Source organism: Silene latifolia, chromosome 8, assembly GCF_048544455.1.
Source record: "Silene latifolia isolate original U9 population chromosome 8, ASM4854445v1, whole genome shotgun sequence".
NCBI classification, from domain to species: Eukaryota; Viridiplantae; Streptophyta; class Magnoliopsida; order Caryophyllales; family Caryophyllaceae; genus Silene; species Silene latifolia.
In genome coordinates, this window is record NC_133533.1 from 106,535,786 (window position 1) to 106,607,874 (window position 72,089).

At 37.2% G+C, this 72,089-nt stretch overlaps 3 protein-coding genes across 3 annotated transcripts; 2 read left to right on the plus strand and 1 right to left on the minus strand.

Moving 5' to 3' along the window:
- Positions 1-12,238: 12,238 nt before the first annotated feature.
- Positions 12,239-16,274, plus strand: LOC141597209 (putative alpha,alpha-trehalose-phosphate synthase [UDP-forming] 11). The gene is made up of 3 exons (XM_074417580.1): positions 12,239-14,808; positions 14,997-15,270; positions 15,757-16,274. The coding sequence occupies exons 1-3, from the start codon at positions 12,872-12,874 to the stop codon at positions 16,066-16,068; spliced, it is 2,523 nt and encodes an 840-aa protein (XP_074273681.1). The 5' UTR covers positions 12,239-12,871; the 3' UTR covers positions 16,069-16,274.
- A 9,653-nt stretch (positions 16,275-25,927) lies between these two features.
- On the minus strand, positions 25,928-30,362 carry LOC141597210 (protein SUPPRESSOR OF MAX2 1-like). The gene is made up of 3 exons (XM_074417581.1): positions 28,807-30,362; positions 28,241-28,550; positions 25,928-27,781 (listed from the first exon to the last, which is right to left on the minus strand). Exons 1-3 carry the CDS (start codon positions 30,045-30,047, stop codon positions 26,207-26,209), a joined length of 3,126 nt encoding a protein of 1,041 aa, XP_074273682.1. The 5' UTR covers positions 30,048-30,362; the 3' UTR covers positions 25,928-26,206.
- A 13,554-nt stretch (positions 30,363-43,916) lies between these two features.
- LOC141595661 (uncharacterized) lies at positions 43,917-45,066 on the plus strand. The gene is made up of 2 exons (XM_074415626.1): positions 43,917-44,479; positions 44,535-45,066. Exons 1-2 carry the CDS (start codon positions 43,917-43,919, stop codon positions 45,064-45,066), a joined length of 1,095 nt encoding a protein of 364 aa, XP_074271727.1.
- The last annotated feature ends 27,023 nt before the right edge of the window (positions 45,067-72,089 follow it).

A 72,089-nucleotide genomic window follows, 5' to 3' on the forward strand; every position in this document is an offset into this window, starting at 1 on the left:
TAGAGGTAATGGACAATAAATGGAGAAAAAAAATGGAGAAAATCATTGCTCTTCAGTCAGTTACAAATCGATTTAGTACATGGAACAAATGTGGATATATACTTTAAGAGTAAGGCTTGTTCTTTATAACTTAATTTTAGGTCATTTCACTTCATGTCAACTATATTCAGCTCAGTTCAGCTTCATTCATTTAGTTCAGCTCTTCTTTTCACAAATTAACTTTTACTTCAGCTCATTTCAGTTAAGCTCAACTCCATTAAGTTTAGTTTAGTTCATCTCAGCTCTATGGAGTTCACTTTAGTTCAGCTCATAGCCGAAAAGAACTGGGCTTAAGCTAGTTAGGAACATTGTATTAAAAAATGTGTTACTGCTCTTATGTACCCGGACATATTTCGTTCCGTGTTAACCAATTTTCTTAAAGTTGATTAGACTAATGGGCATGAAATTGTAGCATGGTCCACTACAAAAAGAATTAAAACAGGCGACTGATTTTGGCGACTGAAATCAGTCGCCAAAATCAATTTGGCGATCAAATCACCGCTAAACGCCGATCGCGAACCTTAGTCGCTTTTTCTAACTTTGGCGACTAAAGTCGTCGCCAAATTTGGCGATCAAAATCGATCGCCAAATGACTAAAATGGCGATCGATATGGTAGTCGCCAATTTGGCGATCGATTTGAGGTAGTCGCAAATTGGCGATCAATTTCGATCGCTAAATTTGGTATTAGTCGCCAAATTTGGGTGACGTAGCGCTTTAGGTGAGAAATTTAGCGATCGAATTGATTTGGCGATCAAATTCATCGCCATTTTGGCGACTACCATGAATCGGTCGCCAATTTGGCGATCAATTTCGCGCAAATCCCTTTTCACGCTAAATCTATCAGTATGTTTTGGTGGTTTTTTTCGTTTTCATTGCTAGCCAAATATTTACAACCTGCATACAAACTGATGTTCCACAACACCATACATCCCAAATTTCAACACACACAACACCATACATTTCAACCCAACACCTCCTATTTTCTCAAACTTCATTTCATATATTGAAAATGAAAGTTTTACAAGTTAAGCTATTCTAATGTTCAAGTCTAAAGTTCAAGTTTTACAAGCTTACATGCTAAAATCATCTTACTTAGAAGCCAACACCGGCTCCACTCCCCCCATGTGGACCATGCGGATCATTTGGATCGGAGTTGGGTCTAGGTCCGGGGTTACAACATTGCCACCAATTCTCAAACATTTCCATTCTTTCCTTCATTTGGCGGAATTCTTCATCACGTTTGGCAAGTTCTTCATCACGTTTGGCAAGTTCTTCATCACGTTTGGCATCACGTTCATCACGCTCTCTTATTTGACTTTGAAGTTGACTAATAATTCCCGGTTGATACGTGTTGCTGGGAATTGTTGAAGTCGATCTTCTACGCGTTTTCTCATAGAAAGCCGGTGTTGAACTTCCGGTACCATACACGTGACCTTTCTTGAAGCCATCCACCAACTCATATCATATGTCATTATCCGGTTTTTCTGGATTGGCGGCTTTTTCTTGTTCAAATGCTTCCTACAATATTAAACAAATGGTTGTAAGTTAATATGGTAACCACCTTATATACGACATTTTAAAAGAGAATAAATTAACAAAAATTAAGTGTTAGGGAAAACTTACATATAATTGCTTGTCTTTTGGCTTAGTCCAACTTCTAACCCCTTTGTGGTCAACCCTGGAATGTGTGTCCGTAAACAGCTTACTGTACCGTCGCAATCGGCTTTGACTTCTTCTTTCCTTTCTGAATGAAAAAAAAAACATACATGTTAGAAAATCAACAAAAAATCTAACATAAAATAAACATGTTGCATTGAAAACAAAAAAAAATGTGAAATAATAGACAAACTTACACCCAATACTTTATCCCAGAACGACCGTGAACCCGCGTAATGAGTAGGCTCGTTCACGGCGTCTTCCTTTCCTCCTCTTTTGTTGAGGGATGCTTGCTTAGACTTCTTCTGAAAAGCTTCACTTTTGGTATGCTTTATTAAGCCTTCATACTTGTCACCTGCAATTACATATATGAAATCATAACTAATAAGTTACTGATATTATTTATAATATAAGAGAGTATATGCTAATTAATACAAATAACAAAACAAGTTAATTAAATACCTTTCATGTGCTCTGGTTCCTTTGGGCGCCTAATTACCTTCCAGATCACGTCCCGATATCGTCGAGTACCGACGTCATTGTACCTGTTACGGACATTTGGTTATTGAGACGGTGACCAAGCAAATGATAGCTACAAAGAAAAAAGCGACAAAATTTCATATTAGTATAAAATAAAAGTATAACCTGGGTTCTTAAAAAATTTATCAAAATTAATTATTTGGTTTCTAAAACAAAGAATTACGGAAAATATATACCCGGAAGTTATTGAACCACGCCTCTCTTTGTGCATTAGAAGCTTGTGTCCACGATGTAGGAATTGGACCCACGAAATTAGTCTTCGTGCTTTTCGTGACACCTCGTATCACGCAATCGTCCATAAACCTGCATTTATTTCGAACATGTAAAATTACAAACAATTATTATTATACAAAAAAAAAAAAAAAAAAAAAATAGTAGACTAATAAAGAATAAAACTTACCATAATCCCGCCGCTCAAGAATCATCCGATGATCCGGCGTGTACCGACGGCACCCGTGTCTTTGGCTCGTCGGTAGCGTCGCCTCTCACCGTCACCGTCTGTCTGCAGACGGATCCTCCCGCACAAACTCCTCCTCCTCCTCCGGACGCGTACTCTGGCCCGAACTCCGAGCCGCCTCCACGCTTCCTACCTCGACCGCTCCAATCCATCTGCATAATACAAATAAAAATTAACACAAATAATGATAAATGAAAATTATACAGACTTCTAAATTTTAATAATTTACTCTTGAGGAATACAAAATTATACCAATTTAATCATCTTCATCTCCAAACCCCTCGTCCTCATCCTCATCCTCTTCCTCATTCTCATCATCGTCATCATCATCATCATCATAATCATCTTCATCTTCAAACCCCTCGTCCTTCCTCCTTTTCTCCTCCTCCCTTCTCCTCCTCACCTCATCTTCCCCCCTCCTCTCCTCCTCTTCTTCCCTTCTCTCCTCCTCCTCCTCCTCCGCCTCATCCTCCCCCGGCAGTCTCTCTTCCACATCATAATATTCTTCCTCTTCCATGTCTTCACCATCTTTATTCTCATGCTCATAGTTGATTTCATCGGGTGGAGACAAAAGCGTTTCATTTGAAACGTTTTCTTCTTGGAAAAAAGTTGTATCAACTTGTGACCGTGTCTTTGTCTTAAAGATTGCACACCACGCATTTTGATTTCTATCCTTTGTTGTGCTTGGATAAGTAGCAAAATACACTTGATGAGCCTGATGTGCAAGTATAAATGGATCATACTTAGAGTATGTTCTAGTACGATTCACTTCTATAAGCTTGTATTGTTCATGTACTCTCATTCCAAATACGAAATTATCCTTCCAAATAACCTTGAATAAGACAGTTTTATAAGCTCGGTCACGTCCACTATAACTAATTTCAAAGATATCTTCAACTATACCATAATATTCGTTGTCATCAAGAGAAGAAATAGTAACCCCCAATTGCACCTAGCCTTACCTTTACCGTGGTTGAATGTTTGAAAATTAAACCCATTAACCGAGTATCGATTCCACGTTCTTACCATTTTTGAAGGACCAAAAGCCAAACTTCTTATCAAATCATATTGAATATTCAACTCAATTACATGTTTCTGAAATCATCAAATCATTCTGCTTCCTTCATACAAGGGTTTTTCTGAGACTTTTAACATGTCAAGAAAGGCTTTTGCTTGTGGATGTGGCGGTTGTTCTTCAGAAATAGTTGTATGGTCATCACTATTAAAAATAGTGGAACCCATAGCATCAACAACCATCTCTCTATATGGGTTCTCATCATTTTGTATTTGTTGGGTGTGAGCTTGTTCATGAATTGGAGAATATGCTTCTCCATGTGAAATCCAATTGTAATAATTTGGCTTAAACCCGTTTATAATGAGATGTTCTTCTACTACAATGTCAAGTCGGTATTTCGTGTTTTTGCATTTGGCACAAGGGCACCTAAGTTTTTTGTCTACCAAGTCATATTCATCTTGTTGTTTAGCAAATTCAATAAACTCGCTAACACCCTTTATAAATCTAGCGGTAGGACGTCTTTTCTTATTGGAATGGTCTAATCTTCCTTCATACATCCATGAACGTTCCAATCTCTTCGTTTTAATTTAAAGAAGACCCCACAATAATTTAAACATTTTTAAAAAATAACAATAATATTACATACAAAATTTAAACATTATACTCCACATTATACAATAAACATATGAAAACAATATATAAATATTGTCAATAAGTAATCCATCTTCGAATGGGGTCTTATCACTCCAACCTAAACTCAATCAATGTACGTTTCAAGTCACTAGCTAGCAAACACACTTGTAATTTATTAATGAGGAAAAATTCGGCAAAGAATTCCCTTCAGTTCTTCAAATACACATCTATGTAGAATAACTAATTACTCCACATATACATGTATTCGGAGAACATTAAAGGGATCGCCACCAAACTCATTCCTCATTAATAAATCACAAGTACGTGTTTACTACCTAAATGACTTGAAACGTACAAAGACAGTCCCAAAATGGGGACTATTCAAGAATTACTCCTAATGAGTAATTCTTGAACGGGTACTAAGTCAACATCAAATCAAACAACAACACAATCAAGTACTAAATTAATTAAGTCAATCAATAGCACAATTCAATCACATAATAAAGGTTTCTATCTTAAAGTCCGTAGCATAATTTGAACTAAAATTAGTAAATTTAAAAGGTAACTGGTAAGAGGAGGTTACCTAATCAAGTAAAAGCAAAAATGAAAAGAAAACAAGAAGTAACAGCTACCACATCACAGACGGGGTGCCTAGCAACATGCGTGACAACCATGAAAAGAGAAAAGAAAAACAAAAAAAACAAGGTTATTCAACCTCAATTCATCAATAACATGAATTATCAAACTAAATTTATCAAAATCAAGTCCTAAAGAAGGTTCCACTTAGCTAATAGCTAATTTCTCTTAATCCAAAAGACGGTTCCACTTAGCTAATTCCATTAATGCAAAAGACGGTTTCACTTAGCTTAATATTAATAATAATACGACGATTTCACTTAACTTAGTAATAATAATACTCCCTCCAATTTCATTTATTGTTCCTCTTTCCCTTTCCATCCATTTTTCTTATTGGTCTCTCTTTCCTTTTTTAGACAACTTTGTGTGGTTCAAAATCAATTTGATGTGGGGTCATGTGTATTGCGTGGTCCAAATTGATTCCCTTATTTCTTATGCCAAAAAGAAAGGGGAACAATAAATGAAATTGGAGGGAGTAATAATATTAATTAAGACGGTTCCACTTAGCTTAATACTAATGATAATGAGACGGTTTCACTTAGCTACCAACACCAAACACCACCCCACGACCCGAACCGCCACCCACCCCACCACGGCCCACCCACGGCCGACCGCCACCCACCGGACCACCCCCACCCATAACCCTAAACCAAGACAAAAACCCCTTTAATCATTCCCTTTTAATTCAAACACAAATTAAACTAAATCTAACTACAAATTAATCTAACATACTAACTACAAATAAATCTAACCAACTAACCTCAAATTAATCAAACTAACTACAAATTAATATAACAAATTAAACTAATTAAACTGAAATTAAACAAAAAAAACTAACCTAATTAAAGAGGGTGGAAGTGGCGGTGGAAGTGGCGGTGGAAGTGTAGTTGTGTCGCTCGTCGCTCCTCGTGGGTGTCGTCGCTGTTTCGCCTTTTTTTTTTTGATTTCGAAAGAGTAAAGTAGGAGAGAGGGGGGTCTGATTTGTATAAAAAATTTGGCGATCGAATCGATTTGGCGATCGAAATTCATCGCCAAATTGGCGACAACCCCTAAATCGGGCCGCCAAATTTAAAATGTCATCGCCAAATTTGATTCCCTTTTTAAAAAAGTCGATCAGATTAGCGATCGATTTCGATCTAATCAAAATCGATCGCTAAATTGGCGACTAATTCTATCAGTCGCCAAATTTCAGTCGTCTGTTTTAGTTTTTCTTGTAGTGGTCTAGCCCTATCACAATCTTAAAAAATAAAAAAAAACAATAAAATAAAAAACGCGAAGTCATAGCCATGTCAAATAACTTGAATGCCGTCACTTTTGAAAAAATTAAGCCATTCTACACGAGTATACTTCTGAGTATCACCTAAAACCAACATTTCGTGATACTAAGACTTGTTCAAAAACTCCCAAATGTCACAAGCGAACTCTATATTATAGAAACAAGCATATATAAACAACTAGACCTGACCAAAATAACCTGATCCGTACCCCACCAGATACCAGAACAGAGAATCCTTAACAATATGACTAGCTAGACCGAAATGCTTATATTTGCAAACTATCATTATCCTTAAGTAACTCGATAATATGATAACTCAAAACAATAAGTCTTTCTTGCGACGGGTCGAATCTTGCGACGGGTAATATGTGAGTAGAAATGGGTAGAGGGGACAAGGTGGGCACCCACCCCATGTGCTTTGTCTCTCACCCTTATGGGTTGTGTGTGAGAGAATATGGTACCCGTCTCTTATTTGTGACGGATACCTCCGTCACAAATAAGAATTTGCGAACTCAAAATGTTCCGACCAAAACCAATCTGACTTAAATTCTTACAAACTCAAACTGATCCAATTAATCTGTTTGTCAGGTTAAATAACAACCAAATCGAATAGATAAAGTCCAATCTTATATATACAAGTACACAAATTCTTATTATAGACGGACACTATCCGTCTATAGCTATAAACGGATAGTGTCCCTCTCACAAATTAAAGTGGGTAGTGCAAGTGGGTGGAAAATTGATACCCCCACTTGCACTACCCACTTTAATTTGTGAGAAGGACACTATCCGTCTATAGTTATAGACGGATAGTGTCCGTCTATAATAAGACGGACTGATACAAGTATCTCCTGATAATCTATGTGGGACATATAAATCTATAGCTAAATAGATATAATGCATATAACAAGTCTTTAAAAAATGTAAAGGCTCATCCACAAAACTAGTCGTTTTGGCATCACAAGACAAATCGAAATGTTCAATTCCGTGTACCAATGTTTAAGTTAGTGGTCCTTTTTAACGGGGGTGTGTTTTTAATGATGAGTCATTTTCCACCAACAATTTAGTTTTAATTATGGAGTAATTAGATGACTTTTAGGTCCATCCATGCATGATTTTTGTAAGCCTTATCTTATTTCTTTTACACAAATTCTCATTATAGACGGACACTATCCGTCTATACGTATAGACGGATACCACTTTCCCTCACAAAATACCCATTTGCCATAAAGTGGGAAGCACATGGGGGGTGCCCCACCTTGTCCCCCCTACCCATTTTATTAGAGGTCTTTACCCGTCTGTTCGCCCCACCCGTCTATACCAAGACCTATTGTTTCTTTTAACGTAGGACCAATTTGCTTTGGTTTATAGTAAGCCTATAGTAGTCGCCCTATACGCCCTAAATTGTTGGTGCGTGGTTTAAGAGCATTTGTAACAGTAGTTCTTATTCTTGAGATCTGTAACAAGAACTTTATTTAAAGAGTTGATCTACTAAATTATAAAGTTGGTTTTTAATTTTAAGAATTGAGTTCTAAAATAAGAACTAGGTTGATAAGCATATGAAAATATGATGACCAATGACAATGCATAGAAAATGTGAAGTGTCTTAAAACTTTGTCTATTTCCAAGGGAAAAAAAAGTTCCTCTATTGTGGATTAAAGTTCTTAAATATTGGAAGTAGACAAATATGATATGGCATAAGAAGAACTTTATATAGAGTTCTTCTATTGCTATCAGACGGGCTGTATTTTCCCGTCTGAAATAAGACCGACAAAATGTTGCCTTTTTTTAAGAGAATGTAACCATTTAAGCCACAAAATATTATTACTAGAGGTGTCACTTTTTACTCTGAAAATGATTGTGAAAAATAATGACAACATGTTATCAGAAAATAACAACATTTTATTATAAAATGACAACATGTTACCCGTCTTATTTCAGACGAAAAACAGCCGTCTGAAGCAAGACGCACTGCATATATTATGCTTGCTTGGAAGTCGGATCTCACAAATGCTTCAACTGTTCTTACAGTAATACTGAGTTCCCCCGATTATTCATATTGATAACCTGACTCGGTATTATATTGACCAAATAGAATCGAACACGACTTGTCATCCGATGATGACTGGGCCAACAACGACCTGACATGAACTATACCTGAGCCAATCGGTTCTTGACCTAACACAGTCCGAATCTGATACGACCCGACCCTCTGAGATTTGCTGTTAAAAATATTGTTCCTATATTCACTCTTAGAATAATATCTTGTGATCATGTAAATATTATTCATATCTTTTAGTTATGACGTTTTAATCTTCTAAGTTTAGTTTTGGATTAATTCCGCTCCTTTTTACTAAAAAACATTGTAATCTTTTAGGTGATTTACGCCTTTACGGCTATAGGTACTCCTAGGTTAGAATACCAAGTCTTTGTATATATTCACTTTATGTAGCTCTTTGATAATCATTGTACATAGACCTGGCCAAAGTAACGAGCCAGCCAAGCCTAACTCGCCTCACGGATCACAACTAGCCCGTCCCTTAATCCGCCAGGCTTGCCCTATATACGGGTCGGGTCCGGGTCTATTTTTTGAACCCGACCCGCCCTTTGGCCCGCCATTTCAGGCAAAATAAAAATAAAAATTTAAATAATATAATATACAGGCCCGTCAGTCGTTAGCTCAGCTTGCCTAAGACCCACCACGGGGCGGGTCTGGGTAATATCTCCCTCGGCCCGCGCCGGACCGAACCCGGGCCATAGCCGGCTCTAATTGTACGTATGCAATTCTTAATAAAACAATTTTTCTTATAATTCTCCTAATTCTATCATCTGCCACTCAGAACAATGCAAAGTAGTTTTTTTAGTAAGGATCTTCTCAATTTTCTTTTCTCCATTTCTCTCACATTCCAATATTATATTATTATTTCTCATTTATCTCATCAATCATTTGCACCGTTAGATTGTTTTAAAATATAATCCGGACCGTTAAAAGAAAATGGAGAGAAGAAGAAATGGTTCTAAATTGCATTTTTTTTGTCAATTACCAAGTTTAAGAACTTTATGCCACAATGAAAAAACTTTTACTTGGCAGCTAGTCTTGCTAGAGACGGATATATCCGTTTATAGCTAAAGACGGGTCAAATAGCTTGAAAGTGGTGATATTTTTTGCCCCCACCACCCCACTTATTGCTTGTCCTATTAGGAATGTGGTATTGTATTTGGCCCGTTTTTAGTTATAGACGGATATGTGCCGTCTATAATGAAATTTTTTGTTTACTTGTTAGTAATTATGACCCACTACTAATTTAGTTATCTCCAAATTATTTTAGTTTCCTACAATTATAAAAAAAAACTTGATTCTTAAAAATTCTCTCCGTTTTTTTATATATGACGTTTTGCTCTTTCGAGGTAGACATTTAACTTTAATGTTTACCAAATATATTTGTTCAAAAATTATAAAATACCATTTTGCTTATTTTAAGAGATACTCCCTCCTTACGAAAAAATTTCATATGAGACTACATATTATAATATTTAGCTTTATATTTTAAGAGATACTCCCTCCGTCCAATCATTTATTTACCTATTCCATTTTTGGTGTCTTAGTGGATTGTTTGTCTTTCTATGAATAATGCCTTGAGTGACCAATATGATCATTTACACACAATTTGGTCCACTTGTCATCTAATAATTGACTCCCTTCTCTTTCCTTGATCCTTGTGTCAAAGCCAAAGGCAAAAAAATGACCGGGACATAGGGAGTACAAATGACCGGAACGAAGGGAGTATTAAAGAGAGAAAAAAATGTCTCAAAATGTGAGAAATTCATATATAAAAAACAGAGAGAGTAAGAACTAAATTCTTACTTTGACAAATTCAATGATAACCATAATGAGAAGAACTTTATTTTCAAACTCGCGACTATGAACCTCCATTCGACTTGCTCTTAACCGACTTGAATGACTTGATTGTCACCTCTATCTATCTATTACCATGGTAAAGCCGAAAGGCATAACAGATAACATGATATTCGTAAATTTGATTGTCACGTACACTTGAAAATTTATTTACTTACCTCAAATAGTAAATAGTGGAGTTTGCTTAAGATAGTCTTAGCTCAAGATCTCTCAAAAGCTCTTTTATTTTCACCTTTACATTAATCGTGTGTGTTTAAATCGAAACAGTTAGTCTTCCTGAAGACGGGTCGGAGCAAGTGACGGGTAATGCTATTCACAAAACGAATAGGGGGGACAAGGTGGGGGCACCCCCATGTGCTTCCCTCTCTCCTCTATTTGGGTCATTTGTGAGAGGAAATGGTATCCGTCACTCTGAATTGACGGATACGTGCCGTCTTCGATGAGATTTTGTGAAATCGAAATTGTATGTTCCCACACCGTTTAAAATGAAAAGTTGACGATGAAGTGGAATTGGGAACATGCAATCTCACTTTATAGAACTCTTGCCGGGTTAAATTTTTCAAAAAATGTCAACGTAGAGGATAGAGATCGACGTGGTTCTCTTGTTAGATGTGGACGAATCATATTCACGCCTTTAATTTGGCCAACAATTAGGAAGCATGCGAGGATACGTTGTTTAATTTGGCCGGCACTTTCCATTATGATTTTATGATTTTATCTCTTATACTGTTACACATTTTATCTTGTGTATGGACTTTAAACTTTTTAAACCCAAGGAAAAGTGGTAGTGTCCCCTTTTAAGAGGAGTACGTATGGCATTGTAATCTACGGAGTAAATTTTAGCTATCGCTAATTACTTTACCAATGTATTTTTTTTATAAGGCGACAATAACATCACTGCACTTTTGTTGTAATGCCACTCAAATACGAGTTAATTACTTCGTATATGAGTACCTTATTATTCATTCTTTTTTAATTTGAGTGACATTAGTAAAAATGATTTTGGATTTATAATTACCCTGTTTATACTGTATCATATAAACTGACTTTTTTATCTCCTATAATTTACTCCCTTTACTTGACCCAGCAGATGGATAATTGGGTTAGATTAACGGTTTGAATTTGACAATTTTGGATAATATACACCGATATTTGTCTAAAGTGTAGTAGTCGTGATCATTTTTAAATTGCAGAAATTTAGAAGAAAAAAAGAAGCAAAAGAACAACCCAATTTGAAGTTACTTAAGCACTTAAGCTTGCAACAATCACTCAAACATCTTTGACATCAGCGATTCATGTACGAGTCAGATTAATATGTTAATGTGTGCAATCAATCTAAATCAATAGAATTATGTTAATATACTCAAAACTTTAGGGCCTATTTGACATCCGAGAATTATCCTCGACAAAACCAGATTGCTTAAGTAGATTATAATGTTAGATTTCATTAACGGAGATTGACTAGTATATTTAAATCAACAAATTTGATTAAGTTGTTTTGTAACCATACATTTTATTTAGTAAATTGTTCCATCTCTCCGCAAAATATATTGTTTGCCAAACACCAAAAATAATAGATTGATTAATCAATTATATTTAAAATTTTAAAAATGTCAAAAATTTCTCAATACACCGTTTACTAAACATGCCTTAAGCTTTAAGATTATCGTGTATGAGTTAGGTCTTATTCTTTTCGTTAATTTCAGGTCTTGTTCAGCTCACTTCGGCTTACTTCAATTCAGCTCGGTTTAGTTTAACTTTATTTAGTTCGGTTTAGTTCAGTTCAACTGACTTTAGTTTAGTTTAGCTCTATTTAACTACATTCAATCTAGTTAAACCCTGTTTCTACTAGCTTAATTTCAGCTTATTTCAGCTCAATTGATCTTTAATCAGTTCAATTTAGCCCATCACTTCACAAATTAACTTTTATTTCAGTTTTATTCAGTTTAGTTTAGTACAATTCATCTTTTTTCAACCGAAAAGAACAGAGCCTTAAGTTCGGTACAACTTTTCTTATTTTCCACGTGAGGAATAGAGAGTATAAACTAGAAAGTGCAAAGAAACCTCGAAGCAAAATAAGAGTAGGCAAGACTTATCACCAAGGTCCAACTTATTTGTTCCTTTCATTTTTTATAGAAGTATATCCAAAAATACATAGATACCACCATCTTCATCCTACAATACAAAATCTCCAATCTTCCCATTTTCTCACTTATTTTCATTTTTCACATGTATCCAACCCAACAACAACATCATCATCATAATCAATTCAATCCACAATATATATCCTTTCCATCTTCCTTATCCAAAACCTTTCCTTAATTAACTCTATTAATTAACTCTCCCATTTTCTCACACTCATTTAATTAAATTAAATAAACTTAAATTATAAACTATTCACATGAAGCTCATTCCTCTCATCATCATCTTAAATACCCACCGATAAAATCTATCTAAAAATCCAATTTTTATTCTAAAGTTACAATCTTCCACACTTTTAATTACTGGGGTTTCACTTAAATTGCAAAAAAAATCATAAAAAATCCATCTAAAAACCCAATTTTTATTGTAAAATTACAATCTTTTCTAGTTTTAATTACTGGGTTTTCACTTAAATTGCGAATTTTACTGTAAAGTTACAATCTTTGATACTTTTAATTACTGGGTTTTCAATTTTAATTCAAAATTTTAAATAAAGAATCATGCTTTCAAGACCTTGTTTTAATCTTGCAGAATTACCTGAATTAGACCAAAGAATTGGTAAAAAAATTCCATCAGTGATGACAATTCCTGGGATTATTCCTGAATTTGATGAATTTGATTCTCCAAGATCAAAACAAATTGTACAAAGAAGAATCATAGTTGCAAATCAACTTCCAATTAAAGCTTTCAAACATGATCAACAATGGAGGTTTGAGTATGATGAAGATTCTCTTTATTTTCAACTTAAAGATGGTTTAGACCCAAATATTGATTTTCTTTATATTGGGTGTTTAAGAGTTGAAATTGAATTAGAAGAACAAGAAAAAATTTCCCAAATTTTGTTTGATGAATTTAAATGTTTACCTGTTTTTTTACCTAATGATGTTAATGATAAATATTATCATGGTTTTTGTAAGCATTATTTGTGGCCTTTATTTCATTATAAAATGCCAATTCCATGTAATCTTGGTTGTTATGGTTATGATCCTACACATTGGAGTGCATATATTAGTGCTAATATTGTTTTTGCACATAAAGTTATTGAAATTCTTAGGTTTAGAGGTGAGGATGATTATATTTGGGTGAATGATTATCATCTAATGTTGTTGCCTACTCTTTTAAGAAGACGGGTTTTTCGTGTTAAAATCGGGTTTTTCATGCATAATACTTTCCCATCTTCAGAAATTTTTAGGGCTATACCAGTTAGAGAAGAGATTTTGAGAGGTTTATTGAATGCTGATCTTATAGGGTTTCATACTTTTGATTATGCAAGGCATTTCTTGTCATGTTGTAGTAGGATGTTAGGGTTGGATTATAAGTCGAAACGAGGTTATCTTGGGGTAGAGTATTATGGTAGAACTGTGAGTATCAAGATTTTGCCAGTTGGGATTCATATGGGTCAGCTTAAGTCTTTGATGTCGTCGGATGAGACGATGAAGAGGGTTATGGAGTTAAAGGCGAAATACGAGGGAAAGACTGTGATAGTTGGTGTTGATGATATGGATGTGCTTAAAGGGATTACTTTCAAGTTCTTAGCATTGAAACATCTCTTGAAAACACAGCCATTGTTAAGAGGTGAATTGGTTCTTGTTCAAATTGCAAACCCGGCTAGAAGTCAAGGCGAGGATGTCCTCGCGCTTCAAAGGGAGATTGATCATATTGTTAAGGAGACTAATGAGAAGTATGGTCAACCGGGTTATGAACCAATTGTTTTTATCAATGAGAATGTTTCGACTTTAGAAAAGGCTGCACATTATGCAATATCGGAGTGTTGCGTGCTCAACTGTTTGAGGGATGGAATGAATTTGGTTCCGTATAAGTATACTGTGTGCCGCCAAGCGAGTCCAATTCTTGGGGAGGGTAAAAGGAGTGTTATAATTGTCTCGGAGTTTGTTGGTTGTTCACCGTCACTTAGTGGGGCAATAAGGGTAAATCCGTGGAACGTGGAACAACTTGCTGAATCAATGCATAACGCGATTATAATGAGTGACATGGAGAAACATCTGAGACATGAGAAGCATTACAAGTATATAAGTTCCCATGATATTGGATATTGGGCACGGAGTTTTGATCAGGATCTATTAAGGGCTTGTGGCGATCATTTCTCCAAGAGGTGTTGGGGTGTCGGGTTTGGTTTGAAGTTTAGGGTTGTGGCTTTGCCTCCCGACTTTAGAAAACTATCTGTTGATTGCATTAAAGCGGCGTATGACAACACTAGTAGTAGGTTGATTCTACTGGACTACGATGGTACGATGACATCATCTGCATTGGTAGATGAAGCTCCGAGCTCTAATGTTATCTCAATCTTGAGTAGTTTATGCAATGATCCAAGAAATACCGTTTTCATTGTGAGTGGAAGAGATAGAGAGGGGCTCGGCAAATGGTTCTCCCCCTGTGAGAAGCTTGGGTTATCAGCAGAGCATGGTTATTTTACTAGGTACTTTTAAACACAAATTCCCGTATGAGACTGTCTTATTGTAGGATTGTCCCAATTACGCAAATGAGGGGCATTAAATATTGATCGAGTATTTGGACTGGTCGTACAGTGAGACGGTCTTGTACAAGACTTGCTGACCTAGAATTGGTTTCTTTTATGGTTGCCTGATTTCTTTTCTTTCTCTGTAGGTGGAATAATAGCTCTCCATGGGAATCAAGCATGCAAGGAGCTGATTTCGATTGGAAAAAGATTGTTATTCCGATTATGGAGAGTTATGCAGAAGCTACAGATGGATCTTTCATTGAACAAAAGGAAACTGCATTGGTATGGCATTATCAAGATTCTTCCTATGAGTTCGGGGTAACCCAGTCGAAAGAGCTGCTTGATCATTTAGAGAATGTGCTTGCTAATGAACCTGTTGATGTTAAACGTGGCAAGCATATCGTTGAAGTGAAACCACAGGTAAACTATTTGTTAGTATGAATGCAATCCAGGAAGTCTGAAAAGTACACTGTTGTTTGGATAACGCCGTGTGGGTAGACCCTGCAGCATCTAACATTAGGTGCGCACTGGGTAACGCAGGCGCCTGCACACACTCGCGCAGACTAGGTTAGCGTGCCTTTTGCCAGATGACAGGATCTGCCTTGCTGTTAATTGCTCATACTGCTGGTTAAACCTGAGACCATGATTTCAAATATCGGTTAGGACAACCATTTCATGACCTTAAATAAGCTTCACCCAGCTGAACCTTGAGTCGATATCAACCACACTTATAGCGCTGCCACTGAGATAAGACCATGTGGACTGACTCCGTTTTAAGTCTCAAACCAAGATTTTATACCATACCTGAATTCCTTGATCAATCATATATTAGCTATCGATGTTGCTTCCAATCCTACCTTTGTATCTCTAAATCTGATAAATTTTATATCTGGCTTTTTATTCCAGGGTGTGAGCAAAGGTATTGCTGTGGAAAAACTTATAGCAACAATGCGAAATGAGGGTAAAGCCCCGGATTTTGTGTTGTGCATTGGAGATGACCGGTCTGACGAAGACATGTTTGAGGGTATTGGGCGCGCCACTTCCGACCCGTCATCGCCAACAAACCCGCAAATATTTGCCTGCACCGTGGGTCAGAAACCGAGCATGGCAAAGTATTATCTGGAGGACGCCGATGAAGTAATTGCCCTTGTTAAGGGCCTGGCTGGAGTGCCATCTACGCTGCAGGAACCGAAGCCTGAGCATACGTTCGACACTTAGGGCACTTTCTTACGTTATACAAAATGCACAGTATTTTAGGAAGAGTTCAGGTGACATTTCTGATATTGTAGGGTGTTTGATAGTTGAACTCCCTTTTCTTCCACTAGAATTCGTCAATTTAGTTAGTTAATCGGTTGTTATACTTCAATTTCCTATTAGAAATTGATTCTGGAATGAAACTTTGTTTACTGTGTTGGGACATAAAAGTGTTCTCTAGGTCTACCAAAATGGTGCAAAGTAGCATCATGGTGACGTGTGACAGCGATGATGACTGACAAGAGCTCTTCCTACTCGCCATTGAGCTCTGCCCGCAATCCTGCATTGGTAGAGTTAGCTTGGTTGGTAGTCTACATTGCAGGTTAGTGGACTACTTTTAATATCAACAGTTAGGTGTGAGTCTCGATTTCAATAACGGGTTAGATTGCATAAGCACGATTGGGCGACGTGCTCGAGATAATGCGTAGTAGTATGGTTCAAATGGCTGTTTCTGTTCCAAGTAGCTTCATGTTGTGGACAGTGGTGAAATACCGCTGCTAAGGAAGAGTTGCAATGACACACACCACACGTAAAAGGGGATAATCGTTGAGGTCTTTTCAGCGTGTGTGAACTTCCTTGGTCGGGTTATCTTAGTCGACCATTCCTCCCGTTACCAATTGGGTTCATTACGAAACTTCCTTCCCAGCAATCTTTCGCTCTAGCGGGACTGCAGGGACTAAACAGAGGAAGTTGATATGCGTTTTTTTTTTTTTTTTTTTTAAGATTAAGCGTAGACTTAGCAACCGGGTCGGGTTTGCAAGAGTTTGGGTTGGGTTGGGCCGGGTCATTTCGGGTTCCAGTCATGTTATTAACGGATAATAATCCGTGTTAAAACAATAAACATTCGGATCGGTTTATAATGGGCTGGGTCAATTTGGGTTTGGGTTTGGGTTTGGGTTATTCGGGCCGGGTCAGTTTTGCTAGGTCAAATTAAACGGGTATCAAGCATGATAATTCGTGGGCCAGAGTTTAAGCTGTGGGATACTGTTATGGGCTTTCATGTACAGTTTTTTTAGGGTACCTCTGGGCTCTGGAATCATCAGGTCATAGAATTGCTAGTTGGATTGGTTGCCTTAATTTACCAAGGCTACTCAACAAAAAAATTTATGTTTTTTTTTTTTTTTTTTTTTTTTTTCAGGGGAAAAATAATCAATCAAAGCCAATTTTTTTGGCGCAAGTTCGAACGATTGTGCGGTATTGTCGTAACGTAAGTATTTGAGTTTTTTTTTTTGGCTCAAACATGACCACGTCAATCCGAATTTTGAAAAACACGGCACAATGGTCTCCCTAACCAGATATAGAGACTTGGGTACTTAATACAGGACACGACATGTCGACGTGATACACGACCTAACACAAGAGACGGTTCGACACAGTCCATATCCACCCTTAGTACCTTATAAAAATAAGATGAATTATATAGTTCAATTAGAGATAGATCCGAGGGAACATATAATCATGGAGACATGGATTAAGCATTAATAAACAGCATTATCTGGTTCAATGGATGGGCAGTGTAAAGTATGCCGGGTTTTATCATGCCATATTTAATTAATTAATCAAATAAAATTGAGAAAATCATTAACACACTTTCAATTGGTGCGTTGGTTCTACTTAATTGTTAATTTCATCAGCTATTTTGGCTAGAATTTGTTCTTGGCTCAAATAAAATTGAGAAAATCATTAACACACTTTCAATTGTTTATTTATGCTCTTGCAAATTATGATTATTGTCGATCGCCCATTGTTCTTGGCTCAAAGTTACTTTATGCTTATATGGGTTATGTACCTGATTTACGGGAGTAATAACATGAAAATAATTATTCATTCATTCAATTGATGGGCTACTATATAAAACTATAAATTCTCTCTGTATATCAGGTAAGCTACCCGAGTGACAGGTTGGAAGTGAAGAAGGGGCATGGGCTTAGGGCTGGGCACCGATCCAAAACCAGACCGGAACCGGTATGGATGGAAGCAGAATCGACAAAAATTCCGGATGGAATTACAAAAATTCCGCTCCAAGACCGGATGGTTTGGACCGCAATTGACATAATACGCCCATTTTTTCAAATTCCGGTCTATTGGACCGGATCGAACCGGATTATAATATTTTTTAAAGAAAAAATAATAATAAAACAATAATGCCGGTCTTTCCGGTCCAGATTGGAAAAAAAACCAGTCCTAGACCGGACCGGAAACCAAACCGGTCCATTTTCCCGGTCCGACCGGATTTTGCCCACTCCTACACTACTCAGACCATAAATACTCCACAAGACAAGATTGTTCTGCTCTTGGGGTGATTTGAACCTGAGTCTCTTGAAAATTTAAACCCAAGTTTAAACAATTAGACTCCACCCTTGTGGGCGATTCATTATACTTTCCACTTATATACCACATAAAGCAATGGCGATCAGAGTCGCGGGCTCTTTTCCGGAGTCCCGAGACACTGCAAGCGAATTGTTTTTTTTTTTTTTTTCTATATTTTAGTTCAATTTATTGGTAAAAATAAAGAATTTATATTTTTTTTAATGTAGCTGCATACAAGTTGATTATGACAACAAAGTTCATAGTTAGTGCTTTCATGTTATTCTAATTAATTTGGTAATCAAACTAACAAGGAATAAAACTTGAAATTCGAGATCTCAAAAGCATATACATAATCCATTAATCCAACCAATATTAAAACAATAATTTCTACTTTAGGACCATAGAAAAGCACTAAGAAAGTAACATACTAACCTAATCTAGATTAAAAGAAAATACAAGTGGAAAAATAATGGAAGGAGAGTGGTTGAGAAGATTTTGTAGTTATTTTAAAAAGGCTAATCTTACATGGGCAGGGAACAAAAGGGACATACATGCATGTTGTGGTTTTAAAAAGCAGTGAAGAAGATTATATCTAAAAAGGCTAATTTGTGACGGACATATTCGTCACAAGCTTGCGACAGGTTAAATATAGTGTATTTGTTTAGTGACATGGGTGTTGGAGAAGAAAATGCCACAACTTTGGCTTTTCAATAATTTTGTGACTCTACTTTTGGTGCATAAAGACAAAGTCTTTTGAGATATCATCTTATCTCTCTAATCTCACTTAATTCTTAATCAAACCACTCAAAAATTAATCAAACTACTCAAGTTATGTCATGCTTTTTTTTAAGATTAAGTTATGTCATACTTTACTACTTCGTATATATTAATATCCGTAGTTGTGGTCTTGTGGATGACCATATTATTATACAATATAATTATTATTGTTAGTCGTAAATTAATCTTATTGTTTAGTATATCAGCCTTATTCTACCTTATTTGATCTATATTTCCTCAAGTCATGGCATGTCAAACTGGAGCATATTTATGATGAAGGAAATAGAGTTAGTGACTGGTTAGCTAACAAAGGCGTTTTTGAAGAGATTTGCACGATTCATCCTGATACTCCGCCTTACGATCTTCGTACCATTCTCCGAGAGGATGTTATTGGAGTCGCGCTAGCTAGAGTTGTTCATCGTTAGTTTTTAATAGGTTTTATCCCTCTTATGTACCCAAAAAAAAATGTGTATGACGATCTAATACATGCAAGTAGAGTATATATTGTTCAACATCGGTAGAATCGAGGGGATAAAATTAGTTTATAAATTAACTAATGGTATGTTTGTATTGAGAACCTTGAATTGAAATTGAATTCCGTAATTTGGACATTTTAAGTGTTTGGGAACCCCTAAAATTTGGAGTTGGAATCGATGATTGACTCAATTCCTTATCAATTCCAAGTTAGTTAAAATTTGGGATTTCAAATACCTATCATATAGTAGTCATTTCAATTTCATCACTTTTTGCGTTTTATACTTTTATTTTGTGATGCAAATTTCATCGCAATATTTTTATTTATGATATTTTCTCAAATCGCAAATATTTTCCGGGGCAATATTTAATTCTTTCAAATATAAGACATCCATTAACCTCGACCCATATCCGTCTCGGTCAAATTCAATTCCAATTCCAATTTCATGGGTTTCCCAAACACAATTTTGGAATTGGATTTGGAATTGAATTTAAACATTTGAATTTTACAATTGAAATCATGAAAATGAAATCAATTCTGCATTTCTAAATATTACCTAAGATTGTATGCGGGGATCTCATAATAAGTTTATCGTGAGACTCTTAAACAAAAAGATGTTACCTTATTATCCTTTTTTGCTAGATTTGAATTAGGGTTTCATGGTTATATGTCACATTAACTTACTGTAAAAATTGAATTAGGGTTTAATGGTTATATGTCACATTAACTTACTGTAAAAATAGTCTTGCGTAAAACTTTCAATTAACTGAGTGTTTACACTTTTGTCGGTTTAGGATTAAATAAATAAGCTATGGACTTAATGTGGAGATCTAATAATTTTATTTACTCTTATCATATTCTTTTTGGACCATTGTTACCTGACATTTTACACAATTATTCCATATTATTTGTTTAATTCCTCTTATAAAGTTTAGTAACTACTTGTACTTTGTTTCATTGCTTTTAACCCAACTTGTTACATATACAACATACACCGTAGATTCTTTTAACTTTAGCTCACTGAATTACCTACTCCAGTTACTATATGCTGAGCGTACAACTTAGATTTGTTTAACGATAAATATCTTTCTAAGAATAATAAATTAGTGCATATGTGCTCAATAAGAATATGTTTTGAGTTATTACAAATTTTCATTTCTGACAGCACTATCCGTCACAAGTGGGAGGACAAGTGGGAACGGGGCTGTCAGTTGTGACCGCCACAAGCAAGACCACAAACAAGACGGTCTGGTGAGTTATAATGGTTTCTCTAGCAATACTAGTAAATTAATTAAAAAGCAAATACATTTGACACGATAAGATTATTTCATAATCACAACCGTCACATATAAATTTGAAAGTCATTTAATTTAAAAAGAATATATTTGAATAAATTCTAACTCAATTACTTGCTTACCCTAAAAAAAAAAAACATCCCCCATACGTAAAATGAGTTTGTTGTTCACCACTTTAAATTGCACGGTTATGTCACACGGAGATTTATAACTAATAGAATAAATAAATTTTAAAATTGGCTTCCTACAATTTAAAAGTACAAATCAATTGTTTTCGGATTTATGACTTTATAAAAAGTTAGCAATAAATCCGGCTTTTCATGAAATAAATTATGCAAAACCTATGTCCCGCAAATGGTAATGAATTAAGTGACTAATTCAATGAACTAGTACGTATAATAATGGCTGTTATACGTATATCGTCATGTTTCTACGCTTTCCGAGTAGTTGTAACGACGAGCCGACGTAAATATGTCGGCTACATGATGTGCATATCCATGGCGCTTTCCTCATATAATGGAGAGGGTCCATCCAACACTATTTTTTCTTTTTCAAAACAAGCTTTTTGCATAATATGAATGTCATTAAATTACAAAGGATACAGATTTGGAGTTATTGTAATCGATCGACGATTGTAGATAAGCCATCATGGTCATCTATTGAGCATTTGATTAATTCTATTTTCTAACCAGTTGGTTTTGCTTTAAACGGACTATTTTGGTCTGTAGTAATAAGACAAGATTTTGTAACTAATTTATAGTCAAATGTAATAAATATTGAAAAACAAGTTACCATAAGTTGTAACACTGGATGTACAATTGTGGTTATATTTAACCATGAAATGATTATATATGCGGATATGTCCGTCTGAATATTCAGACGAAAAGTGCCGTCTGAAATAAAAATTTGTGTTTTCAAACTTGCTAACTTGCTTGTTTGTCTATGGTCATTGTTAAATCGGGTACAAAAATTATGGTCTCTCTCATTCACTGAAATCATACTATTTAATCAACATATGTGAGAAGTATTTTATTCAGATTGTATGATTATAACGAATGGGTCGGGAGGGAGTATCGTCGAACATTTACAAACGGCTCAACAGTTTAGCCAGAGTTGTTACATATTGGGTCTGTTCAATGAAGTCTCTGGATGGTTTATTCTACTTTGTTGAATAAAACTGAAAGAATATCAATAATTCTCGAAAATGGATTTTGTATCCGAAAGATCAGCTACCTCGTCGGTCCACTATCAATCTACACACGGGTGAAATAATCCAGAGGCGGTAGATGAGCCATTTAGTGAGTCACTCAATTACCCTTCCCTACCCACTTAATAACGAGTTAACGGTCTCTCTATCGTTTTAACTATATACACATCTCGAATTCACACCGAAGATTCACATTGAACCCAACACGCCGACCTCATTAGAATGTCCTTGTATGACAAATTAGTCCGGTCATATATGACATCAAATCTAGATAGTAAAAATGGGTACATATGTGAAATTAGTTCAACATGAGAATGAAAATGATGAAAAATGGACAAAAGAAGGTTGTCAGAAATTATGTGGGATGTACTAAAAATAACGTCAACCAGTCATCCCAACTCTTAAGGGTCACCATACAATACAACTTGTAATTGTAACGTGTAGTACATGCAAAGACGTCAATGTGTAACGACTTAATTGCCCACTGAATTTGGTCGTTTTTAAAGCGCGGCCAATATGGGTGTGGCAAAAAGTTGTTTTTTGACCTTCTCAATAACTTGTTTCAAAATAGATTTTTTGACCAATAACCTTGACCAGCTAGCTATCTAGCTGCATGGATGATCAACCAACCACATACTCCTATGTTTAATCTATATCACAAAATTTTATTGAAGACAGCGATATCCGGCACAAGTTTGTGACGGATACCGTTTTCTCTCACAAAATACCCATTGAAAGGTGAGTGAGAAGCACATGGAGTGTCTCATCTTATCCCCTCTCCCTTTTTATGAGAGGTCTTCAGCTTGTGACGGGATTAGCCCGTCACAAGCAAGACGCTTTAAATCTATATATACGACTTACTCGAATTTTTATTAAAGACGAGTTTATCTATTTAAGTTTAAACGTATATACTCGTTTCAAGGGAGACTAATTAATTTACATTTTTTTCTTTTTGGTTTACATAATCGGTTAAATTCATACCTTCAACAAAAACACACTTATTGCATATTGAATTATTGTATAAAATTAACTTAGCGAGTATCACAATTCAAATAAAATCAAAAGACAACGCAAAATGATTTTATAATAGTCAATATATTTCCTTTATCTTATCTTTCAGTGATAAAAATAAGAAATTATAAGTGTAAACCTAATTACGATTTCATATGAAATCAGTTGGTTAGTTGTACTAATATTGTTCTTACAGCTCGTGAAACTTATGTTTTTTTTTTTGATGACGAGGGGGTTGAATCCCTCCGGGCACATGCATTCTCGCACTACCACATGGACCATATAAGCCACCCCTTCGGGAGCTGCAGTGACCAAGTGATCATCGCCTCAACTGGTAGTCGAACTCGGGACCTTTCAACTCCTGCATTTCTGCAAGCTTCAAGGTTTAACTCGACTACCACTGGACTAACACCACTTGGTTATAAAACTTATGTTGATGACTCACTTCGATAACGAGAATTTATTTACTTAAGAGAATTTAAATAGATTAATTTTAAAAGAAATTAATTTTTGTTATTTTTGGCACGTAATTACTATTCAACTTAGACCAATTTAATTCCTTTTTATTTGGTTCAATTTCGTTTTCAATTTAACTCATGTCTTGACAAAATCCGTATATTTTTCCTTTTCAAATTAATTTTTTGGGACAGATTATAATTAATGCGTCCCCATGCACCATTGGCCAGCAGTTTGTAGGTTCTTTAATTGCTTCAGGTTCAATGTTCAATGTTCAATGTTTTCGGGTTATTTGTTTTCTTATCTGCTGTGGGCTGCCCTTTTCCTTATTTCTTTGGCCAAAGGAACAATAATAAGGTTAAGGTATCAATTTGATTTCACACTATCTATGTTCATATCTGTCTTCGTCTTATTCGTTTATTTTTCGAATTTAAATTTTGAATCCGTTAAAAAGAAGAGGAAAATAAACGGGAGAGTTGAATTGTTATAAATGGTACTCCGCATTAATTTAATAATGCAATAATCAAACAAGCTCGCAAGTATAATTAATGTTACGATATATAATAAATTTTTATCGAGCTATCATATAAAACGGAAAAAAAATAGACTCGTCTACAATGTTCCCAGAATTATTCGAGATAACCCGTAAATGTCCACAAAGTTTTATTTCCGAAATACCGTATTCGATCCCTAGGCATAGATCCTGCGTTTCTAGAGGATGAAGCACCCAAAAAAGGAGAGGAAGGTATGATTCCACATTGAAGATAATTCTTTGGTGATATTATATGTATGAGCTATAAATTCGGAAAGGAAGCCGCGTTGAGACTTTTTTGCGGGAAACATTAGACTTTAGGCATCAATAATCATCATCACTTGTTCAACTCTGTCTCTAGCAAAAATAGAAAAAAAAATCTTTCAAGTTTCTATCTTATTACACCTTAAGAGTCAAACACAAATAGATGTAAAAATTGAGTGCTAGCTAGCTATTGAGAATTTGAGATTGGAAACAAGAATTTCATGTACTATAACGTACAGGCTACGTTGTTCATTGGTTTTTGTGTTGACGATTAGGATCTGTACGTACAGACTAGTAACGGTTTATCTCAAGGCACTAAACTAAAGGCAAACTAATGAATAGATTTATGAATAGATATCGAGGGGTAAAGTTCTGCTATTTATGTTGTAACGTCAATAGTTGGACTCTTGACACTTGTTAGAAAAATATAATATAAATCTAAATAAAACGATTAAACTTTCAAATAATTCGATTAGTAGTTTTATAGTTTGGTTATATATATATATACAACACAAATTCTTACTTAAGACTATCTTAAGTTAAAATGTCACTCACAACGGATATAAATAATGTTAAAAATAAAAGAAAGCTAGGTGAGAACGAAGTCTTGACGTAAAATCGTCTTAAGCAAGACCTATTATATATACAATCATCCGACATATGGTATTAGGGCCACGCATGAGTAAATTATTTGTTATATACTCAAATAATTCCAATTTGATCACATTGAGAATCTTTACATAAAGACATTTTTTGACAAATTTGATCGCTACCGACACTTGAAGTTATGAAGATAGCCAAGTGGAGAATTGGCAAAGTGAAAGACAATGTCAAGCACATAATGACACAAAGTGACTAGTCCTAGCATTTATAAGCCGGCTGAAAATTGTACTTAAACATCATGAATTAAATAAATTGCAACCAAAAAGGGTTTATTTATTAGATAAGGAAGCTCAAAATTAGGTCTTAAAGAAATTTTTTTTTCATTAAATAAACCTACCTTTCTTTGTATCATCATGCACCATACCTCACCACATGATGTGCCCACTTGCTCATTATAATCGGCCTCAAAGTCGTAACATTGTGAAATAGACGCGTCTCCTTATACTTATCAACTGAATTACTCGTACTATTTAATCAATCGGGTTTACAGTTTAGACCATGCAAACGTGTTAAGTGAGAGTTTGTGTTATTCTTTGGTCAGACCGACCAAATGGTTAATTAATTGTCAGACCGTTCAACCAAATAACCGAATAAAAGGGAAAAAAAATACTCTTTCTGAATAGCATTAGGCCATATTTTTTTCGCCTATGAGCTAAGCTGAATTAAAAGTCAATCTATAAAGGAATGAGTTATACTAAACTGAGATAACCGAAATTAAGTCGGAAAGAACATGGCGTTAGTGTGGCAAAGATGGTAGTAAAAGTGAGGAATGCCCTCATCTTATTAATTTAATAATGTATTCTCATAAATAAATATATATACTCTATGATCAATTATTAATAATCACATGCATTATGTGTGAAGGTTTTAAACCCATTAAAAGAAATTAAATAATAATGAGACCATGTAGAGTACTAGGCTAAACACTACAAAGACTTTCTTTTAGAAATCTCTAAGGTATAGCCAATAACTAACTGTATTGGTCTCCCACCAAACGAACTGTATTATCCTACATTTCCCAACAATGGCTATATTTCCCGCCAAAACATAACTTTTCAACTGTATTTACACCTCTTCTACTTGTACCATAAAACCCCCCCAAATGAATTGCCTCACTGTGCATCGGCTACCGCGATTTTACTCGGTAGCCAATCGCCCCAATCCCGGTCACCTGACTCGTGATCTAGCTCAAGCCGGGCGGTTATTTTTCGGCCGGATGATTGATCGAGAAGCGAAGGCAGCGTCGTCTTTAGTTGTTGGATACTCGGTATCAGTACCTTCTCGGACCATGATTCTAATGTCGTCTTTCCTAACCAAATCCCGCTTGAGATTTTCTCGAGGGCTTCATTCTCGATCTTTACTGATAATTGATCACCTAAACTGGATGTGAATTTTGATAATATAGCCCTCTCGATGTTGTGTCGGATTGGGGTAAAATCGACTGGTTTGAAGAGGATAACTTCATCCACATAGGTTAGCATTTCACTTGGAGCTTCGGATGAGGTCGTTGGGGACCCATGCTCAACTGTGAGATCGCTTGAATTGTGGGACCCATCTAGCCGATCCTCGTCATTGTCAGCTAACTGATTTAGATCGAACGAAAGGCCTTGAGCCGGGCCCGACTCCTTCCTTTGCTTTGTGGACCTTTCTTGATCACCACTCAACCAACTTGGAGATCTTTTTCCTGTGTTGTTTTCACCAATTGATATCCTCAACTGCCAACCGCCCCTGGCAAGAGAAGTCAGTTTCTCTTCATTCAAGGTAAGACCGCCACTAGACAGGCCTTTCAGCTGACGTGGTATCCATGTAGACGTAACAACGAATATTATATTCCCAAGACTAATCTCCCGACCATGGGAATCAGTTATCCGTCCCCTTTCCATAGCGCGTTTGATACTTCCCCTTACGAGTAAATCGGCCTCATCAATGTCTTGGAGCAAGATCACGGAGTTAGGATTTCTTCTAACCGCCTCTACGATTCTATCAATCGCAGTTTTACCTCGAAAGCTCAGATCAGTCTCATCGCCATCCCGTCTAGACCCAAGAGAGATCATGGTAGGACTAGTCCCACATACAAGCTCGGATAAAGCACTGACCATCTTCTTCTTCCCAACCCTGTCCGGGCCAGAGAACATCAACCATATGTCACCCTTGGACCCACCTACCCGCGATTTTCCATGGCCCAATTTGCATTGGGTTATGGCAGAAGCTATAGCAGAAGCTGCATCTGTCTGCCATCCTACCTTTTCTACGAGACCCTTCAATAGCCTCTTGAATGAGTCCACATCTCCTGTAATAACATGCCGATCAGTTCTCTGCATTTCACGAGGCTTATCTTGAGCTGCTTCTCCAAGTTTCATAGGGCCTAAAGCAAGATCGGTCCTGACTGGGCTTCCCGGTCTACACTTTGGACGATCGCAATCAACGAGAACAGGTGCTGGTCGGGGAGAACCAATGTTGAGCTGCAAACCATCCCCAAGAAGTCTAGGTTGCTGTAACTTGGGTTGAAATGGTTGGCGCCCGAGTAAATTTGGGTTGATTAAGCCCGTCATTGAGAGTGGTGATGGAACACTTCTCTCAGAGCTTATGTTGTGATGGAAACTAGGATGGAGTTGTAAGCACGTTTGGCTCCATTTCTTCTGCAATTCTTGTGTTTTTTGCCTCAAAATTAAATCTTGGTTCTTACTCTGCAATTATTGACAGAAACAAAATCAGTACTACTTTTCTTTGAAGTTAATGAATTCAGTACTTTCAAGTATACCTAACAAAACCGTCCCAGCACGAGACACCAATAAGACCGAAAAACAAGTACCCGCCAAATGACCTAATACCAAAACTTGGCACAAATGACCGGTTGAAGTTACATCAAAATTTATGTATGCAAGTTAAGAACAAAAACTTGGTAAACATGGTAAACAATGACCCGACTCACAATTGAAGGCCCCATAACCATCCGATCCTAAAATGACCCAACCTGTGCTCACCTATACCCGTAGTACAGCTTATACATACCCGAACTCAGAATCAACTGACTCACCCAAACCAAATAACACGCTCCCAATGTGAATAACATGTTTGCAAAGTCTACTTGGAATAGAGGAGTTTTATCATCAATGTCAGAAACAAAAATTTAGTTACGAGCAAACCTGAGCGGAATCAGTCGCTCCTTTAACAGCGTCATCAGCGTGCATCTTGGCATTTTGTAGCCACGGTGGCAATGTTGGTCTATTGGCATCCGACTTAACCTCAGAAGATGCCTTGTCTACCTCCTCTGCTTCTAGATTTGCAAGTTCCTGACCATACTTTTCTGTACACTGCGGGCAACAGAGAAATCGTCTCAAAGGATCCAAGTTTTCTGAAACCCGCCTTGTTAGAGGCGTTGCTGGCATTGTAAAGCCCTTCATTGGGCTCAAGCACTCTACTGATGTGCTTAAAATTCCTCCATTAGACCCCATTCTGCACAATTATACATGTATAACAACTTAGTGATTATCAACTAAATTCCGCATCAGACTGATACTACTACTACTACAACAACAACAATAAGAACTTGAATTTGGGGTCGGCTAACATAAATCATCATCTGAAACCGTCTATCGCAAGAGACAACAATAAATAATTGTCAAACAAGGCAAACAACACAGAACAGAAACAAATAATAACAATGAGGATTCAATTATAAGCATTACAACAGAGTTGAGCGTATATATACCTAGGCAAAATTCCGGGCATAGGCGGTCTGGCAACAATCGAAACAACTTGAAGATCCCATTCACTCTCCATTGTAGGGTGATAAACCTGACATCTCAAATAAGTCTCACAAGTAGCAGTCCCAATAAACCAAATCTTACTGCCTTCACCAAACTTCCTCAAAACCTTGCCCATCTCAGAAACCGCCCCTCGAGCGGCCTCCGAAATGCCTTGATTAGCCGGCTGATCAACTAACCATTTTAAGTCACCAAGATCAATTATCACCCCACTTCCACCTTTACTATTTACTGTCATTTTCCTCTCAATTAATGTCCCCAATTCAATTAATTTGGTTGAGAATTGTCCTCGATCAGAACCCATTTCTTTCTCCGCCGATATCACCTCAATTCCTTTCAGTACCCCGTCGTGTATTTCGTCTTTATCAATTTTCGATAGTACCTCTTTCACCACCTCCCTAGGTTCGGATTCACCAACTAAAACCGGGTTTCTCTTTTTCATCCTATTTAGAATATCGACCACTTTTTTCACATCCTCAATTCTCCCCATCAACCCATTTCCCATTTGATTATGCTGTTGATGTTGATTTTGTTGTTGTTGTTGTAGTCTCGGATTCAAATACAAATTCCTTCCGCCGCCGACTGGCCCCAACCCGAGAGTTGGTTGGGTTACCGGGCGAAACCCCATCCCAATCCCAATTTTGGGTCCGCTCCCATGAGGAGCGGACACAGAATTGGGTTGGGCGTTAAGTACTTGCTCAATAGCAGCCTTAACAGCGGGACTCGAAAACGATGCTTCCCGCATGACCCTACTAACACTAGGGTCATCTAATATAGAAATAACTAACTGTTCTAATTCAACTTTAACAGCCAACAAGGGTTGCTGCTGTTGTTCAGGGCAACCCTTCCGTTGGTGGGCTTGTGCCCGCTTTAGCGCCGCCATTAGAGCGTTAGAAATAGGTGGGTCCCCGCTGCCCGGGATCTGATGGGCAGCGGGCAAACGCTCTAATGCGACGCTAAAGCATAACTCCAGTGCTCTGCACTGTAACGGGTGCGACGAATTCGGGTGTGACCGAATACACGCCTGTCGTAAAAACCCCGTTGGCGAAGCCAACAACGTCGCTGCAACATGAAGCGGCGTTGTTTGGCCGTGGTTACGGCGACCCGCTTCGGCTATTGAGTGGCTTAGAACACTCGCGGCTTCGGGCGTTAACGTTTGTTGGATCGCGCTCAATCCACCCCTCATCACACAAAATTCTGATTATTATTTTTTTTTCAGTCAAATGAATTATAATTATAAAATAGTTGAATTTAGAGTGAAGTTATGAAGCATGTGATGAATTAAGGAGGAGATGTTTGTGGGATAAAAAAGGAGGAAAAATGGGAGAGGTTATCTAAAAGAAGAAAGGGAAAAAGAAAGAAAGAGTGTGAAGAGCTAAAGAAGTTGAAGGAGGTCACATTTTAGAGAAGAGAGAGGAGAGAAAAGGAGTGTGTAAAACAATCAATTTTCTCAACGACACAAACCGACCCATTAAAAATCCGAGAGTTAATGAGTGAGATTGAAAAGTAGTATTGAAATCAACATCCAACATTTATTGAAAGTAAATCTCACTTACATTTTTTTTTACATGGAGTAAAACATTTGGCTGTATTTAAAGTGTCAAAAAATGAATAAAAATTTTAAATCAAATATTAATGATATTAATTTACGCATAATTGCGTCTTAAATTTTTAATTTAATTTCATTTAGGGAAGTAATTTAGTTCTTAAATTCCATTTTGGCTGTATCATTACCGTAAAACATTATTAACTTTATCGGTTTTTTTGGTTGAATGGAGCTAGGATGAATGAGTTGGGCTGGATAAAGCTGAATTGAATCGAAATTTGCTAAAATAGATAGAGCTGAAATATGAAGAGTTGAACTAAGATGAGCTGAATTGAACTGAAGTGGACTAAAACGAGGTGGATAAAACCTGAAATTAAGCTGAAAGGAACACAGTTTTATTTGGTAATTTTTTACTCTATGCTACTTTGTATTTGATTTTGCACAAATTATAACACGGATACTTATTTTGGGTTTCCTTTATTTCCAGGGTAAAATTACCCGTTTTCCTTATTTGGGTGTTAATATATGACATCTATGCCTTTAATTTGATATGTTTAATTGTTATTTTTTGCACTTTTCTATGCCTAAAAATTAATGTGATTTAAAGGTGAGTTAGTGAAAGTAAAACCCATTTAGCAATATTAAGCTAGTATAAATGTGTCCAAATTACTAAAGATATCATCTCGCACACTAGTTTATAAAGCCTACTCTTCAAAATTGGAACATATTCAATTTTTATTTGTTAATTTATTTAATTCGACGTCGTGTAATTATCTCTTAAATTACATCAGAGAACCCAATTTTAAGTTTCGGAAATTTTAGAGTGATTGATTTAATTCGACGTCGTGTAATTATCTAGTACGAGTATTGCATTATATTGTACTAACTACAGAAAAGATCAAGAATTTTAATTAAAAGATTCAAAAATTTTGTTGTTTAAAAAGAACGTATCCTTTTAGTCTCCCTAACTTCACCACTAAGTACTAATCTATTTAATTAGGAGTAATCAATTAACAGAAAAAAGAATAAAAAGGAAGGGAGAGAAAGAGGAAAGAGACAGAAAAAATGAGAAGCTAAAATTCCATCAACCTTCACAAATGCCAACAAAGGGACATACACATCTCTAAAGTAGGAGCTCAGCTTTTTTAAGCTTACATCTTTTCTCATTTGTCTTTATTTTTTTATTTAGTTGTTTTTTAAGGTGAGTCACGTAAAAAGGAGGAAAAGGAGATTTAAAGATGTTATTGTTGGGTTTAGAAATTTCAACGTGAAAAGGATACACCACTTCTCCTCTTTCACATATTCACTCTATCTTGCTTTAATTATTGGAATTTAGGGGGTTTTGTTCAAATTTTGAATCATAATTATTCCTATTATTATTATTATTATTATTATAAATGAAGTTTCGATTTGATTATGTTTATGTGTACGATTTAAGGTGAGAAATTAAAATCTATATAATAATATAAAAAAGCCTAACTTGAGCATTCTATTGCGACATATGGTATTACTACAATCATTTAAATACTCCATTTACTATGATGTGCTTGATTAAGAACGGAATTTACTACTGAATTTATGTGCTACCATAAATGGAAGATAAATGTCCAATTAATCTCATTAAGTTCTATGTTTTTTAATAGAGGAGAGGAAGACTTACTTCATGTGGCATTACTACAATCACTTCAAATACTCCATATATTATGATTTGCTTGATTAAGAAAACAATTTATTACTGAATTTATGTGCTAGCATAAATGAGAGATAAATGTCCAATTACTCTCATTGAGAACATACCTAAATTTGAATACTACTAATCGACCAATAAATGAAAGTTAAAATTCTAAGTTTTGATGGTTGAAACTAGATTTGTTATCCATGAAATTCACGGATTTTATTTGAAATTTGTTATACGTTTGTCCCGAGGGATTAAGGTGCATAGAAATGGCGGTTAATGAGTCGGTTAGAGCAATTCAATAAACATAAATATTTTAGGTGCGCCTCTTCCTAACACCAAGCATGTCTCGTCTCACTATAAGGTAGAAGTCACTTAGTTACAACTATTTCAGTAGCAAATCACTTGTTTTTTGGTAGTTAATTATAAATAGGGACGAAATTTGTGACGGACTATGGTCAGTAGTTAAACCCATAATGTTAAGATGGTTCCATGGAGCTCACATTTTGATTCTTTAATGTGAACAAAGATGAGTATGAGAAATCGAGGGAGTACCTTGTTATTTATACATGATAGTTTTCTCTATTGTAGGTAGTCATTTAGAAAAATCAAGCAATTATATGCAAAAATTGAATTTCTCATCATACAAAACTCTACATAATGTAAACAACAAACATACGAGAAGAATTTAGAATCTCTCACCTATTTAGGTTCCATTTTAAATTTTGTTGCATTATGAAATGAACATGCAACTTGAAAATGTGAATCCCATTTTATTTAACTTCCAATGCCCTTGCTATTTATTGACTAAACAAAATCATAATTGCATTTTCTCCGTAGTCTTTTGGATGTCAATAACCGTTTATCGCCCTGGGAGTAGCGGAATAGGCATCTTTTTTTTTTTTTTTTTTTTTGACAGCATGGAATAGGCATCTTTAGTGCTTAAGAAGTGAAGTTATCATTTATCAAGAGATGACTTTGTTAGTGCTTTAATATCAATAATAATTAATAATTAATACTCCCTCTATTTTTTTTTTATGACTTTCTCACATTTCGAGACACTCTCTTCTCTCTTCAATATCTCTTAAAATATAAGACTAAATATTATGATATGTATACTCATATGAAAGAGTTTTTCGTGAGGAATTTAATGGTACCATTTTTATATTTTTTGAACAAATATATTTTTGTAAATATTAAAGTCAAAGGCTTACCTCGTAAATGCAAAACATCATATATAAAAAAATGGAGGGAGTATTTACTAATAATAAATTTAACGTTAATAATAATAATAATAATAATAATGCATAATTAAGGGATTGTGGAAATGCCATGTGGATTAAAATTTAATGATTTAGAAAGCCTTTTAATTATATTGTATAGATACTAGATTTCGGAGTGAATGAATTATTGAATTTGAGTGTATTATTATTAATTTTTTTTTAAACCGCAACTTTTATTAAGATCAAATCAATTTTTACAAGAAATTGGTGGCAACCTAGACACAATTTAGACTTCCACCCCCTTAGCAATAGCAAAGTTAAGTCGAATAAAAATAAAAGCAGCAACGCGTGCTCCGGCAGACATTAAATATAAAAAAATTATCTAAACATGCGTTTGGATTGATACTCTCTCCATTTCAATCAATTCTGTACATTTGATTAAAATATCTCAGATATATTTAAAAAATACTCCGTATATAGAAATACAAATAAAAAGGTTACAAAATACAAATAAAATGATACACTATACAACGATTTTATTTAAAAATTCATAAGAATAGTTTAGTTGAGAAGAAAAGCAATAAAAGAAGTTTATGGGGGGATGTAGTTATTTATTCGTGGTGAAATCAAAAATTGATCTTGGTATTGATTGAGTGACAATGGAGATGAAAGAAGAGAGATAAAGCATAACTTTTTAGGGAGTTGAGCAGATAGAATCATGAGTTTTGTGAGATTATTCACCTTTTCCATCTTTATTTACTCTATCACTCTCTTCTCTGAAGTCCTTGACTGTCCTTTTTCTTTTTTCTTTTTTCTTTTTTTACTGATTTGTCACCAACATTACCTCTTACTACTTTTTCTTTTCGTCCATCTCACTCAACTTGCAACATTCGTGCTTTCCACGCGCTTTATTTTTAATGCAATCTTCACTAATATAGTCGGCCACGTCGGGTCTCTACTCTCAAGTCAAGCATAGGGGTGTATGAGACAGCTCGCGAGCTATTCGAGATCGACACGGTTAAAACTCGGCTCGTGTGAGCTCGGCTCGAGAGCTTAACAAGTCAAGTCGAGCAAGGCTGGCTCGACTCGAAAAGCTCGCGAGCGGCTCGAACTTGTGTTATTACATAAGATATTGCTTATATTATAAAAATATTTTATTATGATTATATTTTTGTATCATACACATCAAATGTCTCGCTGGTTTGCCAAATATTTTAACATATAACATTCGAGTCTTGTTATTGAAAATATCGAAAGAAAAAAATAAACATTTTTATATAAGCTAAATTTGGGCTCGAGTTTAGCTCGAACTTGCGTTAAAGCTCGCAATCTTTATAACGAGCACATTTTTTTCAAACTCGAGATCGGCTCGAGCTCGAGTTTTAGTTATTGAGCTCAAGCCGAGCAACGCCAAGCTCGGGCTCGGCTCGGCTTGTTAACACCTCTACAAGCCATATTGATCGCGTTACAATCAAAATTTGGATCAAAAACGTTTTTGACGTTTTTTATTATATACCAATTTTTACGCCGAGAACATATTTTTTTAAAATTAAATTATATATATTTTTAATAATAATATGAATATATGATTACATTTACTAATTGATCGTACTTTATCTTAAAACATTTATATAAATCATATTAATTTGGAAAAAAAATTACTAAATGATACTCCGTATAAAGTTATTTAAAATTAATTTATTAAAGTGATTTTTAAATTAAGTATACTACGGAGTAAAATATTTACTTTTATATTTTTTTCAAATATAATATACAATATTAATATTTTAATTATGCTTAAACCACAAGCACGGTTAAAATAAATTTTAAAAATTATTGCAAATTTAAATTTATAATTTATCAAAAATAAGTAAAGTAAGAAATAAATATAATTAAAATATAAAATTAATTTCGATTAAATATGTAAGAAAATAGCTTTCTCGGTTTAAAAGCAGATCAAAAGATAGCAAAAAGCAATATTTGACTATTTTTTTTACCAAGTTTTTACCTTGATCCTAACTAGATCCGTAATATCTAACCTGTATTGAAGGCATAGGTGGCAATCATTGACACAACTCGAAAACACGACACGAAGTTAGCGGGTTAGGGTTAAGACGTTCTGACCCATTTAAGTAATTGGGTTGACACGGACACGACACGAAACCTAAATGGGTCGGGTTAGGGTTGAGCTCTTTTGACACGAAACCGACACGAATAACCCATTTATTTAAAAATGTCATAATATATTTGGGTTGAATCAACAACCCAACCAAACAACTTAAAAATAAGCATTTTAATTCATCATTTTTTGGATAATAGCAATATAAAGCTTAGTTTATTTTATCATTTTATTGGGTTAAAAATGATATGTTAAAAGATAAGTGGGTTAAACAAGTCGGATTGGATTATAGAAAAATTAAATGGGTTGGGTTAGGATTGAGACAAATGACCCGTTTATATAATTATGTCGAGTTAGGGTTTGAGTAGTTGTGACCCGTTTAAAGTTGATAGAAACACAAACACGACACGACTCGATCTGTTTGTCAGGTCTAATTAAGGTGACTTATATCATGGCCATCTAACCAAGCCCGACCGACTCAAATTAACCGGTTTACTTTCAATTCTCAATCTAATATGTGAAACACACATCAACAAACTCATAATTACACTTTTCAACATTAATGTGCAAAATCAATAGAATCATTATTTCAAAAAAACACATCTTTAATCAAGACCCTAGTAGTAATTATCATAAAAAAAAAACTTTAGTACACGAAGGTAGAAAGAGCGTGGTGTAAAAGAGAGAGAAATAATATTTGAATGCTTTTGAACCAATTTTGTGCTTTTCACACGCAAACTGCTGCCAAAGGCATCGCACGGCTACCACCTTTTCATACTTACTCCCTCCTACTTTTATCAATCTTACTACCTTTTTCGTTTTCAGCTTTTTCTTACACATTTTTATGTTCCCTTTTTATTTCAATTATTATTAATTTTTAAATATTATATTAATATTAATTAGAAATATTCTCTGCCACTTTTCTTGGCACCCCCGCCACTTATTATTTGATTTGTTTTTAGTGGATTTACTTGCAGCAACAACCTTTTCATTTTAATTACTTAAAGTTGAGTAGTTCTGAACTAATAAAGTTATTATTAGGGTATTTTTCTGTTTGTCTTTCAATCTTATGGTATCTTCTTACATACTCCCTAATCTCTTAAGATTCATGCAGACATCATACGATTAAATGTCACTGAAAGATAAATAAGTACTCCTATTGTTAATAGGCTAGTTAATTGTTGTCCTTTGGTCTTTGCTTTTTACATATTTGTTAATTGTTAATGCTCATTTTATTTTGTAAATATCATTACTTACATAAATGTGAATATTATAAAATTTTGATAATCTTAACGTATTTATTAAGAGGAATCAAACAAGATCTCTCATGAGTATATTTTGTGTTGCGCATTGGAAATTATTTTAAGGATTCTTTTCCTTTATGAATAATGTCCAAAAAGTAAAGGACAACAACTGACCGGGACAGAGGGAGTAAAAAATACGGAAATGTACTATGTATTTTCTACATCATCGTGTATTTCTGAACTAATAGGAATAAACTATTTTAGGTTAGACCTGACAAACAAGTCAATCAGGTCGCATTCGGGTCGGGTCGTTTCAAATTCGGGTCATTTCCAAGTTAACTATTATCAAGTTATATGGGTGCTTTGACAACCCTTTACGTTTGTATTTGAAGTATATATGAATTGTTAATAATACTTTTTACATGTAATTAAGTTGGTTTTTTCCCTTTTAACATTTCTTAAAGCATGTCATATCTCATTTCCTTTATTTTAGTGTAAAAAATAAACACGTAAAGAAATAATTAGGATAAAGGGAGTATATAAACACTCTTGCAAAAATACTCAACAAAAATTTAATCTTAAGGCATCAACCTTGATTCTGTTACCTAAAATTGAGCTCGAATTAGAGCTGAATAACCCAATTTACTTAAGTAATTTACATCTAACTAATAAAAATTTTAAGTTAGAACTCGAGTAAGTTTACTCAGCAGATGCTCATCTCCTTAATATATGGATCACTTGCGAAATTGCAAGCACTTGGATGATGATACAAGTAGACTTGACAAAATTGACCCGATCTAAGTGAACCGACCTGAATAACTCGACCTGAACCCAACTCGAACTTGACCTGAATCCGAATTGACTCGACCCTGTATAACCCGACTTGAATGCTTAATGTTACAAACTGATTAGTATTCTTCACAAATAACTTGATAATAGTTGACCCGATGTAACCCGTTCCGACCTAAATTAACCGACCAAAATCTAACCCGGTTAACCCGTTTGACAGGTCTAGATTCAAATGACAAGAAATTTACAAAAATAACAAAAACATGCATCCTATAAATCTTCAATCAACATGTTTGAAATTACAATTTTGATTCAAAAAAGGTTGATGATAAAAGCCTAATTGATGGAGTATCATGAGACAAAAGAGGACCCATAACTTTTAAGTAGTGCATGCCAAAGTCATTTTAGTGTTGTATTCGTTCACATATAATATATGACGACATTCATATCAATAGGGGTCAAGCAAGCTTTAAGCAAAGTAAGCAAGATATGACATTAAACCACTCACACAGCTCACAGGGATAGATTCAACTTAAAAAGGTTTTGGTAGCTTCTTGCACTCAAAGTAATTAGACTTTTATCTATACACCTTTTCTCTTTCTTTTTCTTTTGTTTAGCATAATTTAAGGAAAGGTCCCTTGCTTTATGATGTACAAAGTAAATTATTAGGCTAAGTGTGCTATAATTAATTATTTAATCTAATTAGATAAGCATGAACATCTTTTTGAAAAATGGATCCAACATATAGATCATAGAATTAATTACCATGATTTCATTATGGTTATCAGAAACCTTTAAAATCGCTAATCATTCAAAATAATCTGTAAAAATGATGATAAACATATAATCAATAAAAAACATGTACAAGTAATTGTTGTTAAAACATACGAAGTAACTTATAAATTATATATGATGCAAAATAATAAAAAGATCAGACAAGTACGATAACAAAGGAGTTGGATTAAAAAAGAAAAAAAAAGAAAAACACAAATCTGCAATGTTAGGGCTTTTAGTAGAATGTTTAATCAAATTAAATGAAAGAAGTAATTATAATTATATATAATATTAACTTGTTTATGAAAATGCTTTCATCAAAAGTTAATATTAGCACTTTGGCTTTTTTAGTTGCTTGTACCTTAATATATTGATACCATATCAAGCAATAGCCAGCAGATTTGACCGTACAAGAATTTCAATAGTGTTGAGATTTAAGTTTCTAATACCCTAATTAATAGTAGTAGTAATACTTGTCGGAATAGTATATGTATATTGATTGTATGGTTTCAAAAGGACAATCATTCAAAATGGTTGTTTTTTCTTTGCATCAATCCTTTTATGCTAACGGCATACTCACTCGATATTAATCATTATTTACCTTTAAATTAAATACTTCTTACAAAAAATATAAAAAATAAACAAATAATTAAAACTTAAGAAGTATATCCTTAGTTTATATGATAAGTTGGGTCCAAATAATTAGTGCCCGTGCATCAAAAACAAGTAATAACTCGAATTATATTATAACGTCCGACCAATTTATAAATAATGAAATAAATTCAAACTTTGATTTAATTTCTTGGGATTTAGTTCACGTTAACAAATTAAATCCAATCTAGTTTAAGAGTTAGTCTCATGTACGACTATTATACAATACAACATAATTATTGATACCTCGTAAATTGAGGTTGCATAACAATGAATTTGGTGTATTTGGTATAACAATTTTTCTAAGGGTGCTAATTTGAAGAATTAGGGCCTGTTTTTTCTGACTTAACTTCAGTTCAATTTAATTATGTTCAGTTTAATTCAATTTAACTTATTTTTTCACAAATTAACTCTTACTTCAACTTTATTCAATTCAGATCAGCTACATTCAGTTGAGTTCAGTTTAATTCAATTCAGCTCTTATCAACCGAAAATATTAAGACCTTAATTGGACAAAAAGGTCCTTACAAAACTTTTGTATTGATAGAATAGGGCATCTTTTTCTTTATTTTTTTTTACTTTTTTTTTTTAAGAAATGAGGGAATCCTTAAGAATAATAAGAAAGAAAAGCCCATTTAGAAAAGGCCGAGCGGAAAGCCACTTTTCCCCCACTAGTGAGTAATGATTAAATAGAAGTATGACTTTATGATGCACTAATCAAATAGACTTTATGCACAAGCATCAACTTTATGGCTTTATACAAGAGATTAACAAACGTTTACTCCAAGAGTAACTCATTCATTTGCTTCCTTTAACAAAAGAAATTAATTATTGCCTACGTGAGACACTTAAAGCTTTACATCAATTGCGTTTCATTATTTCACAAATTAATTGAGGGGTTCACCATACCCTTAAACTCTGGCTTATTATGTGTTCAACAAAGTCGTTACATATATAAGATTGATTGCACACTCCTTTCTTTTCATTACCTACGAAACTTGCATTGTTTTTGAAATACATATGTTTGGGTTTGTTTTTATGAATAATTTTTGTTTTCAAGATACGATCGATCACTGGATGATAACTTAGGCTCGCTGTTTAGCAAGTACTTTTAGATTGCTTATTTGAAGAAAGTAGCTTACTTGACGAAAGTTTATTAGGAGATTGGACCGATATTAACTAGGTTACCGTTGGCTAAACTAGGGTTAAGGTTTTACTAAGTTGGGGAGTCTTATAAGTACCTCCCCATATCTCTTTGTAAGACAACACAACTCAATGGGGAGGTACTTACAAGACTCCCCAACTTAGTAAAACTCTAACCCTAGTTTAGCCAACGGTAACCCAGTTAATATCGGCCCAATCTCCTAATAAAGTTTTAACTATCTTATATTTGTGCAAATGTTTGATATAAGTAGCTTATTTATCAAACAAGTTACCTTAAATGAAATGTTATCTAAGGTCCTATTGACTAAAGTAGCTTATTTTACCAATATTAATTATCATTTCAGTTAGTGTGCCAAACGTTTTTAATATAAACAACTACTTTATCTATTAGAATTGGAGAAGGGAGAATTCATAAAGAGGATTATTATTTATAATTGTTCGTTGTCCAACCATTACGATAGCTCCGTATTTATAGTACTCTAATTACTAGTCTAATATATCTAAACATAATCACAATATATCTTCTAATAATGTTAACATAATAACTTATTATTCTGATTTTGATTACGGTATATCGCAATATCGTAATCTTCTCTAACATCTCCCCTCAAACCCATGATAATTTGTAACGAATCCGCCGAATCGTCGATCATATTGTCAAGAACGTAGCAATTTTTCAAACTCGACTCTATTGGAAATAGAAAATTATCCGTATGCATAATTTATGAGTTTTGAATCAAATTCTTGTACAAATCATGCATATATTTGTAAGATCAGAAACGTAATAAGACGAACATCATGAAAAGGTGACAATGCACCAACATTCGATCCGAAACCTAAAACCATTGATTTTTTTTTTCAAAGCTAAATATTTGTAAGATTATTGAACGAAAATTCCACCGGAGGGCACTATAATTATTTAGTCCCTCCGACAGGGCAGCGGAGTATCGTTTTTAGGCCTCAAAAGCGTGAGGCTCTGATACCATATTAGAATTGGAGAAGAGAGAATTCATAAAGAGGATTGTTATTGATAATTGTTCGTTGTCCAACCATTATAATAGCTCCGTATTTATAGTACTCTAATATATCTAAACATAATCATAATATATCTTCTAATAATGTTAAAATAATAACTTATTATTCTGATTCTGATTATGATATATCGCAATATCGTAATCTTTTCTAACATTATCTGCTCTTAATTTTTAGTTATCTTATTAGCTAATTTTTAACTATTAGCTCAATTTTCAATTAGCTTTCTACAAATTTATCAACTATAGTTTTAGCTAAACATCTAAATTAAATGACCTAATTTTCTTATGCGCAAAGAATTTGTTTAAATAAGAGGTAGTAATGTGAAATTACCTAAATGATAAACAACCAAACCCGCCCCGAAATTATGTCAAATTCGAGATATTAAAATTTTTTTTTCCTTAATACTCGTATTACTTCTATTACATATAGATAAAAGAAACTCGTATGACTCCATTTTATACACATCATCAATACGGAGTATGGACATACTCAATAAATGCTAGAGAGAGAAAAAACCCTAGAGAGAGAAAAAACCCTAGAGAGAGAAAAAAAAACTTGCAAATGCTAGATCCCAATAATGGCCTCCCTCCGGAGACCAACCCCATCTCTGATTCCCAGGTGAACAGTGAAGGTTCCATGGAAAGCCCCGTGCTAGAAAATGTCAAAAATGCAAAGCGAAAGACAATGCATCTGAGTGATTTCCTCGCCGAACCCACTTCCCAACCTGTATTCGATGAGAATCGGGGAAATGTCAGCCATAATCAGCGCCAACCAGATCGTCTAACGGCCGTGAATTCGTCGTATACGGATATGGTGCAAGGGTTCAACAAGGAATCATACTCATTCGATGATCCTTCCTTAGAAGATTTTGAAGATGATTCTGAGGACGATGTCGATATCAATGACGAAGAAGAAGATAAAACATGCCCTAGAATATGCCTGACAAAGCAAGAGAAAGCCCTCATTCGAAAGCCTTGGCGCCATGCTTTGATTATCAAGATGTTCGATAAAAATATCGGATATCTTTCGCTGATGAGAAAGCTTCAGGCCAAATGGTCGATTAAAGGCAAGTTGACTCTAACTGATCTTTCAGGCTCCTACTACGTAGCAAGGTTTTCGTCTAAGCAAGATTACGAGTTCGTTATCACCCAAGGACCTTGGATGATAGACGATCACTATCTAACCATTCGAAAATGGGTACCTAATTTCGTACCCTCTGAAGATAGTATCAAATATTTAACTGCTTGGGTAAGGATTCCAAATCTGCCAGTAGAATACTTCAACGAGAATTTCCTAAAGAAAGTCGGTTCGAAGATAGGAAAAGTTATTAGAATTGATAAGAACACGGCATCAGCCGAACGAGGTCAGTTTACGAGATTGAGTGTTGAGGTTGACATCTCAAAGCCCCTTCTATCTAAGTTCCGTCTGTATGGTAAGGTCTACTGTATCCAATATGATGGCCTAAAAATGATATGCTTCAAGTGCGAAAAAATGGGTCACCAGGCTGAGGGTTGTGCAAAGGATATTGAGTCCGTCTCAAATATGACAACTGATGACAATGGCAAAGGAGTTGAGTCCACCTCTCCTTTAGTTGGAGAGAATTCGTTGGAAGCGGGTCTTCATCCCGAAGAACTATCCGACTTTGGTGATTGGATGGTGGTAAGAAAACCACCACGCCGGAAAACGACGGGTAGGATTGAGGCTGGAGCTATTCAGAGTGCACAAATCCAACCGAAGCATACCACTTTCGAGTTCGGAAGTACCTCAAAAGGCAAAAACGGGTCAAGGTTCAATACCCTAAACAATTTGGGCCAGGACGAAAGCAATCTAGATAATCTCACTGGAATCTTTTTTAATATATCACAACTCCCTTCCAATAATATTATTCCCCATAACAATCCTAAAAATATGGCCAATATTCCTATTCCGAGCCAGTTACCAAAATATAAAAAATCTGTTTCTTCTAAAGATAATGTTTCTTATAAGGCTACCCGCAATATCCAGAAAAAATCTTCCTCAAGCTCACATATATATAATGAGAATAATATTCTACGTAATATTACTAATAATAATACCAGTGCTACCAAAAATAAAACCCCAAAAATTGCCATCCGTAATTTAGCAACGAGCAGCAGCACCAATATTGTTAACCCTAATAATCCACCAACAGTGCAAAAGGAAATATAGCGGATACTCCAATTAGCATAGCAACTCACCAACATGATGAACTTCTCGACAGTGGTCGAGTGCAGTCCAGGCCAGGACCACTCGATCATAGACCTAACACAGGTTCTTATGATACCTCCCTATCGTCGGTTTATGTTCACGACCTGGGAAGGGATGGGCGTACCCTTTATGGGGGTGATGGCACGGGAATCTCCGTCGATGAATCTGACGTTCGAACTAGTCCAGGAAAATCCAACGAGTCTGTGGATCGAAATGTCGATTCCATGGAATGTTAACGAGATATTATCTCTTATTAGTCGAGCGTATGTTTCGCAATTACCTTCGTTACCTTATTTAATGACGGATCGAATTCCTAATTTGACCCCAAACCTACCTCACATTACGTGTATGGTATGAAATTTTCAAGGTTCCTCAAGTAAACCTAAACTAGCTGTTTTGAAGGAGATTATCCGCACCTATAAACTTACTGTTTTCGCTCTCATCGAAACCCACATGGGAGGAGATCACGCAGAAAAGATGCAAAAAATTGTCGGGTATGATAGCCATGCTAGAGTTGATGCTGTTGGTTTTTGAGGAGGTATTTGGGTGTATTGGAAGTCAGACCTTGTTAGCATCACACCAATTACCAAACACTCTCAATATATTACTATGGAAATTTCGAGAAATAGTGGTGTCCCCTGGTTCTTGACCGCCGTCTATGCTAGTCCGGACCCGCAGAACAGAAGAGAATTATGGTTGGAACTAGCTGATTTTGCTAAACGTAACAACCATCCCTGGATGGTAGCCGGAGATTTTAATGAGACTCGTAGTCTTACTGAGAGACATGGAAGGGATGCTAATATGGCCCGCCGCTGTGACATGTTCAATAACTGGATTGAGGACTGTGAGTTGATCGAATTAGAATTCTCTGGAGCTGCTCATACTTGGTCACGAGGTAATAGTATTGAAACGAGACAGAGTGCAAGATTAGATCGTGCATTATGTAATAGCGAATGGAGCTTAATGTTTAGCAATGCGAGTGTCAAACACCTCCCGGCAATTCAATCAGATCATTGTCGTCCTTTATTAATATCACCTAACGGTTTCGCACCCCTTAGCTCTATACAGAGACCATTCCGTTTTCAAGCGGCGTGGCTCACACACGAAAACTTTTCTGATTTTGTAATCGAAAACTGGCAGCCTGAAGGGGATTTGACCGCACAATTAGACTCGTTATCAACGAAACTTCAGACCTGGAATGAACAAGTATTTGGCAAATATCTTTAGGAAAAAACGAGAACTATGGGCAAGAATTAGTGGATGTCAAAGAAAGTTAGCCATCACGAGAGATAAAGAAACGATTGTGTTAGAGGCGAAGCTTCGAAAAGAGTTGGATGAAGTACTTGAGCGTGAGGAAATCCTTTGGTACCAAAAATCGCGGGTTGACTTCATTAGAGATGGGGGCAGAAATACTTCTTACTTTCACGTTAGCACCCTTGTTCGACGCTGGCGGAATCGCATCAATTCGTTGAAAGACAACGATGGCGTCTGGGTAGAGGAGAAGAATGCTCTTATTTCACATGTGGTCGAGTTTTATAAGAAGCTTTATACGCAGGATGGTGACTACGATGTGAACGCAGAAATCCCGTATAACCTTTTCCCCGAACTTAGTAATGAGGACTTCAGGTGGCTCACACGCCCATATACTGAGGCAGAAATTGAGGGAGTCATTCATAATATGGGAGCTCTCAAAGCACCTGGACCCGATGGGTTCCAAGCCCTTTTCTACCAAAAGAATTGGGAGGTGGTACGCCAATAAGTTTGTGCAACGGCGATCAATGCCCTCCACGGGAAGGGTTTCCCTGACAACTTCAATGATACTCACATTGTTCTCATCCCCAAGGTAACAGGTCCCGAATATATTACTCAACTTTGACCTATTAGCCTTTGCAATGTGTCCTATAAAATTGTTAGCAAAGTCTTGGCCAATAGAATTAAGCATGTGTTACCTCGGTTGATTTCGGAAACCCAAAGTGGTTTCGTTCCGGGTCGACAAATTTTCGATAATATAGTGGTCTTTCAAGAGGTTATCCACACAATGAGAAAAAAGAAAGGTAATAACGGGTATATGGCGATAAAAATTGATCTTGAAAAAGCTTACGATCGCTTGTGTTGGGATTTCATTCGGGATACTCTTAATGATATGTGCATCCCGGCTTATTTAGTAGACGTTATTATGGAATGTGTTATGACATCGAAGATGCAAATTCTTTGGAATGGTGAACCGACTGAGATGTTCAAACCGTCAAGGGGAGTTCGTCAAGGAGATCCTCTATCCTCCTATCTATTTGTCATGTGCCTCGAAAAATTACAGCAACTAATTGATGCCGAAGTTCGGGATAATAATTGGCAGCCTATCTCAGTTTGTATGAATGGCCCTCGAATTTCCAACTTGTTTTTTGCAGACGATATGGTTCTTTTCGCGGAGGCCACCGTTGATCAAGCAACTATTATTACCCGAGTACTGGATATCTTTTGTCGCGTCTCAGGCGAAAAAGTGAGCCGTTCTAAGTCTCGAGTCTTCTTCTCTGCTAACACTCGGATGGAGGTCCAACTCGCGGTGTCCAGCAGGTTGGGGATCGAAAAAACAGAGGACTTAGGGACATATCTAGGGATGCCAACGATTAATGGCCGGGTCACGAGGAATACCTTTGCTAGCATTATTGAACGGTTTGATCGAAGATTAGCAGGATGGAGTACCAAGCATTTGTCTTTAGCCGGACGAGCCACTTTGGTTCAATCGACACTTTCCTCCATGGCAAATTATAGTATGCAAACGGCGAAGATTCCGAGGACAACGTGCGACTCTTTGGATAGAAAAACAAGAAGATTTCTTTGGGGAGGGGATGAAAATAAGAAAAAGGTTCACCTCATCTCATGGGAGACCATTCAACGACCAAAATCAACTGGGGGCCTCGGTTTCAACTCATCTCGACAAGCTAATGCGGCGTTCTTAACAAAATTAGGGTGGAGAGTCTTAGCGGAACCTCAAAGCCTCTGGGCCCGTGTTCTCCGAGCGAAATACTGTAATGGACGGTGCGACGTCGATATGTTTAGTTCCAAAGCGAATATGTCTAATGTGTGGGCGGGTATTTCATCGCAAGCTAGCAATATCGTCAAAGGTACTACTTCATCTGTAGGAAACGGTCAAAGAACCCTTTTCTGGGATCATTCCTGGGTCGAAGCGGGAACCTTATCCGACTCAGCTGTGATACCAATTCCAAATAATCTACTAGGAGCGACAGTCAGTGATATGTGGGATGAAGAGCATGGATGGAAATGGGATGTATTTGCAAACTTTCTGCCGCGGGAATGTCTTTTAAAGATTGCCTCGTTTTCCCTATCATCAGACCCTAACTTAGTAGATGCTCTCTATTGGAATGGGACCTCTCATGGTAAGTTTTCTATTAAATCCGCTTTGAACATTATCAAAGCTCTCGACCCCTTCCCGGAAACTAATCAATCGCAGTGGCATGTAATTTGGAAGCTCCCGGTCCAACAAAGAATTAAATTCTTTATTTGGTTAGCCGCACATGGTCGAGCTATGTGCAATGTTAATCGAGTCAGGCGTAACCTATCGAATGATCCTAGCTGCCCACGTTGTCAAGCCCACGAGGAGACAATGGATCATGTGCTACGCTATTGCCCAATCTCACGCGAAATTTGGTCTTCGCTTGGCATCCCCAACTCGTCTGCTGCCTTCTATTCTTCATCGTTTTCGGACTGGATTTCTTTAAATGCCACTAATAAGGTGATCGTGGATATGCAAGACTAGTCTATGAAATTTGCGATTACATGTTGGTGGATTTGGAGGTGGAGGAATAATATTGCGTTTGGTCGACCCAATGACAACCCAACTCATCCTATTGATCTTCTTCGTCAACAATTTGAAGCCTCGAAGATTGCCTTCGACAAATTCTCCTTGTTTATACCTAAGCCCGGGTCCGTTAGAAGCGAAATTTTTATACGGTGGCATCCACCTCCTCACGGGTGGTGTCTACTAAATACTGACGGAGCATCAAAGGGAAACCCGGGTCCAGCGGGGTGCGGAGGAGTGTTTAGAGATGAAATGGGTAACTTTATTTCTGCCTATATGTTTTCAGGTGGGATTTGCACGTCGATGCGAGCCGAGATGCTTGCTCTTGTCGCTGGTCTTGAAAGAGCTAGAGTTCTTCATATTGATAAACTTATTGTCCACATGGATAATGTTACTTGTGTTAATATGGTGTTGGGAGATCAGTTGCTGAGCAATAGCCTCCGTCAACTTGTCCATCGAAGCAAAGAGCTGATTCGTGAACCCGGGTGGGAGGTCAAGCTATTACACGTTTTCCGTGAAGCCAATAAAGCAAGTGACTGGCTAGCGAATCAAGGAGTTATGTCATCCACTACTATTACTCATATTGATGATCCCCCTGACAATCTTCGTACTATGTTACGTGAAGACATTATGGGTGTTACTACCCCTCGTTTAGTTCCTTAAGTTTCGGGCTCTGCCCTCTTATGTACCAAAAAAAAAAAAAAAAATACGGAGTATTTTAATAGCTTGTACTATCGATACCATGGTTGACTGGTTGGTTGTGTACATTTGCTATACATACTACATATAACGTATACGGATTAATATACAATTGCTTACTGTCTCCTGATAGAGCACTAGGACCGTAGGACATACGGAGTCATTTTCATTGAATTTATTAGAACTGAACCAACTTTTTATAACAATTAATGGTGTGGTACATGACCTTTTGGTATGGGCAAGAATGCAAAAAATTGAATGCGAAGCCAAATGTAAATAATATTGAAAATAAATCATTTTAAAAGTATTAATAAGAAATATGGGACTCAAAACCTTTGTTCATTTACTACATAAATGTACAATCTTTCGATATTCACAACTGCTCTAAGCCACTTCACATGATATAAAATAAAAGAGTACTAGCTACTTCGTATATCATATTAAATACGAGTACTTGAAGAAAAAGCTAAAAGTGAAAGAAGGATTTGTATATTAGAAGGAAAATAACTTTTATATCTAAAATAAAAACGTAAAAAAATAACTAAAACACCTAAACAACAAAAATATACAGAATTAGCTATAGTGCTATACAAAATAGGCTTAACTCCTTTCATCATCGACCACTAGCTCCCTTAACTCTGCCATGATATGTAAATATGGGCCCTTATATTAACTCCACCATTACATAAAATGTAGTTTAAACCCTTAATTCCACGATTACATAAATGTAATTTGGTCCCTCCAATATTAATTATTCCTCATCTTCAATTCTTGAATGCTTCATCAACTTTATATGAACAAATTGAACATTCAGTTAATCGACATTTAGCTGGCAAATTCAATGCAGATTGCTACTTGACACAAAATGTCGACGTACTTTCCAGATGTATATCCCGTTTGAGCTACTATCTTCAATTTTTCATCATGTCGTTTATGCAAGGGCACTCTATATATACGTCAAATAATTTGGATAATCCTCATCACTAATTATTATTTAAGTGCAGACGTTAAACTAATTTAGTTGGTAAAGTCGGGTACTCATGACATGGATTTAAACCTAGTTAATATCAAAATCGTTCTTATAACATCCTTTACATAAAAAAATATTAATTGTTTATGTTTATAGAAGTTAGAACCTTTATGAATTGATTGAGGCGCTGTTTGGTAAACGGCATATTGACCAATTTTTAGCATATTCAAGGATTTGAACATGTTTGACCAATCAATATGCTAATTTTAGTGTTTGGTAAACAACATATTGAAACAACATATTTGGGGTCAATATGCTGTTTTACAATATGCTGCTTAGCCTAATATATTGGTTAGCATATTGTAAAATAGGAAATTTTAGTTCATTTTACAAAAAAAACTAACAATCTACTAATCGTAATCTGCCAAATACCAAACACTCAAATTAATTATGCTAATTATAGTATGCTAGTTAAACCTTCTGATAAAATCTGCCATTTATAATATGCTTTTGCAATTTGCTTATGCTGAAATTAATCCGCTGTTTATCAAACAGAGCCTGAATCTCTCCAAAAAAAAATAGACTAATCTTTAAATCGAATTACATTTAATAAGTTAATTATGAAAAGTTTGTTGAAAATATTTCACTAATTATGGTAAATGTGAGTTTGTACTTTGTACATCTATTTTTCATGATTTATTCTCAACAAAGTTTAGTATAATTGTTACATTCTCTAATATTCCTATCTAAAAAACCGCGCATTTGTGCGGGATCTATACTAGTTAACTTAGTAAGGGAACATGTTATAATAATAATAATAATAATAATAATAATAATAATAATAATAATAATAATAGAAAAACCCTAATAATAATAATAATAACAAAATTATTGTAATGCATACAAGTCAACTATCGAGTATACAGTAGTTTCACATAAATTGTTCTTGACATATTAGCATTTTATGTGACAAAACAAACTTTGCTACCACAAAAATAATGTTCCATTTTTGTATAAACAAATACCGTCTCTGTAAATTGCAACGTTTTTCTTATTTGACATATTTAGCATTGTTACAATTCTATTTTAATCATATTTTTCACAATGATCTTTCAATTTTGCTTTTGCATTCAGACTCCAATCCGGTAATTTGACCTTGATTTTCCGCATCTATATATAGTTTTTTTCAATTGAATTATTATTTTTATGAAAGTGTTTTTTTTAACAAATTCAAATATCCTAATATTCTATTATTACTATATTATTTATAACTTTTTACTATCTATTGTCAACATGTTAAAACTTTGATCTCTGAAAAGTAGTGTGGAAAATATTTTAAAGGTGTAGAGAGTATATAAAATGACGAGCTAATCCGCAGCCGTTATTTTTGGTGCGAACTAGGTAATTTCTAGAGGTTTTGAATAGAGAAATACCAATTCCTTTCAAAAGAGAGTTTTTTTCCTCCAAAAAAAAGAGAGTATGTTTTAGACGAATTCATTGTACATGTTACGGCTTTATTTCAAATTTAATCAACATTAAAGGAATTGATCTTGCTTTAGATGACTATTTCCATCCAATAATATAGAGTTTTGAGATTATTTTACAGGTAAATGTGATCACTTTTGGAAAAAACCGCCCTAAGATGTAAACACTTACTGAATTCTTATGGTAACCGTTAACCATAAAATGGTCTCAAAATCCGTCTTATTTTAGGTTTAACAAATAAAAAAGGTGATGAGAGTGCAAATTATTTGCACAATAACCTATAGAAAGAAAAAGCTGAGGTCTAGATACCACAGAGATTCCTACTTAAAAAGTTTTCATTGTTGCCAAGACATAACTTAAAGAAGCAAGCATGCTAGCTGAATAGCATGTCCATGCAAACACCAAATCTAACCTCTGTAAGATTTAGAGAGAGATAAAAAGAGAAGAAAAAAAAGGTTAGCTTTTAATGGAAAAATGCTTAGAAAAGCAGTAAACAAACATGCCTTTGCGTTGAATACTGTGCACCAGAACTCTGCATGCATGGTCCAGATACTTTCATGTCCATCTTATTATTGTGAAAAGGGAATAACAACAACACAGAGTAGTACAGTACGGTAATATAATTTTACCCCATTATTTACTGCCAAAAGTGCCAAGTACCTCCTTTGAAAAAAAAAATGCCAAGTAATACCCTTTCATTTCCCTAAGCACTAAGTCTTCCTTAAGATCAACTTAAACTTAAGACGAGCATTAGAGCAATGCTTATCTGTTTGTGTGGAAACAAGATTAGTAATTTAAGGTACTTTGGAGCTCGTAATTGCCCTTCTACACTTTGTGATCCACCCTTTAATGCAAGGATTTGAGTCACGGTTGTATATGCGTAATCCAATAAACAGCGCTAAATTACTTATGATAATTTAACGCTCAAGGATGAATGATATAACTCCCAAACTTAAACATAGGAATCTCCAACGATACTTATATATCAAAGAAAGATCCAATTACACAACATCAACTATAATCTTCACAAGAGTACTTGTGGAGGCTAAATTAAAATTAAAGGATAGATGGTTGATTACCTCCATGATTGGATAGGCAAGATAAAGATACAATTACAAACATGGAAACTACAATAAAACGGTAAAAACGACCTTGAGGCACAAGTTCCTCAAGGTTAAAGCACAATTAAAATAGACAAATAAGTAAGAACTTAATCACATAACACCGTCCCCAACAACGACACCATTTTGATGGTTAGCGAGTCGTTGTTCATTCCATCAAACACATTTACATTCTCAACAAATAACTAGATAGTGGTTAAGTCGAGGTCGATCCACGGGACGGTGTGCTTTGAGTTCTAAGTCTATCTATCTCAATTTATGCTAGTGTCACAATTGATTTGGGTTTGAAGTTGATGAGTCTAAACTAATGAAAGCAATAAAGTAAAGCAAGCAATAAATCAAAAGATGTAAACAAATGATTAAAAGCACTAGGATGTCATGGGTTCATAGGGGATTCATGGTGGTGATCATACAAACATGTTTACATAGTTGCAAGAATTATTGTTGTAGTGGAATCGAGTTAGTTTATGTCTTACAATCCTTAGGAAGATTTGGGTCTCGGAGCCGAGTCGGTCAAGACTGTACAACACCTACAAGTCGACTTAGTTTCTTCCTAGTAACTTTTATGCAGGGTCTAACAAGACTCGAGTTAGTTTATATCTTACAAGTCTTGTTGAATAGATAAGAGATGTGTAAATGCAGGGTTTCATAGTCTAGCATTTTATCAAACATAACATGTGCATAGGTTAAGACTACAACAAACAAGCAATCTCATGGAAATATATTAGATTAAGTATGAATCTACCCCCATGTTATACTTCCCCTAATCCCCTACTAATCCTAGTTAGGGAACTATTCACTCATTATCATGGAAGACATATTATCAATGGTGTCAATCATCTTAAAAAGCATAAACATGATGAAAGAGTGAAAAAATAATTAATTAAGCAAAGGGTAAAAGAGATTATACCAATTTAAGGATGATCCAAATATAAAGCAAAGAGTAATAGAAGAGAACTTGATTGATTGATGAAGAGTTATCAATTCTCCAATAATAACCCAATTAATCTTCAATTACCCAATAATAAATAAGAAGCTTGAATAATAATTAAGGAAAGATTAAAGTGTAATTTGTGGAATGATTGAGATTAATCTATTCTAATCTACTCCTAGTCTAATCTAAGAAAGCTTTGCCTCCACTAAGAGGGCTTGGTCATTAGCTAGGTAGTACCATGGGGTATTTATACTAAAGGTTAAGTACAAGAATTAGGGTTACAAAGGGCTTAAATGACGATTAAGTCCTTAAGAGAAGATTAGTGCCTTGCAAGTCCCTTGAGGCCACGCACGTCCTAGCTTGTAAGTCCCTTGAGGACTCGCGCGTCTTGGCCCAGTACTTGCTCGTGCTGCTCTGAGATCCGCCCGTCCTGGGCTCGGGACACCCGGTTTATAGCCTGGGACGCCCGTCTTAAGGTCGGGACGCTCGGATCCTGGGAAAGAGTTCCTTCTCCATTCTTCCTGCCGAACAATCCGCCCGTCCTGAGCTTGGGATGCCCGTGCTCAGTCTTGGAACGCCCGTCCTGCTCTCGGGACGCCCGGGAGAAGTCTTGAGACGCCCCTCCTGACGGTCAGCTTGTCTATTTGAGCTCGGATTGTAAAACAGACGTCATTTCCTCATCCGGACTCCTATTGGAGTGATTCAAAATCTTAGACCACTTGATATTTCGACGCCGTTTCATCTAGCATACTTTCAGAGCCAAACACGTAAGTCTTGGTTTGGTTCCAAGCAATTTCCTCTTGTAATGGCTCCCTTCATGGGTCTTGGGGATATTTCATGGGTCTTGGGGATCTTTAGTCATTATCCTATTACTTGTTTTATTGACTTAGGCCTTTAGTATTGATCTCCTCTTTGATGCTTGGTCGTTATATGTTATCAATTTAGCTCCTCTTCACTCCACTAGGGCATTGTTAGTGCTTTCCTCCTACAGAGAACACCAAACCTCATAGAATATGCGTAATAGGAAGGTAAAGACAAGAAACGACCATAATATATACCAAAAAGCATAGGAACCAGGGTAGTTAAGGGACTAAATGTGCGTAACTAGGAGTCACATCAATACATGCTTCCAACAACCTTCGTTTTTGCTGCAATTTGTTGGTACAAAGAATGAACTTCAATCATTTCATTAAATGAGGGGATATACATTTACTCAGATCCCTACAAAACATTGCTTCCATTTGTGGCACACTTAATGAGCCTTCGGGAAGATTCCTCAGCGTTAGGGTTTTGGAATTCCTGACTTCCTGAAGTTGACTGCTGTACTTCATCTTCATCAGAACTATCAACACAATGCGATAAGATTCGCTCTCTCCTTCTGAAGTTTTATCTCGAAATTCTGTGTGATAGAGCGCTCTTTCTTCGTAATTCTGAAAGTTCAAACAACCACAATTCACGGTTATTTCCCTTCCATTCCTCATAGTTTTTATTTTCCATGGTTGAACATCATCTGGTTCATAAGCCAAGCTTAATTCGTAAGCTCAACTTACCCCAGGACTATCAGGATCGAAGGCAAATAACCATGCCATCACCGACAGGTAACCACCATTGCCAATTTGATTGGAGAGGCAGCCTGTTGAAGATCTTCTTCATTGTTCTCTTTTTCTCCAGAGCTTCGTGGTGGGAAAGCCCAGTTTCCACATTCACAATTGGGCATGAAGCTCTAAGAAATCGCAATCTCTCTTTCAAGAAATCTCTAGCGAATCTTATTTTATTCATAACTTTACTACCTTCATCTAATTGACACTGCAGTTCAATTTCAGACCTCATTTTCTTTTCTAAGAAAAGGAAGAGGAAATCAATTAAAATTCTGAGAAAATTTCTTTTTTTTTTTTTTTTTTGAAAAAGGAAATAGAACACGTTCTGTTTTCCTTGGTTAATTGTATAGAATTAAATAATGATACACGTGTCCCCACGTCTTTCTGAAGATACTCATTGTTCTTAGACGACGATTTGTATGCTGCAACTGCCACGATCCCTAATAGGTCTAATCAATCACCCAACTGTCTCACCATATTTGAAGAGACACGCAAGTGGGAAAGTGGAAATGAATTCTTTTTAATGCCTAGCCTCACACAATTCAAACACTTTTGATGTCCGCCCACTTGCTTTTATCCTTGTCATGAAGTTTGGATAAGCGTTTACGGTCACTTGTCATAAAATTTGGATAAGCGTTTGTACCAAGCGTTGATCCCTCAAGTCTTGCTTTTATCCTTGTCATTGCACCATCCTTTGATGGGGTTAGAGACTTTTAATGCCAAAGAGTGGAGGATGTGTTCGTGGCTTCCTTCCACTTGTTGCCGAGATCCAATCTTGTACAGGTCCAATTCATTTGGCACCCCTTGTGTTGAGCTTTGTTTACAGAATGCTTCAAAATCGCCATCAAATCGCTCGTCGCCCGTCTGAAAAGAACAAAGACCCAGGCCTTACCCCTGCCTGTAACGGTGTAAGTGGCCCTCTTTGGATTTTATCTTGTTGGACAATGTTTTGTTTCCCTTATCACAACGCTGTTGACCCAAAGCACTTTGTGAAAGAGTCTGTACTCCCAAAGCGTCACAGCTACGCTGAATTTGCCATAGATGTAACCAATGTTGACTTGTGTAACACCCGCGATTTTATCTTTATGGGTAACATATAAAAATCGCTAATTAAAATACTCGATTTTAATTGATATATTATTTATTTGGTTTTATACTTTCAAAATCGTTCTTTAGTTTCTTAAAATAAATTTGGTTTTATTATGGCCCGGAAACCCTTAAAAGTCGTAGTGTGAGTTTTTTTAGTGCAAAACCGAGTCACAAACCAAGTGCCTTTGTTATTGGGCAAAAACAAACCTATGGACCTTCTCTAAGGCTACCCAAACCTCCTCTTTTAGGGTTCTATTTCATAATTTTCAGCATTATCACTTCATCTTTTTCCTTAGAAAACATGGGATTTCCACTATCAAAACCCATCTCAAATCTCCCTTCTAAAACTCACATAAAACCTTCAATCCTTAGCCAAATTCAAATCCGTTTGTTGTTCTAGAATCCTCTCTCCTTCCTCTATCAATCTATGTAAGAAAAGTCCAACCTTTTGAATCTTTGAGAAAATCCATCTTTTTGTGAGATGAGTTTTCTAGCCTTTTTTTGTCTTAAACTTGTTCTTAGGTGGAAGCTCTGACATCCCCATACTCCAAGTGCCTTACCAGGACCACTCAGGTATAAAGATGTCACCATCTCAGTTTCCCGAGGCAATGATAATCATAAGACAATAACGAAACAACATTTAAATAGTATAAGTTTAGTGAATAAATATAAACCAAAACCAACTGCCCAAAATGCGGGTTACTTGTTCTCAAAACAACTGTCTAATCAACTAAATGAAATGTCTGACAAACTACTCAAGCTACAGCGGAAGACTCTATCATCTGAAGGTGACACATCCCAGCTATCCCATGTATCTCGACTCATACCTGCTCAACAATCGCTCACCATCCCCCGAATGGATCACCACAGTTTTAAAACAATAAACGGGTCGAAGACTAATCACACAATTTATATAACTCAACAATACAACAAACAACACATTTCAATCGTCACGGACATACTCCGAACTCCATCACCAACTCTACAATACGACTACACACTAAAGTGTGTAACCCCGCGAGTACCCATCGCAACAGTTACTCCTCGCCGCCGGGGGGGACCGCAGCCGTTCCCACCTAAGCCCCGCTCATCTCCGTCGAGCGATAAACCCAAATCCATTAATGTGCACATCCCTTCTGTGGCGGGTTCCACAGAAGGCGAATAATGGGCGTGAAGCCACTCTCGCAAGTGACTCCACTCAGCCAGGGACGCACCCCGAAAAACACAGAAAGATACAATCAACCACAACTACTATCAACAATCAAAACCAATAACCGTCACAATACTCGTATGATAATATTCAACAATCACAAAGCACAACCAACACATCAAGTGACTAATACTGAGTAGGGAAACCCTACCTGGAATGCAATACAATCAGACGGTCTCAACAACTGTTATCAAAAGGTCTCCTCTACGAATCCTCCTCCTAACATATGATCATACAATTACTAACAATCATAAAAGATAAAAAAACCCCCAAACCCCCAAATTAGGGTTTAAACAACCTTAACAAAATACCATAAAATCAGTACGTAGATCTTACCCTCGACGCAAGGATCACAAGAATGTAAAGAATGATGAATTCCGACCTCCCAAGCTCCGGGATTTGTCAATAATGCGAAGGATGCGAAGTACGTAGGTTTTAATCTCTTTTCAAAGTAATTAGGTTTGTAAAAAGTGTATTATGAAAGTGACGGGAAGGTTTAAATACTAATTTGCATTATTAACAAAACCCGACAAAACATTACCCGTAAACCGGGCTACTCGATCGAGTAACTGATGTACTCGATCGAGTGCCGCCTACTCGATCGAGTACCAAGGCTACTCGATCGAGTACCCTACAGGTCAGAAACTGTTTTAAATTGCAAAACACCCTTACTCGACAGAGTAAGGCCCACTCGATAGAGTACCCAGAGACTCATAAAACCGTAGTATTACAGTCTTCCCTCCTTAAAAAGAACTTCGTCCCCGAAGTTCAAACCACAACAAAAAAAAACACACTACCACACTCCCGACACAACAACCAACATAAAATTCAACATAAAAACATGCTACCAACCAAACTCAACCCGACTCAACCACTACAAGATATACCGACACAACACTAAAAGGGTGTAAAAACTCTTAAAACTCTTTGCGATCATCTCCTACCCCCCTGATAAAAAAGAAAAGGGTAACGCTCTCTCATGGCCTCCTCTGCCTCCCACATAGCTTCCTCGACCTCATGATTAGACCAAAGGATATTAAGCAAAACTGTCTCACCACTCCTAGTCTTCCTAATCTTCCGGTCAAGAATCTGCTTAGGCACCTCAAGATAAGACAAGGACTCATCTAGCTCTATGGTCTCTGCCTCTAACACATGTGACAGATCACTCACATACTTGCGCAACTGGGACACATGAAACACATTATGCACTCTCTTCAACGCAGCTGGTAAAGCCAAACGATAAGCAACCTCTCCAACCCGGTCTAAGATCTCATAAGGTCCTATGAACTTCTGACTCAACTTGCCTTTCTTCCCAAATCTCATAACCCCACGCATAGGAGACACTTCAGAAGAACCTTGTCCCCAACCTGAAACTCTATATCCCGGCGATGTAGATCTGCATAACTCTTTTGCCTATCCTGAGCCGCTCTCATCCTTTCCCTGATCATCATAATCTGCTCAACCATCTCATGTACCATCTCTGGTCCTAGAACCACTGCCTCAGCACTGTCGTCCCAACAAATCGGACTCCGACATCTCCTCCCATATAAAGCCTCAAACGGTGCCATGCCAATACTGGTGTGATAGCTGTTGTTGTAAGAAAACTCAATCAAGTCTAATCTCTGCTCCCAGCTACCACCAAAATCCACCACACAAGCTCGTAATATATCTTGAAGAGTCTTGATTGTTCTCTCAGTCTGACCGTCTATCACAGGATGAAATGCTGTACTCATCTTCAAAGTTGTTCCCAAAGATTCCTGCAACTCTTTCCAAAACCTTGAGATAAATCTCGCATCTCTGTCAGATACTATGTCCTTAGGGACTCCATGCAACTTTAGCACATTCTTCCGATAAGCCATAGCTAATTGTGCCTTAGTCCATGTATCTTTCATTGGCACAAAATGAGCTGACTTGGTTAGTCGATCCACTATTACCCATATCATGTTGTTACCCTGTTGACTCTTCGGCAAACCCGCGATAAAATCCATAGAAATGGATTCCCATTTCCACTCAGGTACCTCTAAAGACTGAATCTTACCTTGTGGTCGTCGCTGTTCCCCTTTAACTCTCTGGCATGTCAAACAACGGGCCACAAACTCAGCTGTCTCTTTCTTCATCCCAGGCCACCAAAACGTGTTCTTTAAATCCTTGTATAGCTTGTCACCACCTGGATGTACTGAATATGGTGTACAATGTGCCTCTGTCATGATTGTCTTTTTCAGCTCCTCATCATTAGAGACACACCACCTCCCATCGAACCTTAAACTACCATATGAATGAATAGGGAATCTAGACACTGTCCCTTTCTCTACTCCAGCTCTCCACTCTACCATCTTAAGATCCAACGCCTGTTTACCTCGAATATCATCATAAAGATCAGGCTGCACTGACAAATCTCCCATGGCATACCCTCTCTGCATCATATGTACCCCAAACTTCCCCACCTCATCTCTCAACCTCATCAAAGATAAAGCTGTACACAAAGAATGTACACTCTTCCTGCTTAACGCATCAGCAACAACATTGGCTTTCCCTTCATGGTAGATAATATCCATGTCATAATCGCCAATCCGCTCCATCCACCTCCTCTGTCTCATGTTCAACTCCTTTTGAGTGAAGATGTACTTGAGACTCTTGTGATCAGAAAATACCTTAAAGGTTGCCCCATAAAGGTAATGTCTCCAAATCTTGAGAGCAAACACTACTGCACCCAACTCTAGATCGTGTGTAGGATAATTCTCCTCATAACGCTTCAATTGCCTAGAAGCATAGGCAATCACTTTACCGTTCTGCATCAACACACATCCCAACCCATTCTTTGCGGCATCTGTATAAACCTCAAAGTTCTCACTCCCTTCAGGCAATGCTAAGATAGGAACTGTGGTCAAACGCTCCTTTAATGTTTGGAACGCCGTCTCACAACTCTCATCCCAACGAAACCTGTTCTCTTTCCTCATCAAAGCTGTCATAGGTCTAGCAATCTTGGAGAAATCCTTCACGAACCGTCTGTAATATACAACTAAATCCAAGAAACTCCTGATCTCAGCAATATTCTTTGGTGCTTCCCACTTGGTCACTGCCTCAATCTTTGTCGGATCCACAGCTACCCCATCCTTAGAGATCACATGCCCCAGAAAAGCAACTCTCTCTAACCAGAACTCACACTTGGACAACTTAGCATATAACTCATGCTCCCTCAAGGTCTGCAACACAATCCTCAGATGCTCCTCGTGTTCCTCCTTAGTCTTGGACTAGACTAAGATATCATCAATGAACACCACCACAAACTTGTCCAAAAACTGACTGAAGATTCTGTTCATTAAATCCATAAACACAGCCGGTGCGTTAGATAACCCAAAAGGCATCACCACATACTCATAATGGCCATACCTCGACGTGAAAGCTGTCTTTGGTATGTCCACCGCTCTAATCTTCACCTGATGGTACCCCGGCCTCAAATCAATCTTGGAAAAGACTGATGCACAACTCAACTGATCAAACAGGCCGTCTATCCTTGGCAAAGGATACTTGTTCTTCATCGTCACTCGGTTCAGCTCCCTGTAATCTATACACAACCTCAAGCTCCCATCTTTACTCTTCACAAAAAGAACTGGTGCTCCCCACGGTGATACACTAGGTCTAATGTATCCCTTCTATATCAGATCATCTAACTGCTTCCTGAGCTCCTCCAACTCTTTAGGACCCATCCGGTACGATGCCTTAGAGATTGGCCCCGTCCCCGGTTTCAACTCAACCGTGAAATCTATCTCCCTCTTCGGTGGCAACCTCGGAATCTCCTCTGGAAAGACATCTGAAAACTTACCCACCACTGGTATCTGATCAACTGTCGGACTCTCTATCCGGTCATCTCTCACATGGCCCAAGATCAACGGGCACCCCTTCCTCAGATAAGGCTTTAAGGTCACAGCTGCAATCAACTTAACTTTGGGTTTGACCAAAAACCCACGATAAGACACACTAACGCCCTTAGGACCTCTCAAAGACACTTTCTTTTGATGACAGTTTATCTTAGCTTTATACTTTCCCAACCAATCCATCCCGACTATCATCTCAAAACCGTCTAAAGGAAACTCTATCAAGTCTACAGGTAGATCAACTTGCCCAACTATCATAGATACATCCCTATACAACCTCCCACATGATACAGACTCACCCGAAGGTATAAAAACTTTCTCACTTACAGACTCATATACCCAGACCCAACCATTTAACATGACTCGAAGATACAAACGACTGAGACGCCCCTGAATCAAACAAAACAAAGGTATGAATACCGTTAACAAGAAAGTTACCAGTGATAACATGTGCGTCGTCCTCAGCTGCTTTCTTGTCCATCATATACAGCTTTCCACTGGTCTTCTGTCCACCTCCCTGGACAGTACTGGCTGAAGTAGTCGGCTTAGCACCCGACCCCTGATTGTTGTTGTTGTTAGTAGCTGGTTTCTTATAAGAATTACCGCCATTGCGGTTACCTCCACCCTGGTAGCTCTGACCTCCCCGGTTGGACCATGACCCAGCTGGTCGGTTGCTCGCATAACTCTGTGCCGACCCCTTAGAATAGCTCCCCTGAGCCGATCTCTGAAAAGCTCCCGGTACACTCGTGCACTCATGTCTCTTGTGGCCTACACCGCCACAGCCAAAGCAGGTCATCCCCCAAATACCACTACCGCTCCCACGGCTACGCCCAAAGGAAGCCCCAGCACTGAACCCCCGGCCAGAAGAAAATGCTCTAGCCTGATTGTGGTTGCCTTTCTTGTAATTAGATTGGCCACCACCCTCACCCTCAGCCTTTCTTTTCTCACCTCCTCTCTCCCGGGCCATTTCCACCAACCTCTCAGCTCTCCCAGCCCTCTCATAAGCTTCCCTAACATCAGTAAGGACTCCCACGGGTAACTTGTCCATAATCCTGGGGGTAAACCCCCTCTCAAATCTCAGCGCTAGGTTCTTCTCACTCAAACCCATGTCCTCAGCATATCTAGACTTCTCATTAAACTGCTTGTAGTAATCAGCTACCGACATATCAGATGTCATCCTAAACCCATCAAACTCCTCCCTCAGCTTACTCCTTACATGCTCAGGTACAAACTCTCTCCTCATAGCCCTCTGGAACTCTTCCCAAGGTATAGCAGGCCCTGCTTCGCATACATCTCCCTAGCACCCACCTTAACCTTATCCCACCACTCACCAGCCGCCTCCCTCAAGTAGAACGCAGCTTGTTCTACTTTCATCTCATCAGGACAATGTACCAGATCCAGAATGTTCTCCATCTCACGATGCCAATTGTCAAGAAGAATTGGCTCCCCGGTCCCCTTATACTCTTTTGGGTTAAACCTCGCTACATAAAGACTGATCTTAGAGTGATCAACCTCCTTATCCTTCCCCACTCTCTTTAAGGCCTCCGTAAGAGCATCTTGATGCTCCAACAACTTAACTATATCGTCAACGTTCATGCTCTCAGCTCTCGCATACAAAGCGGTTTTCTTTGGCGGCATCTTGAAACTATATAACAAAAGGTAGATATAAACATACGTACTATAACCCAAAACACGAAAACAACCTGCCCAGAACCCACTCGATCGAGTGTCTAAACCTACTCGATCGAGTAGAGGCTACTCGATCGAGTGCCCAACGTACTCGATCGAGTACCCCGATTCCGGACCCGAGACAGACCTTCTGATCTCTAACATACTCGATCGAGCTGACAAGTCACTCGATCGAGTGTCCCCTACTCGATCGAGTGCCCCTATGTACTCGATCAAGTACCCAAAAACACTATTCTGATCATAAAAACATCAAATGCCCACTCGATCGAGTCAGACCCACTCGATCGAGTACCTCACCCACTCGATCGAGTGCCCCCCACTCGATCGAGTCATGCTGACTCGTGCATACTACCCGCATGTTATCTCACATAACCCAACATACTATACAACTTTATAATCTCAACATTATAATATAACTACGCATGCAATTCTACACAATTCCTCATACAATCAACAAAATAATCTACTTCATGTTATTAAATGCCACATAATAAACAACCATCATGCTTCTTTATGCCAACCAACATATAAACACACCCCACCAACTTTTCAATCATAATTTAAATCCTCCACTCCCAACATCCAACAATTCACAACATACATCGTTACGTTCACATACAAACTAACAGACACCATATACGACCTTGACATATACCCCCATGTGACCGGTTCAAAATTGTAGGGCGAGTTCGCGACTTTAGGACGTCTCCCAAGCCTTTGCATTAGCTCCTACAACCTTTACCCCGGGTTCATTTTAATTGACTCCCTATGTTCATTATATTCATTAGTTACAGGTTTCAGGATCGTCGCTCTGATACCACTTTGTGACACCCCCATACTCCAAGTGCCTTACCAGGACCACTCAGGTATAAAGATGTCACCATCTCAGTTTCCCGAGGCAATGATAATCATAAGACAATAACGAAACAACATTTAAATAGTATAAGTTTAGTGAATAAATACAATCCAAAACCAATTGCCCAAAATACGGGTTACATGTTCTCAAAACAACTGTCTAATCAACTAAATGAAATGTCTGACAAACTACTCAAGCTACAGCAGAAGACTCTATCATCTGAAGGTGACACATCCCAGCTATCCCATGTATCTCGACTCATAGCTACTTAACAACTGCTCACCATCCCCGAATTGATCACCACAGTTTTTAAAACAATAAATGGGGTCAGTACTAATCACACAATTTATATAACTCAAAAATACAACAAACAACACAGCTCAATCGTCACAGACATACTCCGAACTCCATCACCAACTCCACAATACTGACTACACACTAAAGTGTGTAGCCCTGCCAGAGTACCCATCGCAACAGGTTACTCCTCGCCGCCAGTGGGAGACCGCAGCCGTTCCCACCTAAGCCCCGCTCATCTCCGTCGAGCGATAAACCCAAATCCATTAATGTGCACATCCCTTCTGTGGCGGGTTCCACAGAAGGCAAATAATGGGCGTGAAGCCACTCCCGCAAGTGACTCCACTTAGCCAGGGACGCACCCCGAAGAACACAGACAGATACAATCAACCACAACTACTATCAACAATCAAAACCAACAACCGTCACAAAACTCGTATGATAATATTCAACAATCACAAAGCACAACCAACACATCATGTGACTAATACTGAGTAGGGAAACCCTACCTGGAATGCAATACAATCAGATGGTCTCAACAGTTGTTATCAAAAGGCCTCCTCTACGAATCCTCCTCCTAACATATGATCATACAATTACTAACAATCATAAAAGACAACAAAACCCCCAAACCCCCAAATTAGTGTTTAAAAAACCTTAACAAAATACCATAAAATCAGTACGTAGATCTTACCCTCGACGCAAGGATCACAAGAATGTAAAGAATGATGAATTCCGACCTCCCAAGCTCCGGGATTTGTCAATAATGCGAAGGATGCGAAGTACGTAGGTTGCAATCTCTTTTCAAAGTAATCAGGTTTGTAAAAAGTGTATTATGAAAGTGACGGGAAGGTTTAAACACTAATTCGCATTATTAACAAAACCCGATAAAATATTACCCGTAAACCGGGCTACTCGATCGAGTAACTGACGTACTCGATCGAGTGCCGCCTACTCGATCGAGTACCAAGGCTACTCGATCGAGTACTCTACAGGTCAGAAACTGTTTTAAACTGCAAAACACCCTTACTCGACAGAGTAAGGCCCACTCGATAGAGTACCCAGAGACTCATAAAACCGTAGTATTACAGAAGCTTTAGTGTTCCGGGGTTATATTGGGTCAGAAATTTGTCTATTGAAGTGCTAAAAGGTAACGGTGATAGGTTACTCTGTATTATATCAATTATGTGCTTTACTTGTTAAATATTAGTCTTTTAATTGATAAAGTTAGTAACTTTATTTTTAATACATGTTCTTGCTGGGATAATTGTTGTTGGAAGTTGTCTTATGTTTGTGTGTGGAGTAATGAGCATGTTGTTACAATTATTTTTAATTGGGTGAAATTGGATGTTTACATGTGTTAATTAGTGAAAACCGTCCCAAATATACTCTAGTTAACATGTTTTAATTATGTTATTAGACAATTGGTTTGAAATGTTGGAATTGGAAAAATTGGGTGATGTTGGATGAGAAAATGATTTGCTTTTTAATTTCCGACTCAAGTCATATGAAATTTCATGTTTTAATTACAATTTATGTTAATTAATTCGATGAAATTACATTAAAAATATTCATGATTTAATTGGGTAAAAAAGCATGTATAAGACCCTCCCACTTGTGTATGAAATGGGTGGAACGAGCTTAGAACGAATCCCAACTCAAATAAACTCGTCCCAAGCTTGTCCCATGTCATCCCTAGCCTCCTCTCTCAAGCATCCCAGCTGTCCCACCGGCATGGACAGGTCCCTGACCGGGACAGACCCCAGGCCACGGCCTAAGCTTGCACTTGAACCCGTCCGTGACCGGGATGAATTTGTCTCATCGAGACAGCCTTGACCCGTACCGGCCGGTATGGCCTTATCCCATCGGGACAATATCTAGCACCCCTAAAACTATGACAGTTAGATCAGCGTTGAAAAATTAAGTGATTTAGCTACTTTAATCACTCGATTCGGAGTTCGTATGAGTAAATAGCTCCCGTTTTACCGTTTCAAGTTTCATAAATGTATACCCTTGTGTATGATGGTTTTTTTATGCTTATTATTGGTATCATAACCCATGTTTTTCTTCCTTGACTCGTGTATGCTTATGGGTGGTACCAGATTTGTTTGTTTACGTATTTCGCCTTGTATTTCGTGTTACTTAATTCATTTGTTATCGTTTGTTTATACTATGTTTAAGTAACATGTAAATATGAAGTATAGTGCATGTTTATTCATCTTAGAAAAGTATGAAATGATGCTATATACTTCATATCTGAGTTCTCATTTGTTTGTTTAAGTTTTGCCTTGTGTTTCGTATCACTTACTTCATTTGTTATCGCTTGTTCTATTTTAAGCTCAAGTAACAAGTGACTATGAAATATAATGTTTATTCATGTTATAAAAGTATGAAATGATATTATATTCTTCACATTTGAGTTCTAATTTGTTCATTATCGATTCTTTTATTGAGTTTAAAATCTGAGTCCCTTGCCTTCAGTGATTATTTGTGTTGAGTCGTTTTCTTATGGAAATGTCATATGCCTTGTATAACTGCTTGACACTCGCTTGCCCTTCTTTGGACCTTTGGTTACAGACTATGTGACATGTTTCCGATTTAGGTGTCACTCGACCTTTGGTTACGGTATGTGTATCATGTTTCGAGTTGACTTACTCTTCTCTCTTTTCGGACATTTAGTTACGGTATATGTGCCATGTTTCCGGATTGAGATTACTCTTCCGCCCTTCTTCGAACCTTTGGTTACGGACTGCGTGCCATATTTCCGATTACGGGTTACTCGACCTTTGGTTATGGTCTGTGTGCCATGTATCGAGTCTTGGATGCGAAATGTTTATCGCATGTCGAATCGGGACATGTTCATCCCGAGAGTTTGGCCAGATTTAGACTAGGACTGTATTATAATCGTCGTCCTACCAGGTATAATTGAGTCTAGAGTAGTAAAAGTCTTGCTTGGTTTTGGTTACTTGCAAATGTCATTTGCCATTGGAATTCGTGCTCGTGTTGACCAAGCTATGTCTATGTTCTCATATGGTATTCTATGTTTGTCTGTTACTAAGATATGTTTATTTATTGTTTTCATGTGAACTTAATCGTGTGTACACTTTCATGTTGTATTCTATGCTTAGCAAGTTATCAACGTTAACTTGCATGATAAATGTTCTTTGTTGCCTTCTCATATCAAGCCAATCATGTTGACATGTATGTTCATTGTTCATCTTGCTTTCTTATATCAAGTTACTCATGTTGATATGTATGATTATCATTCATTCTTACTTCACCTATCAAGTTATCCACGTTAACACATATGATCTATGTTTATCCTTTTTTTCTCTTGTCATGTTAATTATATCTTGTATTCATTATGCTTTGTCTTAATTATGCTGTTATCTATGTTTTTTTAATATAATATGGCTCGGAGAACCTTGAGTTACTCCCCACTGACTGTGGCGCTCATGTTTACATGAATGACATGTGATATTGTTGCTTCTTGGAGGTGAAGACATGTGAGCTAGCGAGCGTTGTACTTACAACGTATGACCTTCCTCGTTGTAGTTTAGGATCGTACTTAGTTTTATAATTGTGCGTTATTTAGTGATTAAGATCCCGCTCATCTAGTTAAGTTGTAATTTGTATAAAAGTTTTATTTAACTCAACTGTTTGGTTTATATAGTGACTCCACGGTTTTTAATATCAAAGTTTTTAAAATCTCGTTTTTTCCGCTACAATGTGCATAAAAAGAACATATTCCATTTAGTTCCTTCATGCCCTGTCAAAAGAACTCATTATGAGCCGTTACCCAGTGTTACATTTTAGGACACCGGTTGTCCGAGTCCCCAACTTCTTTATTCAAGTTGTATTTGCCTTCATGGTTAAATGCCATGGAATTACCTGTTGTTGACGAAGCCACAAAGAAATTTGGGACAACTTCTTGTGCCCTAAGAACTTACCTTATTCTCCCTTCTTGACCAATGACTTTGGCACAGAAGTATACAATCCCCAGCTTGTTGTACGCCAATTTGGTCCCGTGCAGTCTTTCGCCATACCATTTATATGGTCTGTGAACAACTGTAATACCCCGCATTTATATAGACTAGACTCAACCAAGTAGACGATTCACTCGGTCGAGTGGATCCCCACTCAACCGAGTGAAGGACCGAGTGCCACTCAACAGTATTCTGGAAGCCTGTAAAGTTGGTCACTCGACCGAGTGACCATCCACTCGACCGAGTGGAGCTACCACTCAATTGTGTGGACCGACCACTCGACCGAGTGCCGTTCGAGTGCGGCTTATACGAGAAGATTATTGGTGAGATGTCGCTTTTAGAACCTTATCATTTCAAATTTCCCACACAAAACCCTTCTCCAACACTATTCACACGGCTCTCTAAACTCCTCCAATATCTCTCTAAATTCCTCACCAACAAACCCTCTCAAAACCCTAATTCTCTTGAGAAGATTCTTGCCTCCTTTGTTCTTCCAATTGGTTGTAAGTTGATCTACACTCCTTCTTCCATTTAATCTTGTCTTAACAATCTTATTTAGTTGTAGATTACTCTATACTTGCTTAGGTCGTATGAATTAAAGGGGATATTTATGGGGGTTTAATTAGTATGGTTATTATAATAGATTATAGTATTGATTGTAGCAATTAATATGTGTAGGGAGCTTCATTGAGGAGCATTTCTAGTGAGTAGATTGTGGATTGGTGAAGATAATCTTGAGGTAGGGTTTTCCCTACTTAGCTATGGTGATATTAGTGTTTAATTGTGCATTTATTATCACTAATTGCATTTGTCTCATGATAGTTACATTATAACATGTTTTGGTAATTAAGGTTTATCACATAAGATGATTTCATGATATTTAGGTTAGGATGAGGATGGTAAATTGTCACAAAAATGATTACATTGGATTATAACATGTTAAAGAGCAATTAAATGATGAGAAATGAATTAGTGAAGAGTTGAGCATGATTGTACTTGTTTTGATAATGCGGTTGCATAGTTGTGTTATTTGGACTTGTTGGCTTATTCTTAGTTGTTGGGCATTGGACGATGTTGGAGGATCTTTGGTTCCAATTTCGGAGACGGAAGGCGGTTGGGAAACCGTCTTATGCTCAAGTCACTCTTGGAGATTCCCAATCTAAGGGGGATGTGCACATTTAGTACTTGGGTTACGGAGGGACTCGTGTGGTGAGGCACGACGTGTGGCAGAAGACATGAGTCGCACTCGGGCCCGGTACCACGGACGTGTTCCGAGTACCTTGTGTGTGTTAGTGACGTCGTGGGCGTGTCCCGGTCACCAGTTGTGTGGATGTGTGTTGGAGGGTGATTTCTTATCCTCATTTTGCCTTGTTGGTTTCACCTTGCATTGTCATATGTTAGGTAAGTTTAGTTAGCATGCATTGAACATTTATATCATTAAGCTAACACTTGGGTTCTAATGATCTGTGGTGAACCATATGGTGATTTCCGCCCATATGGGGAGCAGTGTTGACAGGTTAGCATGACTCATTCGAGGGCTTGGGAGCGGTCTTCACTTGTCATCATCACTTTTCGATTGGGTTGTATAACATTTGGGATGGTATTTGCATCCCCAACTTGTAACCACTTAACCTTAACTTATCTATTTCTTTATGTTGAGTTGGGACTTCTTGAAATGATTGTTCGCACTACAAAACTTGGGAAACCAAGTCTTGTAATGCCTCCATGGGTTGGGAATTCCTAAACAAAAGAGTCTCAACTTATGGGGGTGTTACAACAACCCATGGCGTGAACGGGTCAAGATGAACGTGAAGGACGTTCAAAAACTTTTTACCAATCCTATCCCAAGAATCGTGGACAATTTCTGGTGCTACCGTCATGGTGCTGATACCGTCTCTCACACCCAGTGGTGGTCTTCTTCACCCTGGTGCTTAGCCGATGCCCTAACTCAAGCTACTCTCAAACTCAAAGAGAGCATCAAAAGTAACATTCATTTTTCGTGAAAATTTCCTTCCAATGATCAATCTCATCGCTTTTTGCAATAAGTCACCTCACATTTACTTATCTTTACAGCCAAGACTACACCAGGCCCAAAGCTTTTAACTCTGTCCAATCATCATGAAATGCCACCCAGCTTTCATTTGCTAGGCATACATCACCCACAATTCAAGAACTGGGTATTCTTCTAGACTTCCCAGGGAAATTCAATATTCCTACATCAACTTTCATTCCTCAAATGGGCGTAACTCCAACAAGCGCTGAAGTAGAGGATAAGGAAGAACTAAGAAGGAGGCCAGCCAGAGGAGTAAACCGAAACCATTGAGGAGAAACCCCCTATGTAAGAAACGTGGTTGTTCCTTAGCTTCAAAAGAAAACCCCAAAAAGCGGAAAGTGACCAAGCCAGCACCTGAAGATTCACTTGCCTCAACCTCTCAGATGATTGAGATTGCTGATCAAGATCGTATAGCCCCTCCTACTATCAATCTCTTAGAGGACGATCTAAGAATTGCCTCCTCTATGGCTGCCATTTATCAGGAAGAAGAAAATCAGCCTCCAACTCAAAGTTGTACAAGAGTAGAGATGTCTACCCTCCCACTCTAGAGAGGCCAGATCGTTTCAAGGAAAGCGTCCAAGATCTAAAGACTAACCAGAGCAGACCCCCTAAGAACCAGGATCAAAAGCTGCTTCGAGGGCGTCATCTCTTATTCACGCTAACATTGATGACACTGTATTTCAAGAATACACGGTAATGACTATGGTGGAAAACACTTGTAACACCCCCATACACCAAGGTGCCTTACCAGGACCACCTAATGCATAAAAGTGCTACCATCTCGGTTACCCGAGGCAATGCATATCAAAAGGACCATAAAAGAACGTACTTTATAATATAAGTTTAAAGCGATACATAACCAAAATCCAAAATTGTCAAAAGAGAAACAACTGTTCCAATTCCAAAACCAACTAAATGAAATGTAAAGTTCGGTAACACAACGGAAGACTCTAAAAGACTCGTGGTGACACAATCCCAGCTATGCCTCATGCAATCCGTCTAATAGCTGCTCAATAACTGCTCACCATCCCCGAATGGATCATCACTGTTTTTAAAACAATTAAACGGGGTCAATTACTGATTACACAATATAAGATACAGCAATATCAACAATTTATATAATCCTCCAACACCGTCACATCACCAATCACCTGACTATCCTGAAGGTTAAGTCCTGCTAGATTACGGCCGCAACCAGTAATCCACACCGCCAGTGGGGGACCGCAGCCATTCCCACCTAAGCCCCGCTCATCAATACCGAGCGCAAACCCATGTTCCTTAATGTGCACATCCCCTCTTGTGGCGGGTTACACAAGGGGCGAATCAAGGGCCTGAAGCCACTCCCGCAAATGACTCAACTCAGCCGAGGGCGCACCTCGTGAACCATATACAAACAACAACAACCAACTACAACATCAACAATTACCAATTCAATACGATATAGGACAATAACATCAATCAACCATCATCAACCAACCAATTATCTTATATACATGTAAACAATAACTGAGTAGGGAAACCCTACCTGGAAAAGCAATCACAAATATTGTCACAACAGCGAATTAGAAACGCTCATCTACGAAATCACCTCCCACCATTCACACAATCACACAATCATCATCTAAACCAACAATACACCCAAAACCCCCAATCTACCCAATTAGCACTTAAAGCAAAATCAACAAAACAATATAAAAACCATACTAGGATCTTACCCACAATGCGACGGTCTCAACAGCGTAAAGAACTCTGGATTCCGACGACACAAGCCTTGAGATTTGATAGCAATGAGAGAGATGAGAAGCAACGTAACTTATTTTTATCTTCGTGAAAGTTAAAGTAGGGTAAAAGTGAAAACAAACTGACGGATTATGTTTTTATATAATTCTCATGTTGCTATCAAAACCCAGCAAAATAACCCGTAAAATCAACTTACTCGATCGAGTAAGTGATTTACTCGATCCAGTGCTCCCTAATCGATCGAGTACCCATCAGACAGAACACTGTTTCGTAACCAAAACTCACTTACTCCACAGAGTAAGCCTTACTCGATAGAGTACCTAACAGTACAGAAAACCGTAGTATTACAGTCTTCACTCCTTAAAAATGAACTTCGTCCCCAAAGTTCAAACCCATACTCAAAAATAAACATACTAACTCAACCACGACACAACAACGCAACAAAAACTCAAAACAAAACCACAACCACAACTCATACTGACTCAAAACAACCACTAACTGTACCAAAACCAACATAAAACCATACCAAAACCTTATGCGATCATCTCCTACCCCCTAAAAGAAACATGGTTACGTCCCCGTAACCACACAAACCTGATAAAAAAGAGACGGATACCGCTCCCTCATAACCTCTTCCGCCTCCCAAGTAGCTTCCTCAACCTCGTGATTAGACCATAGAACCTTGAGCAACACCGTTTTCCCGGACCTTGTTTTACGAGCCTTGTAATCAAGAATTTGTTTTGGAACCTCAAGATAAGACAAGGATTCATCCAACTAGATGTTCTCCACCTCTAACACATGGGAAGGATCACTCACATACTTCCGTAACTAAGACACATGGAACACATTATGTACCCGATCGAAAGCTGGTGGTAACGCTAACCGATAAGCAACCTCTCCCACACGATTCAAAATATCATACGGTCCAATGAATTTCTTGCTCAGCTTCCCCTTCTTACCAAACCTCATAACCCCACACATCGGTAATACTTTCAGAAGAACATTATCCCCAACCTGAGACCCGATGTACCGACGGTGCAAGTCTGCATAGCTCTTTTGTCGATCCTGGGCAGTTTTCATCTTTTGCCGAATCACTTTCACTTGTTATGTCATCTCCTGTACCATCTGTGGTCCTAAAACCATTGTCTCAGCCCTATCATCACAGCAAATCGGACTCTTACACCTCCTCCCATACAAAGCCTCAAACGGAGCCATCCTAATACTCGTGTTGTAGCTGTTGTTGTAAGAACACTCGATCAAATCCAACCTATCTTCCCAACTACCTCCAAACTCCATCACACAAGCTCTCAACATATCCTCCAAAGTCTTGATATTTCTCTCTATATGTCCATCTGCTGCAGGATGA

What these genes read in the sequence shown, in the direction of transcription:
- LOC141597209 (XM_074417580.1), top strand. Translation starts at nt 12,872, where the DNA reads ATGCTTTCAAGACCTTGTTTTAATCTTGCAGAATTACCTGAATTAGAC. An exon ending in GAGCATGGTTATTTTACTAG is followed by an intron (nt 14,809 to 14,996) that starts GTACTTTTAAAC and finishes CTTTCTCTGTAG; the next exon opens with GTGGAATAATAGCTCTCCAT. An exon ending in TCGTTGAAGTGAAACCACAG is followed by an intron (nt 15,271 to 15,756) that starts GTAAACTATTTG and finishes TTTTTATTCCAG; the next exon opens with GGTGTGAGCAAAGGTATTGC.
- LOC141597210 (XM_074417581.1), bottom strand. Translation starts at nt 30,047, where the DNA reads ATGAGGGGTGGATTGAGCGCGATCCAACAAACGTTAACGCCCGAAGCC. An exon ending in ATGCCCGGAATTTTGCCTAG is followed by an intron (nt 28,551 to 28,806) that starts GTATATATACGC and finishes ATAATTGTGCAG; the next exon opens with AATGGGGTCTAATGGAGGAA. An exon ending in GAGCGACTGATTCCGCTCAG is followed by an intron (nt 27,782 to 28,240) that starts GTTTGCTCGTAA and finishes CAATAATTGCAG; the next exon opens with AGTAAGAACCAAGATTTAAT.
- LOC141595661 (XM_074415626.1), top strand. Translation starts at nt 43,917, where the DNA reads ATGGAAATTTCGAGAAATAGTGGTGTCCCCTGGTTCTTGACCGCCGTC. An exon ending in TTGACCGCACAATTAGACTC is followed by an intron (nt 44,480 to 44,534) that starts GTTATCAACGAA and finishes AAATATCTTTAG; the next exon opens with GAAAAAACGAGAACTATGGG.